Source organism: Neomonachus schauinslandi, chromosome 8 (assembly GCF_002201575.2).
Source record: "Neomonachus schauinslandi chromosome 8, ASM220157v2, whole genome shotgun sequence".
Classification (NCBI taxonomy): Eukaryota; Metazoa; Chordata; class Mammalia; order Carnivora; family Phocidae; genus Neomonachus; species Neomonachus schauinslandi.
The window spans coordinates 45,406,175-45,474,622 of record NC_058410.1 but is presented as its reverse complement, the minus strand read 5'-3'; the positions used below and the strand labels follow the sequence as shown (position 1 = coordinate 45,474,622).

The 68,448-nt window shown below is 38.8% G+C and overlaps 2 protein-coding genes across 4 annotated transcripts; both read left to right on the top strand.

Annotated features, from left to right (window-relative positions):
• The first annotated feature begins 9,655 nt into the window (after positions 1–9,655).
• RWDD1 (RWD domain containing 1) lies at positions 9,656–33,944 on the top strand. 3 transcript variants are annotated; one of them, XM_021693328.2, is made up of 9 exons: positions 11,407–11,431; positions 12,494–12,607; positions 16,725–16,824; positions 17,761–17,826; positions 23,709–23,839; positions 28,744–28,887; positions 29,213–29,345; positions 29,856–29,918; positions 32,296–32,577. In XM_021693328.2, exons 6-9 carry the CDS (start codon positions 28,762–28,764, stop codon positions 32,415–32,417), a joined length of 444 nt encoding a protein of 147 aa, XP_021549003.1. In that variant the 5' UTR covers positions 11,407–11,431; positions 12,494–12,607; positions 16,725–16,824; positions 17,761–17,826; positions 23,709–23,839; positions 28,744–28,761; the 3' UTR covers positions 32,418–32,577. The 3 variants fall into 3 exon arrangements, 2 of the variants coding, with proteins under 2 accessions (XP_021549002.1, XP_021549003.1); XR_006540475.1 differs by lacking the exons at positions 11,407–11,431; positions 12,494–12,607; positions 16,725–16,824 and adding exons at positions 9,656–10,123; positions 33,804–33,944 and having other exon boundaries at positions 32,296–32,477; XM_021693327.1 differs by lacking the exons at positions 11,407–11,431; positions 12,494–12,607; positions 16,725–16,824 and adding an exon at positions 9,656–10,123.
• A 22,276-nt stretch (positions 33,945–56,220) lies between these two features.
• Positions 56,221–63,243, top strand: LOC110583616 (amine sulfotransferase-like). The gene is made up of 2 exons (XM_021693620.1): positions 56,221–56,434; positions 63,039–63,243. Exons 1-2 carry the CDS (start codon positions 56,296–56,298, stop codon positions 63,173–63,175), a joined length of 276 nt encoding a protein of 91 aa, XP_021549295.1. The 5' UTR covers positions 56,221–56,295; the 3' UTR covers positions 63,176–63,243.
• The last annotated feature ends 5,205 nt before the right edge of the window (positions 63,244–68,448 follow it).

Below are 68,448 nucleotides of genomic sequence, written 5' to 3'. Positions count from 1 at the left end.
ATTTGTATACCCATTACCTAAAACTCCAAAAGGGGAGACCTGCCGGACTCTTCTCTGTGACTTTACACCTCTAATATTTGAGTTTTCTAATTTATCTGATTATTTCTGATATATGTAGTGTCTTGTGCCTGATGTCACATTCACTTAAGCAACTGGTTCATTGGCCCAAATCAGCAAAATGAGGGATTTTGCTTATTTTTTAAACCAAAACCATGGCTGCTTCCTGGGTAATGGACCAACTGCCAATCGTCATGCTGACCTTCAAGATTCACTTTCAAGGAGACCAGAGAACTTGAGGAACTAAAATGCAGTCAATTACTTACTAATCTACTTTTACACAATTGTGGAAGAAAGAGTCTATTCTGTGTGAAATTATGGGTTCCACAATGGAAACAAATAGAAAATGAATTTGAAGATCATTAAAAAAAAATCTGTAAGAGATGCATAGTGTAGTACTTTGCTACAACAGGAGACCTGTCTCTCCCTCGCCATTACTTAGTGGGTAGGTCAGTTAGTCTCTCTGAGACTACATCTATAAGATGTAGATAATGATACCTTACCTGTTGTAGGGCAAGGAACTGAAGCAAATGTATTCTTGAGGTTCCCTTTAAATCTGATAAGATTTTGATGTTCATGTTCAAATGTATACAGGTCTATATATATACAATTTTCTGGAATAGTAGTAGGCCCAGGTTGTCTCCATTAGAAGGAAAAGATCACTGAGTTCAATTCTTCTTCTAAAGACATTTGCTGGCATTCCATTTTCAAAAGAATGTTAATGTACTGAACTTTTTTAAGTGGCCAAGGAAAGCTATTCCATTTTGTCACCTGTATCCATACACAAGACTGACATATTACAAGAGGGATCTTTAAAAAAAAACAAGTTGTGGAAGGTAACTAGGGTCCTCATTTGGTTCTGATGTAAATGAGCTATGTAAATATGGAAGGTTATGTCCACTTTGTTTTCCACAGTCTCCTCCAGCACTAAAATTCTATCACTCTGTTTATCTGGGAATTTTTGAAACTCCACTGTATTGGGACAGAATAGTTTAATCAACACTTTACACCATGCTCAGAATTATTTTATTAGTTTTTGGGGATTATACCACAGTAAATACTCTCCAATAAGATTTTCAGTTAACAGAAGGATCAAAGAGTATATAAACTTAAAGCATTACATCATCAGAAAGAAGATAATAGTTGTTTATATACACTAACACCAGAAAACTTTCTTTTTACTAGATTCTGGAAGCCCTTTCTACATCAAACTCCTTCAGAGTATGACATACACAGTTTATATTCTAAATCACATAATCATGATCTTCCACTAGAGCTTTCTAGCAAAGGATTAAAGTGTTCTTTGTCTTCTCTACATAGCTTCAAAGGGCTTTATAGCAACTGTGTGAACATTTGAAGGGTAGTTCACATCCCTGATATTTCATTGTATACTATCCATTTCCAATTAAATAAATCAAATTCCCATTTGTGTGTCTGTGTGTGTATGTGTGTTTGTGTGTACGTGTGTTTGCCCAGAATATTTTGTTCCACAGCCAGTTAGACAAGACTTTTCCATCAGGAATACTGTACTTCCCCCCTTTATGCTAATGGATTTATGTAATTTTAAGACACATAATTAAAATAAATGATATGTTAATACTACCTTATATTTTGTTACCAAATGCTTTTGGCTACTACATCAAATGCTGTGGCTTGACATATATATAGACTTGCTCATTTCTTAACTTCGACTTTGTCAGCTCCCCCATCCCTCCACCACAATCTAAGCTGCCTCCTTTCTAGAAGACAAATACAATCTCAACGTTTAGATGTGTTTTACTCAGTTTTCTTTATGTTTCCAAAAGCTGAATCGCAGAATCATACTTACATTTATCTTCTTTGTCTCCTTTCTCTGTTCTCCAATTCCATTCCAATCTCCAATTCCATTAAAAAAATTCAAATGCAGGATTGTGATAAGAAACAACAATGTGAATTTCCAAAGTGCTTTTTGCATTTTGTTTAGCAAAAATGAAAATCACATTAACCTTAAAAATTTGAAATATCACAGTCAACCAAAGGCCTTCCAAATGCAAGACTAGGTAGTTATTTGCTACCTCAAAATATTAAGTGTAGCATTATAATGTTAGCTTCTAAATAAATCTACCAAAATTTAGCCCTGGTCACTAAAGAACAGATAACGGCAGGCTGTCCTCAGCTACATAGCTACACAACGAGCCCCTTTACCTGTGGGGCGCACATCTATAAATGGGACTAGTGGACCAAAGAGCAATGAATGGTGTTTCCAGAAAGGCAAACTATATCATTCCTGAACTGAATTATTTTTCTGAACTAACCACCAGGTACAATTAAACTTCTTCAATCTCAGTACACCAGAACCTTTGACAGAAATGGATTTCAAGTGTTGTTTCCTCTGCTGCCTCCCAGTGGCCAAAATAAGTATCTGCACCCATCTGTAGTAGTGGTTAATAGTAAAAATAGTATGTGTTTACTACATGCCAGCTACTTTAAACAAATTTATCCCATTTACTCTTTGCAACAAACTGGTAAACAGAATCATATATTCTGATATGACTTGCTGAAATGGCATAAATAACAGAGAGAATGTGAAGCAATTTTGTGTATGTAAAGTTCTACACATATGAAATGTTTGGTGAACCCTGGAACCATTCATAATTAGAATCCAAACCTATCTTACCTCAATAAAATAAGTTCCTCCATTTTACTGATGAAGCAACTGAGATACAGAGAAGTCCAGCAATTTGCCATAGGACACAGATTGTAGTGATAGAGCCCGAATCTGGCCTGAGTAGTGTGACTTCTGATCCTGCACTCAATAGCACTGTGCTGGAATATAGCAATAGCGGACAGCTTATCAACCTTCCAAGGCCTTGCAGGTGTCAGGAGGATTCTCCTCCTACGTCTGACACTGAATAACTAAAACACCCTGAGCTCCGACAACCAGGTGCTCTATCACATCCTAGTCCCTCTCTTTCCACCTCCACTGTCCCTGCAGATAGAAGGGCTCAGCTTCAAGGCACTGTGCTTCTTAAGAAAGTGAGATGTGCACTCTCACTGGGGCATCACTCTGGATCTGAGCTGCCCTACAGCCAGTGGCACTGATTCTGTTAGCCGCAGACTCACTGCAAGCTTCCCAGGAGGCTCAGGGATTCTTTCTATGCCGGGAACAGGCAGGACACTGCTATAATCTGCCGATTCGTTTTCAGTAGGCGACAGTTATGAAGGGTCAAAAATGGGGGTCAGGGAAACATCTCTCATCATCCATATGGTTTTGTATAAGTCAATCTCTCTGGGACTTTAATGTTCCCTTTCATGAGATAGGAGAAGGTGCCAAATTGTGGAAGTGATTAAACTATATCAAGTCACAGATCTCTTTGAAGTCACAGATCTCTCTGAAAAGCCATTATGGGGCGAGCTATTTTGAAGAAATATCTAGAAAAACTGCATGCACACGGAGATACGCTCATATGCCTCAGAGTTTACACACTGTGGTAGACTAAAATAGGGGCCTCCCCAAAGATGTTGATGTTGTAATCCTGGAATTTGTAGACCTTACTCTATGCTTTACATAGCAAAAGAGACATTGCAGATGTGATCAGAGTAAGGATTTTGAAATGGGGATATTATCCCAGATTATCCTGGGGGGGGGCAATGTAATCATAAGGTTCCTTATAAGAGGGGCATAGGAAGAAGGCAAAGTGGGAACCCAAAAGGAGTGTCAAGGAGCATCAGAGTGACACCTGAGAAATTAGCCACTGGTGGCTTTGTCATAAGCCAAGGGGAGGCAGACAGCCTCTAGAGGTTGCAAAACACAAGTAAATGGATTTTTCCTCTACAGCCTCCAGAAAGAACACAGCCCTGATAATACCTTGACTTTAGCCTAGTGTGAGACCTGCGTAACTGGCGTCAGAACAGTCAGAAATATATACTGTTCTTATAGTTACCGAACTATAATAAATTTGCACTGTGTAAAGTCACTAAGCTTGTGGTTATTTGTTTCAGGGGCAGTATGAAACTAATATACAAACCAACACATTTCAGGAAATTTATGAACCCACAAGCTGGTCATGAATGACATGTCCTGGGTTAGGACCTCTTCAAGGTAATTTCTAGCACCAGCATCCTATGATTCTATATGCACTGATGCTCTGCCCTAGGCAAAACGTGCTCTTAGTAAATAATCTATAATAGAGTATTTTATAAATATATATAATATAATGCGTTCTAATTGAAGGTATTCTAAAGTGCAGAAAGAACAGCTGGATATGTATTTTTTAGGTATTGATAGATGTTTCAGTCTCAACTACAAATAAAAACCATTTCAACATATTTTTCTTCTCTAGTTGCTACTGAGTGACATCAACAGAATTATATACTGTAAATTGTTTCATAACGTGGACATCACCAGCATTGGAAATATGAGAAAACAAATGCTAAAAGGGAAAAAATAAAGCTAATTTGGCCCTATGTAGTGCTTTTTGATTATATAAATCTTATAGATCAAGAAAAATCAGCTTATTAGTTTATGCTTACCATTCTTTCACTTTGAGGTAGCTTGACTTTGAGAAAGCTGCCTACAAAATAAGCATCTTTACTCCAATAATGATTTTATAGATCCTATGAGGTCCTATCAGACCAGAGAAAGGTCTGTATTTTGTGCAGATGATAAAGCGAAAGACAAAACCATCCAAGTGGCAGAGCGAGAATAGTAAAATTCGGTATGCAGTTCACTACTACCTGCCATCAGGGTGCCGGGCACTTTGAGCTCCTTCTCGGAAATTTTCTGGAACCCACTCACGTGGGGCTCTCGGAGCCAGACTTCACCGCATGGACCCAGGTCTTTCCTTCCTGGAGCGTGGCGAGCCTGGGGTATTCCCCCACTATGTCTACAGCACCCAAAGTGGGGTGGTGGCGGGTCCCTCAGTGTGCTGCACCTCTGGCACCCAGGGTGGGCACCAGCGCACTATCTCCGATCAGGTAGACCACTGGGGTGCCGCGTCAAGTCCTCTGTGGCTTACAACTGGCCCTTCAGATTCCTGTCCTCCCCAGCCCCTGATCACATGGTGACTTCGCGCTCTCCTGGACTAGTCAAGCACATTCCTCTCTGGCGAATGCAACCGCTGGACTGGATTCACCCACCTGGAAGGTAGGGTGCCGCTGACACTGAAAGAGATCCCATTTTAGGGATGCGGTGATCCTGGCCTGAAGAAATCAAAACATGGTTGGACAGTATGTAGTAAGTTTAGCGTGACTAGAAAACAAATGATCACTCACATTTTCCGGCATACTTTGGTTAAGACTTGCATTTGTGGACATCAACAAGAGAGCACATTCTTTGAGAAAATCACTGGAAGCCAGGATTCAGGAGCAACATGATGGATGATGGAACTTAGTGAAAATGATACGACCAACATTGGCGTCAATCTTAATGGCATTAGGATACAGCAGAAGCAAGAACTGTATTGTTTCAGTAGAAGTTACAAAGAGTCATGGCATTCTGAGTAGTAACAGCACTGCTACTTTTTTTTTTTTCCATGGTGGGAGATAGGCAGCTAGACAGGAACAGTGCATTTAATGATAAAGAACATGAAGAGATGGTGCATGGACACTACAGAGAATCTTCATGCTCACTGATTAAATAAACAAATGCATACGTGTCTCTATTTTAAATCTTCATCAGTAAATCACCATATCTTACTTGGCCCATGAATTTTTAAAATACATCTTTTAATAAAATTGCTTATATAGACAGGCACCCCACAAAACATATTTGCCCAGGAAGCTACACACCATTAGGGGCATCCCTGACTCAACCCTTCACTATATTTTCTCACAAGAAGCCAAAAAATGATTTGACGTAAGTGTTATTTAACTCTCAAGTTCATTTTCCTTCTACATTTTAAGTAATTTATATTGTATTTCACTAGCCCTATCTTCCTCTGTATTTCTGCTCCTTTATTTTCTCTCCTCCTTCTCTATCTAGTACCTTTCAAATCCAAAGCAAAGGTGTGTGTGCGTGTGTGTGAGAGAGAGAGAGAGAGAGAGAGAGAGAGAGAGAAGGGGGGAGAGTAATATTAATAAATAACTCTAGTACAATTTTAACATGCCATGAGAAAAATAAAATTAGGTAAAGAGGATAGGGCATACTGAGAAGAGTAGTTGTAATTTTAAGCAGGGTAATCGGGGTAGCCTCATTGAGAAAGTTACATTTGAGGAAAGACTTGAAGGAGGTGAGTGAGTGAGCCATGTAGGTATGGGAGGAAAAGCATGCCAAGTAGAGGGAAAGCAAGCGCAAAGACTTCAGGAAGAGTACCTGCATCACATGTTGGAGGAACTGTGTTATTGTGACAGGAGCAGAGAATAGGTGGCAGAGCAGTAGGAGATAAGGTCAGAGAAGTAACAAGATGTGCAGGTGAGGGTTGGGGAGCCAGATGGGCCTTTAATTTGAGGGGGGGCGGTTGGTTATGAGTAGAGTGGCATGACCTGATTTATCTTATAGCAGAATCACTCTGACTGCTATGTTGAGTCAGAGCAGATTGTAAATGAGGGCGGAAGCAGGGAAGTCAGTTAGGCTAGAAGTGATACCGAGATCACTACCCTTCAAGGGAACTCTTCAGAGTATACAAAATTAGAATTTCATATGGCTATTTGTATTTGTGACTAGCGATGAGTTTTGGGACACCTGATTAAATGAAACATTAGCCACATGAACTAAGAGAATTAAGATTAACCTTTAAATAGGGAATCTGAAATTCTGTGCATCTGAGAGTAGTAAGATTGCTTAGAAAATTCATAGGCACAGACAAGTAAAAATAAACACCAAAACAGTTTTTAAAACCTGATATTAGGAAATTGCAAAGAAACTTAGACGAAAACAAATGAGTAAGACAAATATCTTAGCGACATTATTCTTTAGTAATGAAGATGAACGGAGAACAGTAACAGAGAGCAGAAGTGCTTCAGAAGATATTATATACATTCAAAATTATGAATAACACTAATATCCTACTTTTGAATTTGCAATGTGCTTTTATATACATTATTTCATGTTCTCTGAATGATCTTATAAGCTTATTTAGCTTATAAATAGCTAAAGCTGGGCTTCTCACATCTGGCCTCAGATCCTGTGATGTTCTCCCTACACCATTTGCCTACCTGCAGAGCTTGAAACACTCCTGTCCTCTAACATCTTTATAAATTAAAAACAAAACACTAAAATAAAGCCAATTTGCCTCATAACAATTCCCCCCTTTCAGAAAGGGAGTAAAGGGCCTTCCTGTGTCTGTGAAGTGTCTTTGTTATTGTGAAAATGAAATTAGAGATCAACCAAAAAATTCTTAATGATGTCCATGTAGACGTGACGAAGATGTGGGGGTGTTCTCTTGATTACATTAGCACTGGAACTCTCTTAGGGAGGTATCTGCAGTATTAAGAAACAGAACAAAACCACCACATGAGCATTCTGAAATATGAAGGCTTTATAGTAAATATATGTAACAGGCTTGAAAAGGTTATTTTACCAAAAATTCTGTTAATAGTAAAACAAATAAAGGAGCACTTCATTTATTAAATTAAAACTTGCAACCAACATTAATCTTTTTCTAAATGTGTTGTTTTGCTGCATCTCATCTATTTTGATAGGTTGTTTTTATTATCAGTTAGGAAAAGTTTAAAAATTTTACCTTCTTCTTTGATTCATTATTTAAAGGTGTTATCAACTTCTGTGCCAAACTCATTCCGTCTTCATTACTTGTAATTTTGGTTACTAGAACTTCATCTTTCCTATTGTTCTAGCCAAAAACCATTTTTGACTTCTCTTCCTTTTTTTTTTTTTTTTTTAAGATTTTATTTATTTATTTGAGACAGAGAGAATGAGAGAGAGAGCACATGAGAGGGGGGAGGGTCAGAGGGAGAAGCAGGCTCCCTGCCAAGCAGGGAGCCCGATGCGGGACTCGATCCTGGGACTCCAGGATCATGACCTGAGCCGAAGGCAGTCGCTTAACCAACTGAGCCACCCAGGCGCCCCTTGACTTCTCTTTCTTACAACCCACATCAAATCCTGATCCTACATGATCTGCAAATTCTTTCTCATCCCCCAGTTCACTGTGCATTAGCCATACTGGCTTCCAAAATACCAAGTGGACTCTCACCTTAGGACCTTCGCACTGACTCTTCTGTCCAGCTCGTCCCCCCAACAAATCATTGCTTTCTGTGAACTCAGGATATCCAGAAAAATAAGCACCTTATATTTGCAAAGTTACTTCATGTATTTTATTTGATTCTCACCTCTGTCAGCAGAGTTCCCAATTTTTCCCTCAAAGTTTAAAAGAATGACCCAAACCAACCCTTAAGACCCAGACTCAGTACCAAAGTGTACCTGAATACATTTGTTTTAACTATTCCTCTGCTATAAGTAGTACTTCCCAATAGAAGATCAAGATGCTTTCTGGTCCATAGTACATCATCATTTGAACAAGAGAAAACTTCAGGGGCACCTGGGTGGCTCAGGTCATGATTCCAGGGTCCTGGGATCGAGCCCCACATCGAGCCCTGCATTGGGCTCCCTGCTCTGCGGGAAGCCTGCTTCTCTCTCTCCCAATCCCCCTGCTCGTGTTCCTGCTCTCGCTGTCTCTGTCAAATAAATAAATAAAACCTTAAAAAAAAAAAGGTATCATTCCTCCACTGAATAGCCTTTAAAAAAAATTAAAACTTCAGAGCCTTTATCATTGGGGAACTTATTTAAAAAGTGTTACCCCACTACACAAGTGAAATCAGCTTTAATACAGAAAATGAAGGAAAACACAAAAGAACGTGCAATATCTTTTAATATGTTGGGAGTATTTTCTTACATTTCCCCATGTTCCTTTTTGACTTAACATATCCACGTTCCTTTACTATAAACATAAAATATAACTAGCTCGTTAATAGTCTTCTCTTAAAAGTACCATGCTCATTTAGCCATTTTCTTAGCTTGTGCCATTATGGGTCTCTGAAAATTTTAACTGCTGCGATGAACTTGGAGACAACAGATGCGTATATTTTAACTATTACCTCCTCAATTCTATTCTCCCAAATCAAAAATTCTGAACATTTTCCGGAGTACTGATACTTATTTTTACATTGCTTACCAAAGCTGTTAAACGCAATCTACACCCCCTTTATCAATTCACAGAAATAAATCACACACTTAGAACTATGTCCAGCCGCGTTCACTTTACAAAATCAATAAGGAAGCCCAGGGATCTAGAACCCAGATCTCTAGACTTCCAGTCAATTTCTTCCCCGATTCCCTGCAACTGGCTACTCAGCAGCTAGGCCGACCCGCCCGTCGCACCAGCAGAGCTTCTGCTTCTCTGCCCACTAGAGTCTACCCTGGTCGGCCTCTCGCCCAACTCCCCCGGGATGCCAAGGAACTGGGAGACTCGACAAGCGTAGAAATCACCTGGACCCCACCATTAGCCGACAGAAGCAGCAAGTCGGTCAGCTCCGCCGAGGCCACAGGGTCGCAAACCGGAAGCCGGAAGCGACGAAGTTCGCGGACGCGCCCCGCGTCCGGCCCTCAGCCACTTCGTCCCGCCTGCAGCGACAACGTCCCGCCTCGATACGCATGGCCAGCTTTCAGTCTAGACCCATCGAGCGAGGATGTCGCGCTGAGTGGCTTCTCAGGCTCAGGCCCTGAAAAGCCCAAGAACCGGCCCCAGGTGTCCGTAGCGAATGCCAGACCGGGTGCCTTTTCCATCTCAGCAAATCCCAAGCGGCGGTGGGACCGGCAGCTACTCAGCGCTCCGCTGGCCAGGCCTAACGAGTCGAACGCGGAACTAGAGAGCAGGCGGAGGCCCGTGCGGGGCTGTTGCTCAGCAGGCCCGGCCTGGCTTTGGGCCCCGAGCCTCCCAGCCGGGGACTCTGCGCCTGCGCCCGTCCGGCCGCTGCCCGCTCCCCTGGCGCGGCCGCGGTCCCAGCTGCAGCGCGCCGCCTGGGTGGCTGGGCGGTCCATGGGCAGCAGCGAGGGCCACGATGACAGATTACGGCGAGGAGCAGCGCAACGAGCTGGAGGCTCTGGAGTCCATTTACCCCGACTCCTTCACAGGTGACTTCCATGGCTGCGGGCCCGGAGTGGCCCGGGGTGGAGTGGGATGGGCCGAAGCCCTCGGCCTCCGGGGCGAGGATGGAGAAGGGGACAGCGAGGCCGCGTGGGCACCTCGCCCGCTACTCTCTCTTCACCGTCTTCTCCCGACGTGTTCAGGCACTTAGGAATAACTCTACACCTTTTCCCATTCTCCGCTTCTTCCCTGAAATCTGAAAAGTCCGGGATAGGCTGGCGAGGTCCCTGGAGAGTGTCAGGCCTGGAATTGAGTTGGGTGCACTTTGGTTTCTGTGTAATTTACAGCGACCCGAGGTTTAATGAAAAAACACGAAAACAGATACTCAAGTGGGAGTGATTTTTCTAGAGCTGCAGAGGTGTCGATTTTCACTTTTACTCGGGTAGAAGCTGTTTTGCATACGTTGGTGTTTTAAAGTTCATGGGATTCAGAGGGCTGTTCTCCAAGTTACCCAGAATCAGTTTTGAGAGTCCCTGGGATTTGTCGTTTTTCTTTTTATATTCTGCGAATGCCCAGTGAATGATGTGGCACAAATTTCAGTTCCACTGCAGATTCACATGTTGTTAGGGAGGGATATTAGACATCATCTGGCCTGGACGCGTCTTGCTACAAGCAAGGTAATGGAGGCGCAGGAAAGGTAAGTGGCTTGCTTTGGGTCTAGCCAGCAAGTTAGCGGCGGAACTGGTACTGAGAGTTAGGTCGGGATCCCCTTCCTGTTCCTTCACTTTGCAGACTTGCGGAAATTGGGATCTAGCTCCAGGTGGGATGAAGGGGAGCAGAAGATCACTTAATAGGTTGGGCTAATATAAAATATTATTAAGAAGCTCATTCGGTATGTTTTAAAGGAAGATAATTTTTCTGTGTTAAGCCGTGCTTCAGATGATTTTGAAAGTGCCGCAAGATAACCCTATCAATATGGCTTTTCTCGCATTTACACTCAGTGTTTGAGAAGTGATCAAATAAAGCCAATATGAGTGAGTGGAACCTAGGTTTGTGGGATTTACAGACCCTATCCCTTCCTTTGTTGTTCATCACTGTCAGAATTCAGAATGTAAGGTATGTTCAACTCCAATCCCTCTCCCTTTCGTTGTTTAGCTTAGTTTTCTTAGCTCCATTTTTTGACCACTGCTTGCAATGGTAGCAAATTTTGTTCTGCTTTGCCAACAGGCAGATGTCTCTCAGCTTCCCCTGTATAGTTCCAGTCCTGTTCATGTTCTCTCTCACCAGCAGTACAGCTGTGCTGTGAGGATGTTAAGGGGATGAGTGAAGAGGGGTTTGAGAGTGTCATTAACTGGGTGAGTGTGTATGGAGTCTGGCTCCCTTCTCTATCCTTGCTTATATGTCAATGTCTAAATAAAAGAGAATATAGGGTCAGTTTTTGGATATATTCTTAATCGTGACGTTTGGTCATTTCTAGTACATTGGAAATGTAATTGGCACTGTGTAGGTAGAGTTAAGAAAGCATAAGGTGTGCTAGTTTTTTCTATGGACATAAGGTATCCCTCATTAAATACTGTGCATATAAGCATTTTAAAAAGTGATATATTTTTTAGTCCTAAACCAATCTTATGGTTCTTTCAAATTGTACTAAGCTCTGATATAGTTCGGTATGTGAAATTCTTGTCAGATGCAAAAGTTTTTGAGGATTCTGAGCCAGGGTTATAAAACACAGTTTATGAATCTTTGATGCATTCAAGTATTCTGCAGTATCAGCTGAGCCCATCCGTCTCTAATTCCTACCAGCATTCCTATAAACTTTGCAATAAATAAAATAAGATGTCTTGATTTATACTTTAGGGACTTTGCCTCACTCATGATCGTGTTGTTTATGTAACCTCTCAGGGAAAAGGTAGAGGAGTTTGGAATAAAACCCTTCCGTGTTTGATCTTTTGAAATTATGAGGATTTGCAAGATTTACTGTTTTACAGCCTTCTTTTGGGTTGATGATTTCATACTTTCCTATTTTCATACCAGGTTTAAGAAGAGAGCTTGCTTGTGTCAGTTTGCCAAGGAACACTGATTGGCAGTTTTCTAATTTCATTTTGAATCACATTTAATACTAGATTTGGTAAATGCTCAATGCTCTTGATGAAGGAAGTAGATATACTTTTTTTTTTTTTTTTTTTAAATAGATAGCTTGGTGCTTGACAGAGAAGCCTTTGTTAAGCACATCATGACCCCCTTGTGGTTGCTTTAAGAAGCACAATCCAGCTAGCCCATAGTTCTAGCCACATAGACCTAGCCTAACCTCGGAATTGATTGCTTGACTATTTGCAAAGAACTTTTGGTCCACTGTTGAATTTGTTGTGAATTATAACAAATCATAATACAGTTTCTTCTTTTTGCCTGTTCTGTAGCTTGATTGCACATTGGTCCAATCCTCCTAACAACTAGTCTTCCAAAATATAAATGGACTCTCCTGATACCACATTCTCCTTCAGTAGTGCTTCACTTGACAAGGCCCTGCTAAGGTAGTAGAATTTGGTTATTTCCATTTCTGTATCAAAATCTCTGACTATGGGGAATTTTGTTGAAACAAATTGGTTGGCTTCGGGCTAACCAAAAGTCAAGTTCCCTTAATTCTGTTTGGTCTTACAAAGAGGGGTACGTAATTCTGTATTTGCTTGTGTCAGTACCTCTAAGTAGCATCCATGAGCATGTAACAGTTCTAATTGCATCTGAGAGATGGGGCAGAAGTCATCTTTTAAAAGCAGTTTTTCTAAGACACTCCCTAAGAACCACAGGGACTTATTTTAATATGGGCTGTCTGGTTCTTTGTGAAAACCTTGATGTCATTCGTGTGTCCCTTTAGTGTACCTTTCAGCTGTTACCTCCATTATGTCTGTCCTTAATTCTGTCCAGTTTACCATCATCTGCCTCTCTATCACTTAATAGTTCTCCTGCTTGTCCACTCATTCCTTCCACTATGCCCAACGGCCTTATTCTTCTTCTCAAAAATATTTTGATCCACTTACACTGGTGGAAATCTGGCATCTTTAGTGAAGGCTAATTTTATCCCAACTCACAGTAATGCATTGGAATGGGATTATTCCTTTATCAGAGTGCTGATGAATCATTCGTCTTTGCTAGCCCAATTAAATAACTTTCCCATCCCTATGTTAGTCTCCTCCAAATTTTGGAATATTCTTTCTTTTTCCTTTCTTTTCCCCTTTCCTTTCCTTTCCTCCCTTTCCCTTTTCCTTTCCTTTCCCCTTTCCTTACTTTCCTTTCCTTGGATTAGGTTCAACTCTGACAGAAAACCCCAAAAAGCAAAAAGGTAAAAGTTTAGGGGCGCCTGGGTGACTCAGTTGGTTAAGCGTTTGACTCTTGGTTTTGGCTCAGGTCATGATCTCAGGGTCGTGGGATCTAGCCCTGCATCAGGCTCTACACTTAGCTCGGAGTCTGCTTGAAATTCCTCCCCCCCCGTCCCCCACTCATGCTCTCTCTCTAAATAAATAAAATAAAATAAAATAAAAAAGGTAAAAGTTTATTGCTTTTGCGCATAAGAGATAGTTGTGTAGCTCTAGTCCAAGAATTCCTCAGGTACCCAGGCTGCTGCTTAGTTCCTTGTCACTCCTAAGATGTGGTCTCTACCTCATGATGAAGATGGCAGCATTCCTTTCCAGGCAGGAGGGTAGATATAGGAATTGGGGGTGGGGGGGGGAGAGAAGCCAAAGACAGCGGTTTCTTAAGTAAATTTCCTGGAAACTGTCAAAGGACTTGTTTGCTTCCATCTCATTAGCTGGAACTTAGTCATTTGGTGAGACCTAACTGGGAGGGAGGATGGGAAATACAGTCTTTATTCTGGGTGGTTAATATGCTCAGTTAAAAGTGGTGTAACTAGAAGTTGGGGTGAGTAGATAGTAGGGAATATAAGTAGTGTTCTCCAATATCCTTTGTTGTTGTTGTTGTTCCTGCCTCACATTTTTTTCTCTATAATGGCAGCTTGGTGTAGTGGATATGAGCTCTGTGTCTTTGGGCAACTCATATAACATCCCCAAGCTTCAGTTTCCATGTGTGTTTAATGAGGAGTAGTACAAAGTATGCAAATACTTTATAACTGTTAAATATAAGATATTCTTTACTAGAAATTTACCGTCTTAGTTGCTGATTCTTCTAATAATATGGCTTCATAATTCCTTGTCTTTACCAATGAACAGTTTTGATTTCCATTTCCTTCAACTGTATGGGGGCATAGCCACACCTTGTAAATGCCATCTTTCGAATTTTGCCTTCCGAAAGTCCTCTTTCTGTCCATAAACTTTGTAGTCCCACAGTTCTTCATTCCAGTTCTTTTGCTGAACATGCCTCTCATCATGACTTCCCGTGGATTAAGAGTTTATCACTTCTTTCTTGTCTGTCTTGCCTCTATTCTGTATGTTTCCCAAGGTCAGGCAAATCAGTGATGTTCTTGCTAGCATCCCAAGTCCTCATTTACCAAATATTTATTATATACATTGTTAGAATATCAGTCAGTTGGGAAAAGACATCAGATAAGTAATTTACAACATAGTGTGACGATTCTTTCATGGAGGAATGCATAGGATGCAGCCAGAGCACAGGAAAAGGGGAGGGTCTTGGTTGTTTTGGAGAACTGAGGAGTGATGAGGAGCTAACAAGTGAATGAGACTGTGAAGCAGGACTCTCTGAAAGCAAAATGTATTTAAAGGAAAAGTGGCTTGATATGCCTAAAACATAAAGTGAGTACTGAGAGTCGTGAAAAATGAGGCCTGACAAGTGAGCAGGGGCCAGATTACAGAGGGCCTTGTTAGGGATTTTTAGATCTGATCTTGTAGGCCAGTGGTTCATCGCCCATTTCCCCCTGACAGGGCTAGACAGACCCATATAGTACACATTATAGACAGTGCCATACCATACCTGGATCGCAATAGTTGGGATGCCTTCACAAATAAAATAGGCTTTTTGAGTTTGTTTTGACCTCTCATGGCTGCTGCTTTTCTTTTTCTCTCTGGCACTTTTTCCTCCTCGTACTTTTGTTTCCCAAATTTAGGATTCCTTACAAAGCCAGCGTTGGCCCTATTTCTCTATTTTTTCCTCTGGTGATCTCATTTAGTCTAATAGCTTTAGCTCCATTTGCCCATTTCTCATTGCATATTGCATACTCGGTATCTCCAACTGAAAGTTCCTTGTGTCATTTAAATGTATCATCTCTGATCTTTTTTTTGTATTTTTGTTTTTGTTAGTGGCGCTACCATCCTCTGCCTGCAAATTTGGAATATAGAGTCCTCCCTGTTCCTTGCTATTCCCATGGCTGCTAACCTAGTTCAGAACCTCATTAACCTTGCTGGGATGATTTTAATAGCTATCTAGTTTCATCCTGCCTCTAGTCTTGTTTCTTTCCTTCCAATTTATGCCCTGTGGCCAGACTTATCTTCCTATGATTAGAAATACAATTCTGCCCATGCTGCTAAAAAAAACTATCATTGTCCACAGCTGAACTTTCAGCAGTATTTTTTCAACTAGTTTTCTTCACCCACATATACATCCGCCAAATGGACTAATTTCTTCTTCCCTATATATTCCTTAAACTTTTCCACCATTATGCCCTTGCTGCCATGTTTCTGTTGCCTGCATTTCTTTTCTCCATCTTTACTTACCAAATGCCTTACTTCATGGTCTAGCTCAAGTGACTTTGCTGGAATTTCTCAGCTGGAAAAAAACATTTTCTTTTTACATGAAACTCAATATAGTTTATTCAGTTCTTCCAGTTACTAGCTGAATAACCTTGGGCAGATTATTTAAGAGCTCTTTTATCTCAGTTTCCACATCTGTGAAATTGGGATAATACTATATTTAATTAGTTCTGAGACATTTCTATGTTTTAACATCTCTGAAATAGGAATTTGTCTTATAATCGATTACATATTGAAGTTTAATTGGCAGATTTTTTTTTTCTCAGTACGTAAAGTAGCATGCATCTCATACTTGATAGTATCTTAAAGTTGGTGTCATATGGTAACAGTATAAAATCGTGGTCTTGGCGTAAGAATTAAAGGATCTTTGTGTAAATGCATGGTACAACACAGGCCCAAAGTAGTGCTCAATAAATGTTAGCTGTTACTAGGTATAGGCGACCCTTAAATTATGGCCCATGGAGTCCTAAAAGGGGTAATCAGTTGGAATGTCATTGAGTCGAACCCTTATTTCTGTAGTTGCTATGTTTACATTTTATGACATGTAAATGCTAAAGTTGGTCATGAAAAGAAGTAGAAATGAAGTGCATCAAATATATTTTATACACATTTGTCAAAAAAAAGGGTCAATCATATTTTAAAAGCTTTATTATAATTACTTTTCAGGGACTTCTTTTTAGCGTGGGCTGGACTATCTGAGGCGTATTAAACTATGAGTCCAGTGAGTCTTATCTTCTTGACAAATACTTTCATAGTAATCATAGATATTCATCATGCTTCAGGTACTTTTAAACTTCAATTAAAATGAAGGCAGATGTCTTGAAAATTTTATTGATAATGAATATTTATGAAGGCTTCAGAAGTTCTTGAGTAGGAAAAGCTGAGTATTTTCGTTGGTGACTTCTTCAGAGATCTCCTTGCCCTTTCATTTCAGAAAGAGGTTGCTGAGCTGCTGCAAACCTTGACAGGGGCCAGTGCTTCCCAGGGCTGGAGTGAGGCACAGGCTTTTCTCAGGGGCTCAGCAGCAATCACAGGTGGCCTGCATTTTTCTTGTTTACTCTTCTAATGGTTCTGAATATCAGTTTAATTTGTTTTTGTTTTTCTACTTTCATTCCATTGTTTTAGCTTTGCTGTTTAGCCAGAATTTGTTGAATTTCTAGATACTGCCAGGCACTGATATAGGAGCTCTCATAATTTTTATAGTATTCTTATGGGGGAAGAGATATAAACATAAATACTATCAGGCATCAGGCTGTAAAATGGTATATATGCTTTCTTATTTATATAAATGTTGATTTGCATGTCTTGACTTGCTTAACAAATTGTGAGCAATTTGATGTTTGGATTCATGGCTAATTTTATAATTCCATGAAAGATGGTAGACACTCAATAATTGGTGAAAGAATAAAGTTTGGTTCTAGGGATGATGTGGGAGAAAGAGATAGTTAGAAGACACAAACTCTAACAAATTAATATTTACTGTTTGTCATGGAGATTCTAAATTATACCTTAGAATATATAAGTTTAAAAATTAGTGATAATACTGAGTATCAGTGGATAGTTTCTGATGAAACATCAAACTTTTTTTGTCATTCTGTTTGGGAATTTTTTAGAATGTAATTTTCCATGTATAGGTGGAAATTTTGAATTAAAAGGTAAATTACTTAATTATTTTAATTGATCTGATAAAACTCCCAAGAGTTTATCTACTATAGGTATTTTTTTTTTCAAATTAAAGATAACCCTAGATTTAAATAGAAAATTGATGAGTGTGGTATCATTTGAATGGTTCAGTATGTATTTGTGGAAATGGAAATACAGACTAGGGATATATATATAATTTTCACTACCCAGTAATATCATATCACTACCCAGTTTTCGGGACTGGGTAGTGATATTTTGCTAATAAGAAAAGTATTTGCCTTAGGAAGCATATTAATAACTTAATCTCTGTGTATATTTTCTTGCAGTATTATCAGAAAATCCACCCAGTTTCACCATTACTGTGACATCTGAGGCTGGAGAAAATGATGAAAGTAAGTCCAATCAAAAATACTTACGGTTTTCCTAAGTTGCTCTCAGGAATGTTACTCCTTCTTGCAGCCATTATGCTGGTCATTGAAGATGTGGAGGTGCTAATAAGTAAGGTGCTGTTAGGAATCTAGCATGAATGTTGTGTATCTCTAATTAGCATTTACTATGTAAACATGACTTAGAGAGGAAGTCAGTGAGATATATTCTGACACAATAAACTTAGTTTTAAAAAGTGAAAAAGAAACATTAACAATATAGCAAATAGAGAAAAGGTAGAAGATTACTGTCTAAAACGAGACTTCGAATGCATGCCTATTTCAGTGACTGTGTGGTATTCCATTGAGTGTTATTTTTCCATGATTGTTTTTCCTCTTTGGGTATTTAGATTGCTTATTGGACATTTGCTGTTTATTTATAAATTAAGCTGGATAGGGGGGCCTGGGTGCTCAGTCGTTAAGCGTCTGCCTTCGGCTCAGGTCATGATCCCAGGGTCCTGGGATCGAGCCCCACGTTGGGCTCCCTGCTCAGCGGAAAGCCTGCTTCTCCCTCTCCTTCTCCCCCTGCTTGTGTTCCCTCTCTCGCTGTGTCTCTCTCTGTCAAATAAATAAAATCGAAAAAAAAAATTAAGCTGGATAAATGTCTTTCTTTATGATTTTCTCTCTTTAGGATGGATATTTTACTGTAGTTCAAATACATTTATATATAAAACCAGGTAAAAGCCACCATTACACAACTGTAGAACTAAGATAAATATACTGATGGAAATAAAACAGCTGTAAAACCAATAATTTGCAATTAAATAGATTGATTTAAACGTGGCAGATGTTGGGGGAGGATCTGAAGAAGTTCATTTCCACCATTAGTCCAGTTCAGTTAATTTTGGAATTTGGTAAAAATGTTCCATAAGTTGTTGTTAACCCCAAGGACTTTTTTTTTTTTTTTTTTTAGCATTAAGCTAGTCAACTGAAATTCTGCTACGAGCAGTCAATAATGCAAATTTTAGCGATATTACTTGATAACTCTAAATCTGTCTTGTACAACTGAAAATGAGATTAGCAAAGAGCTATTACTAAAATCTGAATTAAAAAGATGTTGGACACAGTCATTTACTTCTATATGTATTTATATATATGTAGGTTTTATACAAAGAATCTCAAATACAGGGGTGCCTGGGTGGCTCAGTCGTTGGGCGTCTGCTTCGGCTCGGGTGGTGGTCCCGGGGTCCTGGGATCGAGCCCCACATCGGGCTCTCTGCTCAGCGGGAAGCTTGCTTCTCCCTCTCCCACTCCCCCTGCTTGTGTTCCTTCTTCCGCTGTGTCTCTCTCTGTCAAGTAAATCAATAAAATCTTTTTTAAAAAAAGAAAAGAATCTCAAATATAACCTAACCTGAGTATCCTTTTATACTTTGTTTGAAATGTAAATAAATGTATAGAAGATACTTTAAAATATCCTTTAAAAAATACTTTTAGTGATCTTTTCCTGATGGTGGGATTATTACTGATTTTGTTTCCCCCTTCATATATTTCTAAATTTTCTATAATGAATGTCTGTTACATCAAATAGTAAAATCAATAAATGTATAAAAAAATTCTTGTTCTAGCAATAAAATTAGAAATGTGCTAGTTAAGAAAGAAAATGCCAAAAGACACTGTGTATCCTTATTCGCCTAACAGTCTTTTTTTTTTTAATTTAAATTTTACTTAGGTAACATACAGTGCAACATTGGTTTTAGGAGTAGAATTCAGTGGTTCATCACTTACATATAACACCCAGTGCTCATCATAACAAGTGCCTTCTTTAATACTCATCACTCATCTAGCCCACCCCACACCCACCTTCCTCCATCAACCCTCAGGTTGTTCTCTGTAGTCAAGAGTCTCTAATGGTCTGTTTCCCTCTTCTTTTTTTTTCTTTTCCCCCTACCCATATGTTCATCTGTTTTCTTTCTTAAATTCCACATAAGAGTGAGTTCATATGATATTTGTCTTTCTCTGACTGACTTATTTCACTTAGCATAATACACTCTAGCTCCATCCACATCATTGCGAATGGCAAGATTTCATTTTTTGTTGTTGTTGGCTGAGTAATACTCCATTGGTATATATACCACATCTTTATCTGTTCATCAGTCAATGGACATTTGGGCTCTCTCCAGAGTTTGGCTATTGTTGATAATGCTGCTGTAAACATCAGGGTGCATGTACCCTTTCGAATCTGTATTTTTGTATCTTTTGGGTGAATACCTAGTAGTGCAGTTGCTGGATCGTAGGGTAGTTCTGTTTCTTACCTTTTTTTTAATAATTTTTTTATTATGTTAGTCACCATACAGTAACTTTTTTTTTAAAGATTTATTTATTTTAGAGAGAGAAAAAGAGAGAGTGTGTGTGTGTGTCGGGGGTGGTGGTGCTAGGGGCAGAGGGAGAGGAGAGAATTCCAAGCAGGCTCTGCACTGAGCACAGAGCCCAGTGGGGTCTGTGCCACAACCCATGAGATCTTGACCAAGACCAAGAGGATGTTCAACCAACTGAGCCATGTAGGCAGCCCTATTTTTAACTTTTTGAGGAACGTCCAAACTGTTCTCCAGAGTGGCTGCACCAGCTTGTGTTCCTACCAGTAGTGCAAGAGTGCTCCCCTTTCTCTGCATTCTCACCAACACCTGTTGTTTCTTATGTTGTTAATTTTAGCCATTCTGACAGGTGTGAGGTGGTATCTCATTGTGGTTTTGATGTGTATTTCCCTGATGATGAGTGATGTTGAGCATCTTTTCATGTATCTGTTAGCCATCTGTATGTGGCATCTTTAGAAAAGTATCTATTCGTGTCTAATGCCCATTTCTTAACTGAGTTGTTTTTTGGGTGTTAAGTTTGGTAAGTTCTTTATAGATTTTGGATACTAACCCTTTATCATATATGTCATTAGCAGATATCTTCTCCCATTCCATAGGCTGCCTTTTAGTTTTGTTGATTGTTTCCTTCACTGTGCAGAAGCTTTTTATATTGATGAAGTCCCAGTAGTTCATTTTTGCTTTTGTTTCCCTTGCCTCCAGTAACGTGTCTAATAAGTTGCTACAGCTGAGGTCAAAGAAGTTTCTGCTTATGTTCTCCTCTAGGATTTTGATGGTTTTCTGTCTCACACTTAGGTCTTTCATCCATTTTGAATTTATTTTTGTGTATGGTGTAAGAAAGTGGTCCAGTTTCATTCTTCTGCATGTTGCTGTCCGGTTTTCCCAACACCATTTGTTGAAGAGATTGGTTTTTTTTTCCCATCGGATATTCTTTATTCCTTCTTGCTTTGTCAGAGAGTAGTTGACTATGTAGTTGTGGGTCCATTTCTGGGTTTTCTGTTCTGTTCCTTTGATCAGTGTATCTATTTTTGTGCCAGTGCCATACTGTCTTGATGACTACAGCTTTGTAATGTAGCTTCAAGTCCAGAACTGTGATGTCTCCAGTTTTGTTTTTCTTTTTCAAAATTGCTTTGGCTATTCGGGGTCTTTTGTGGTTCCATACAAATTTTAGGATTGTTTGGTCTAGCTCTGTGAAAAATGCTGGTGGTATTTTGGTAGGGATTTTATTGAATGTGTAGATTGCTTTGGGTAGTATAGACATTTTAACAGTGTTTTTTCTTCTAATCCATGAGCTTGGAATATTTTTCCATCTCTTTGTGCCCTTTTCAATTTCTTTCCTAAGTGTTCTATAGTTTTCAGAGTATAAATCTTTTACCTCTTTAGTTAGGTTTATTCCTAGGTATCTTATCGTTTTTGGTACAGTTGCAAATGGAATCGATTCCTTGATTTCTTTTTCTGCTGCTTCATTATTGGTGTATAGAAATGCAACAGATTTCTGCACATTGATTTTATATCCTGCAACTGCGCTGAATTCATGTATTAGTTCTAGCAATTTTTTGGTGGAGTCTTTCAGGTTTTCTACATAGAGTATCATGTTGTCTGCAAATAGTGAAAGTTTGACTTCTTCCTTGCCAATTTGGATGCCTTTTATTTCTTTTTGTTGTATGATTGTTGAGGCTAAGACTTCCAGTACTCTGTTAAATGGTAATGGTGAGCATGGACATCCTTGTCTTGTTCCTGACCATAGGGGAAAGGCTCTCAGTTTTTCCCCATTGAGGGTGATATTAGCTGCGGGTCTTTTCGTATATGGCCTTTATGATGTTAAGGTATGTTTCCTCTATCCCTACTTTGTTGAAGGTTTTTATCAAAAATGGATGCTGCATTTTGTCAGATACTTTTTCTGCATCTATTGAGAGGATCGTATGGTTCTTGTCCTTTTTTTAATTAATGTGGTGTATCACATGGATTGATTTACGAATATTGAACCACCCTTGCAGTCCAGGAATAAATCTGACTTGATCATGGTGAATGATTCCTTTAATGTGCTGTTGGATTCAATTTGCTAGTATTTTGTTGAGAATTTTTGCATCCATGTTCATCAGAGATACTGGCCTGTTATTCTCCTTTTTAGTGGGGTCTTTGTCTGGTTTTGGAATCAAGGTAGTGCTGGCTTCGTAGAATGAGTTTGGAAGTTTTCCTTCCATTTCTATTTTTGGAACAGTTTGAAGAGAATAGGTATTAACTCTTCTTTAAATGTCTGGTAGAATTCCCCTGGGAGCCATCTGGCCCTGGACTTTTATTTGTTGGGAGATTTTTGATTATTGATTTAATTTCTTTGCTGGTTATGGGTCTGTTCAAATTTTCTATTTCTTCCTTTTTCAGTTTTGGTAGTTTGTAGGTTTCTAGGAATTTACTGATTTGCTTCCTGGTTGCCCAATTTGTTGGCATATAATTTTTCATACTATTCTCTTATAATCATATTTCTGTGATATTGGTTGTGATCTCTCCTCTTTCATTCATGATTTTATCTATTTGGGTTAACAGTCTTTCTTATATCCATTGACTCATAAAATTCCTTATTGATACCATACACAAAAATTAAAACAAAATATCAAACTCACACATTTTAAGATGTTTTTTTTTCTCTTATGGGGAGGAATCTAGATTTGAGTTAAAATTATCAAAATCAGGAGTTTTTAATAATTAAAAATGTGAGTTTTTACAAGAAAGGCAAAGTCTAGACAAAGGATCATTGTGATTAATAAGTTTTATTTTTTAATTTATTTTTTTTTTTGTGAATAGTAAGTTTTAACAGAAAATGTTTAGCACTGCTGCTTAGTTGCAAATTGCCTGGTGGAATTGAGAATTCACCAGTTGGTCTATAGAGAGATACCTTGCATTGATCTGCCTGTAAGGATCTCATTCCTATGCAAATGTCAGATGTATGCATTGATACAGGCCAAAAGAGTGAGTGAGAATGTATAAATGAGTCAGGTTAAAAGTTTCTCAGACAGCCTCTTAAACCCTATTTCAAAACCGTGTCATCTAGCAACCCCTTAGCAGTGCCCTGCTGGCATTGTGCATATAGAAATATAGACTCCAGGACTAATGCCAGATCTTCCTCACTGGGCACTGGCTCTGGTAGAGGCCTGAAAATAAGCCTAAGGTAGTATTTTTTTTCTATGTATTGTATTCTGTGCCTTTTGTTCATCTTAAGGAGGATTTTAAAAAGAGTGGCTTTTATCCATCCTCTTTCTCAGATATGCAATATGGTAAAATACTCATAAGTAATAAATGTATTTCATGTGTTTGAGGTGATTTTTGGTATTCGCATGATCTGTTTTCACTTATCTTTGCGGTATGTGTTATTTATCTTAGTGATTATCTGTCTGATCTCATAGTAACCTTGTTTTTCTTTGCAGGAAAATCTGTTGTGCTATGTTTCATTGACACGTTGTGAATTAATTACTAATTCAACAAAAATGTTGACCTCTCTACATTTTCAGATATTCATATCAAACTCTTATCTTATGTCTTTAGCTGTCCAGACTACCCTCAAGTTTACATACAGTGAAAAATACCCAGATGAAGCTCCTCTTTATGAAATATTCTCCCAGGAAAATCTAGAAGATAATGATGTCTCAGACATTTTAAAACTATTAGCATTACAGGTAAGGAAATAAGTTTAGTAATGGCATTTTTTATTGGCCTTAAATAGTATACATTAATTTCAAGAGTAAGAAAATGCTAGTAAATATGTATAACCAGTACATTGAACAAGGAGAATTCATGATGTATCTCTCTCTCTCTCTTTCTCTATATATGTATATGTATAGATATAGATATTCACAAAGCACCTTAATTTTTGTTTCCCATTGTACATTTAAAATTTGAGTAAGAGGGCGCCTGGGTGGCTCAGTTGGTTGAGCGACTGCCTTCGGCTCAGGTCATGATCCTGGAGTTCCTGGATCGAGTCCCGCATCGGGCTCCCTGCTCAGCAGGGAGTCTGCTTCTCCCTGTGACCCTCCCCCCTCTCATGTGCTCTCTGTCTCTCTCATTCTCTCTGTCTCAGATAAATAAATAAAAAAATCTTAAAAAAAAAAAAAAATTTGAGTAAGAGAAGTTGTCCCTTCTCTTGAAACTCAGTCAGCCTCATGACTTCTAGTTAATAAAATGTCTGGTAAGTACTTTAATTTTAAACACACTTTTGATCTGGTTCTCAGAATGTCCAGCCCCATGTGCAGTTAAAAATTCTGACTTTTAAAAAAATTCAAACTCCCAACCCCTCTGACCTGTTGCAGGCTAGTTGCCTGCAATCTGGGAAGAGGACTGGTGATTGTTTTGTTTTTCTTATCTTTCCGTCTCCTGAGTCTTACAAGCAGCAGCCAGGGTTTATGATCCCTCTGAGAGCGGGGGCTGTGAAGGCAAAATGGGTCTTGGAAAATTCTTGGCTAGTTCTGTGGTAGGATAGGCTCCCCATAGTTTGGGCTTAGCCAGAATTTAAAGCTCTGTCTTGCTTGGGTTGAGAGTTTTCATGGATTCTTCAGAGTAGGGAGTAGGGAGGACAAGTAAAATCTTTACTCCACAATGTTATAAACAGAAGTCCTAGCTTTGTTTGTTTGTTCTAAGAAGAATTGACAGAAAACATATCTATACCTTAAATGTGACTGGTATATTTCAAGGACTATTGGTCCTCTGAATGCCGATATTTTAAAAATATCTGGAGCTATTAGAGAATGAAGAGTGAAAGAAGATAGATCAAACATGAATTTATTCTTATCTTGGGCCCTGTTCATTCTGCTACCCCATATGAGATTATACTAATTCTAATATTTGACTTAAAATGCTTCATTTTAAAACATTGCAGAGAACCTGGGGCAGTATGCTGTATTCAGTCATTTATTAATGAAAGTTATTTGAGCTGAGTGATTACTTTCTATGTGTTTTATATTTTATTTGCACTCAAGCTCCTTCCTTTCAGAAAAGAAATTTTGATTTCTTTCTCATACCTGAGATCGGATATATTGAGGGAATATTTGTACTTTTTTTTCCAAATTATATTGATTTTTAATATCAAAATAGTAAATTCATATTATAAAAAACTCAGAAAGTATAGGAACTCATGAAAGAGAAAATTAAAATTACTCTTAATCTCACCAACCAGGTATAACTGCCTATTAACATTTTGGTATGATATAGTTCCAGATTTTTTTTTCTTATGCTTATATTCATAGTACTCCTCTTCTACCCCAAGGTATATCATTCTGTATATAATGTTTTATAACATCCTTTTTTTCACATAACGATATATGTGGGTATCTTTCCATTTTAGTAAACATGTATATGAGTCATCATTTTTGATAACTGCGTAGAATTTCACTGTATGTATGTGTAATTACACCTATCCTTTTTGAAACAATTATTTATCATTTTTACCTGATTTAATATGTAATTCTTTGGACATGCTTCTTCTTCTTTTTCTTTTTTTTTTTTAAGAGGGGGAGGGGCAGGGGCAGAGGGAGAGAGAGAGTCCCAAGCAGGCCCCACACCCAGTGCGGAGCCCAACATGGAGCCTGATCCCACAACCCCGAGATCACGCCTGAGCCAAAATCAAGAGTCAGACACCCAGCCGACTGAGCCACCCAGGTGTCCCTTTGGACATTCTTATATATCACTATTTGTAAGTCCTTAGAGCAGAGTCTCCATTGAATCCCTAGTGCCTGGCATATAGTAGACACTCAGATATTTTTTGAATAAATGAGGAAAGTATATTATTGATGAGTATACTAGTCCAGTGTTTTCTGTAAGTAAGATTACTGGGTTAAAGGTTATGCATACTTAATTTCATACACATTGCCAAATGGACCTTCAAAATGATTGTGCCAAGTTATGATCTCACTGTAGCCATTGAGGTGTCTGCCCACATCTGCTAACATTAGATTTTTTCATTTAGAAAGAAAAGCAATGATAACAAGATGAAAATAGTATATAATCATAACTTGAAATTCTTTAATTAGTGGTGATATGGAAATCTCCTGTGTGACTTCTCGCCTAGTTTCATATAAATGGTTGTTTTTTTGGCTTTTCTATTGGAATACTTAAGTTGTTAAAAAAGAGATCCTACTGGGATTTGTTTTTGAAATGTATCAAGCATTAAGTTAAGTGACCAAGACAGACACCATCCCTTCTTTCATAGATTTTATATTCTGGTGAGGAATGTGGACTAGCAAATTGGAAATTGTTATTCTGTGTGGAAAAATGCTGTGAGTGGATGTAGACTTAAGGCACTGGAGAAGCTTTCAAGAGAAAGAGTTTGCCAGGCAAAAAAGAGAAGAGTTTCAGGGCAGAGGAGCGAACTTGTTAAGCGTCATGGAAATGAGAGGGAGAAGAGATCAATATTTCCTTCCAGAACTTCTAGTCATACTAAATTTCTTGAGTTTAGAATTTGAGATTAGTGATCTTATGTGACGGAACTAAGGAGATTAATTCCCAAAGGGTCTTCTGAACTGTTTTAAAAGTATGTTCTTGCTCCTGGTTGGTTTGGAAAGCTGTTGAGTTTTAAGCAAGAGACTGACTAGTTCAGTTATGTGTGTATATTGAGTGGCTAGAGAAGTTGATGTTAGGGGTGACAAGACCACAGGTTTTAAGAAAACCAGTTAGGAGTTTCTTGTAATATTTGAAGTTGAAGATGATGGTGCCCTGGGTTAGGGTAATACCAATGTTGGTAGGGAACAGTAGGCAGATTGAAATGATATTTAAGAATAGATTAGAGGCAGTGATAGAGCTTATGATGGCTTGTGAGTGTTCATGCTGTCTGGTTGGTGGTTTGGTTCTCTGAGTTGGGAACATAGAAATAGGTTTTGTGGAGAAGATGATGATTTTAGTGTTCACGTGCCTGTGCGACATCATATTGCTGTCCACTGGGCAGTTTTAATTGGGTTTGGCATTCAAGAGAGAGGTTTGTGTAGTCAGATTTAGGATGGTTAGCATGGAGACACCACAGAGAAGCCCTGAAGAGAATCACAGGAGCTTGAAGCCTTGTATTCAGAGAGGACCCACGAGATGAAATACCTACTCAAATGCCGCTGAGACCAGCCCTGTCAAAGGAGTGGTTGGAAATCTCTTCTGCTTCTAGGATGGAGATTCTGGCTTGTATATTTGGGATTTTTGTGTGTGTGTGTTTTGGTCTGTTTCCTTCAAACTGTATCTTGTTTCTGTGGATAAGCAAGGTACCTTGTTTTACTTTAATCTACTTTCAAATGACCAACTTCCAAATAGCTTTTGAATTACAGTTGACCTTTGAACAACACAGAGGCTAAGGGACACTGACCTTCCTTCCACACAGTCGAAAATCTGTGTGTAACTTTTCACTCCCCCCAGAACTACTACTAACTGGCAGGAAGCTTTACCCATAACATAAACAGTTGTTTAATGCATATTTTGTATGGTATATGTACTATATACTGTATTCTTAAAGTAATCAGAGAAAATGTTATTAGAAAGTCATAAGAGAGAATACATTTATAGTACTATACTGTATTTATTGAAAAAAAAAAATGGATGTAAGTGGACCTGTGCAATTCAAACCTATATTGTTCAAGGGTCAACTGTATATCCCTTTCATGAGTTGGAGAACTTTTATATTTGATTTTAAGCCATTTCAGATTGAAGGAAAAAAGGTAGGTAAAGATAAATCACCAAAAGTACCTGCATTCTTTATTATTGTATATTAGAAAATCACTTTGGCCTCAAAGTTCAGTTCATTGTCACAGCTCTTTAAAATATCCCAAAAGATCTAAATCATGAAAATATGGTGGAGAACTCATGTTACTAGCTGCTATAGGAAAAGGTTTTCTGGGGACACCTGGGTGGCTCAGTCAGTTGGGCATCTGCCTTCGGCTCAGGTCAGGATCCCAGGGTCCTGGGATCAAGTCCCACATCGGGCTCCTTGCTCAGTGGGGAGCCTGCTTCTCCCTCTGCCCGCCACTCCCCCTGCTTGAACTCTCACTCTCTCTCTCTCTAGCAAATAAATAAATAAAATCTTTAAAAAAAAAAAAAAAGGAAAAGGTTTTCTGAATTCTGGTTATTAAACAGAAATTAGTAAAAAGATATCTGTTTCAGGTTGGATGTGGCAAATTACATGTTTTTTTAAATTTAATATATAGTTATTCATATATATGTATGTATGTGCTCAATTCTTTTTTTTTTTTTAAGATTTTATTTATTTTTATTTTGAGAGAGAGAGAGCACAAGAGGGGGGAGCGGGAGAGGGAGAAGCAGACTCCCTGCTGAGCAGGGAGCCCGATGTGGGACTCGATCCCGGGACTCCAGGATCATGACCTGAGCCGAAGGCAGTCGCTTAACCAACTGAGCCACCCAGGCGCCCTGTATGTGCTCAATTCTTAAATGATCATTTATCCAAGTGTCTGAACTTACAGTATAACTGAATTAGTAATCATATTATAAGTGTATGGAATTTAGTGATTATGATGAAACACTTTTTCATTGGTTAGTTTTTTGTTTTGTTTTTCTGAGAAGTATGTTTCTCACTACAATCTTTCTTTTGGTTACATAGGCAGAAGAAAACCTTGGTATGGTGATGATCTTTACTTTAGTGACAGCTGTGCAAGAAAAACTAAATGAAATAGTAGATCAAATAAAAACTAGAAGAGAAGAAGAAAAGAAACAAAAAGAAAAAGAGGCAGAGGAAGCTGAAAAGGTATATTATGAAGCTGGGTTTTCTTTCATTATTTTTTACATCTTTTTTTTTTTTTTTTGGTTGTTTGGTGGGTTTTTTTGTTTTTAGAAATTTCAGTGATTTTTTTGGCAATCACAAAATAAGCAGAAGTGAATTTTACTTAAATTTTGCTACTTAAGATGTTAGAAGTCACTGCATTGGTCACATAGCATCAGTAATGATTAATAAGGGTTAGTAGAGCTCATGCAGGTAAGATCAAGAAATATACATTATTTCTTTATAAATTACAATTTTATTATAAATTATAAGCCTCATTTATCTAACCACATCTTTTTTATTTTCTAAGCAATTATTTCATGGCACTCCTGTTACAATTGAGAATTTCTTAAGTTGGAAGGCCAAGTTTGATGCAGAGCTCTTGGAAATTAAAAAGAAACGAATGAAAGAAGAAGAACAAGCAGGAAAAAATAAATTAAGTGGTATGACTCCCCTCACCCCTGCCCAGGCTGTTCTATATTCTTGCACAAGAAGAAGATCATTTGGACAGATTTCTATAAAAACATAACATACTTGGGCATCTAGGACAAAAAGAGAAAGCATTCTGCCTTCATGATGACATTTCTTCATTCATAATTATGATTAATTTTTATGGCTTATCTGATCTAAATATCTCAATGGATAGATCTTGAGATATAGCTACCACGACATTCAGAATCACAAGCGTTAGAAGTGGTAGAGTCAAATGCATTTGTTTTTCTGGGGTTCTGAAGCAGACTGGGTTTTCACTTGTTCCATTTTAATGCAGATACATATCACATGCCTCTTAGCTACTTACTGAATTGATAAATTTATTGAAATTCATAGAAAAATAGGTTTTCAGACTTGTTTTCTTGGATTATTTTACTTTTTAAAGGATTGTAGGGAAGATGGAGGAAAACTGGAACATACAGGAAAAATATGTTTGAATTGAACATATTTGTTTCTTTTAGGGAAACAGCTCTTTGAAACAGATCATAATCTTGACACATCTGATATCCAGTTTTTGGAAGATGGTAAGATAATACTAAGATTCCACGTGTACATAATACACCATTTTTAATATTAAACCATGAAAATCAGAGTGATAACTTAATGTAAAATTTTCCTCCCAAGGCTATAAACAAATACATTTTGAAGAATAAATTTTAATGCTTGATTTATTTATACACTAAACTATAGCAATGTATTTTTTAAAGTTTTTTGATAACTTAAGCAACATCAAAGATGGCAGTAAACAACTATGGTCACATTAGTCTTTAATAACTAGTAAACAAGGCCACTGTAACTCAGGTGGCCTGGTTTACTCAGATTTCTAGTATCAGAAGTCTGTGGAAATTATTTCATGGTCATGGAACTTTATAAAGACCTCAAATCTGGAACTCTTCATGCCCTCTAACCAAAAATCTTATGTTTCATACTAGTCTTACTATCTGGAACACCTACTTCCTTATGCTTTCCTTCTCCTTTTTATCCTAAACTTTATCCTCTTTCAGTCTTCTGTCCATTATTCATCCATCCATAGATATTTACTGCACCCCTAGTGTAAGCCAAGCGTTGTCCTGGTTGCTGACGATAGAGCAGCAGAGAACAGTATAGACAAATTCCCTGCCCTCATGGAGCTTATGGCCTATGTGTGTTTCTTAAACTGGGCTCTATACTCAGTCGCACTTCTGATAGCACCCTAGAGTTCTACAGTTCATTAGCCTTCTTCATGCTCATCTTGCCAGTTGGGGATCCTGTAGCATTCTGGCCTTTCAATTTTGTTCCTGGACTGTCTTCTGGAAAAGGTTAAGAAGCAATGTTGGTGTGGCCTCACTGCCAAATCATGCTTCTTAACTTGATCTGGGCCCTTACGGACACTCACCATTCTGTTTTATATATCTTACTGCATTCTTGCTCCAGGACATTATAAGTCTTCAAACAAACAAAAACACTCCAAACAAACAAGCAAACAAACAGATAGACAAACCCAGCAAGGTTGTCCTCATGTATCTCTCTCTCACGTTACTAGCTTGTTTTTCTCCTATTTTATTGAGAAATTCTGGAACTGAAAAGCTGTGTCTCATTCTCTCTTGCATTTTAGAAGTTTTACTATCTTCACTCATCCTTGACTCCTTACCCTGTCTAACAGATCAAGTATCTCTTCATATCCAGTAACTAACCAAAAGCTCTCCATTGATTCTGCTTCAGAAGTGTCTTTTCCAGACATTTTCAACTCTTTCCTCCTAACTTGAAGGTTTTATCATTTTTTTGCCCCCTGGGTGTTTGTGGTTGCTTCTTACATTGTCTCCCTGCTTCAGTCTCTTCCTCTTTTTGGTGCCTTCAGTCACCATCCCTGAGATGGCATTCCTAAAACTCATGTTTAATCATGATACTTCTCTCCTTAAAATCTTTTGATGGTTCTCTATTGCTTAGAGGAAAAGGTTGACCTACACAGTCCTTCAATTTGGCCTTCATCTATGATATCTCCAGATATTTTTCCTAAAGAATCTTGTGTTCCAGTTAGAAGTATTCAGAGTCTTATTTTTTCTTTCTCCCTTTGCATATACCTCTACCTACAATTGCTTCATCCTGCCTCCTTTTCTTCTTGCTGGATTAAAATTTATTGTAAAGATATTTTAGATGTCATCTCTTTTGGGAACTTGCCTGTCTCTCCCAGAGACAGTGAGTTATTCTTTGGCCTGCACTTAGCAAAGGTGTATTTTATTACTTAACTGCTCATAGGCATGAAGCAAGACTCATTCTCATTGAATTGAATGTCAGTGGGCTGGAGTCTGCCAGGAAAGGAAGATGAACAATTTTTGGTGATTTAAGAGTACTGTACTATCCCACCTTTATGTACTTCAGACAAACTGAAGAGTAAAGATGTTTGATGCAAGGCCGAGGGATTGCTTCCTATAGTGCTCAGATATTTGGAATTTGAGAAAGGCATACCATTGGTTATAAGGGGAACTAAGTGAGAGTGAAGATCAAGTTATATCTATCAATTAAATAACAAGTATAGTTGAGCTTTAATGATGTACATATCTGCCAATACTGGAAGACTCCTGGTACGGGCCCCATGGTCAGTGATAATCAACTTTGTTTAACCAGGATATACTGTCGTCTTCAACTTATAACATGCCACATCATAAATAATTCATTCTAGGAAAGCTTTTTTTATAACTGGATTTTTTGTTTTCTTAAAATTGGAAGCATGAAGTTGCTCTTAAAATGGGTGTCTCTGCTGATCACTACAGATCGTTATTGCTCTGATTTGCGGTAGTAGTTTAGGATTTCATCACTGGCACCTCACTTGCACATTTGGAAGTTTGTGTTTGGTGTTGCCAGTGAGTTGTGTCTTTTATTCCTGAATATAAGACTGAAGGTGAAATCTTTTGTCTTTTGCAGCTGGAAACAATGTGGAGGTAGATGAATCTCTGTTCCAAGAAATGGATGACTTGGAGCTAGAGGATGATGAGGATGATCCCGATTATAATCCTGCTGACCCAGAGAGTGATTTGACTGACTAGTGGACTATCCCCATCTGCAGAGAGGTGTGACTGCCACAGCATCTGTGGCTGTGCTGACGTGTTGATTTTTCTTTCTTTTTTTCTAAGAAAAAATAATTTTCAGGAGAATATTCTTCTGATAGCTTTCATCATTGAACTTAATAAACTGACCTTAAAGTTTCAAATATAAAATGTCCAGTTCCTCTTATTGGTAGGAATAAGGTCATATATTTAAAATCATTTAGTGTTAGAGAGAGACCCAGCCTATAACACTAAGACTTGAAGATAGAATGCAGCTGTGCACAGATGGGTGTTCATATACAAGGAATTGTAGTAACTTGGAATTCCTATGCTGGACACAGTGATGGCTTTATGCTTCTGAGTGCCATCATTAATATAAAATATTAGAAGACAGAGGTGAAGAGAACATTAAACCTTCTGAATTCTAGCCTTTGGGCATGATAAATTTAAGTCTTTACAAAACCAGAAACCTAAATTATATTCAGGATTAAAGTGGACTTTAGTCTTAGAGTAGTATTTGAATCAGCATCCTCTGTGGCGTTATTAAAAGGTGTGCACTCCTAGGCTTTTCTCAGTTTAGGTTATTAAACACTGACCTTAATCTGAATTTTAAAAGAGTGAAATCTCATGCCAGTTGACATTGGTTATTCCATTGCATACTCCTTATCCTATAGTTGTGAAATACATATATATATTTGTGATGTTCCCTTACTTTTCTAATTTAGCCAGTCTGAAAAGATCTGAATTCTTGAGGTTGTACCCTGTCTGCAAGAGAACACATACCCACATTAATGCACATATGAGACCTTTTTCGTAATAATTTGGAATGATTGATTTGGGGACTTCAGGTAGGAGAGCCAGGCTTCATGCAAGTTATCCAGTCACTGCAGGTGGAGAATTGAATCTTAATCCTAATAGGAAATTACTTGTGCTATTGCAAATCACTGCCTCCTTTCAAAAGTACATATACTACATATCCACAAGCACAAGCAGATCAATTCCATGTTTATTTTTGGAGTTAGACCTATAGCTAAAATCAAACTATTTAAGACAAAACTATCATTGAGGAATGTAATTCTTTTTCACTAGCTTTGGTTCTGACCAATAAAGGGGAATACCAGGAGTGTTCAGCATATCTCTGCAGAGACAAGTCTGAAAGTTTCTTTTGTGTGAAAATCAACTTTTTCTAAGGAGAGATCCTTTCTGAAGCTGATCAGCAGCTGCATTAAGAACTCAAGAGCACTTTAATTAAGGGTGAGACACGCAATGATGAACAATGCAGTGCTGAGGTCAATGAAGATTGGACCTTAAAGTGTCAAGACTGATTCCACCTCCTCCTCACACATGATTTTTTTTTAAAGTATAAGTTTTTTACATTTTCTATAGGTATTGAAATAGATTCTACCTTTGTCATTTTAGAATCTAGGCAGAACCTGATGTATGGAAATGAAGGCAAAGAGTTAGTTCTAATGATACTCCCAAGTATTTTCATCCGGAGTAAATAATAATATTTCTTTTGTTTTCTGGGAGCTAACCAAAGACTCTGCTTCTCAAACTGGAGCACACATAATCCCAGGATGTGCAAAAGCATGACTGGTGGTATTTGAAGCAATAATTAGGCATCTCAGATTATCAGTTTTGCACTTGGATTTGGGATAATTTTTGCTTTTGTTTCTCTACTTACGCTAAATTGCATAAAATATAAGATTAAAAACAAATACAAGTATGTGTATTCTTTGCTGTATCCCTGTGACAATGCCTGGCACTGAATAGGCATCTAATATTTGTTGAATGAGTGAACTACGGAATAGAATGAAAAATTGTCATGCATTTTAGAGGTTAAACATGACAGTTAAATGTTCTGTTTGCCATCTGCAGCTTGGCATAATGCTTCTGGATTCTGCGTTACTTCGTACTCTTCTGCCAGCAGGGGTGCCTTAGGAAAAAGGTGGATAAATACTGATCTAAGGCAAACACATCTAAAAGGTTACATGAACATTTCCTAGTTGAGGTAAGACCAGGAAGAGTGATGAATAACATCTCTTATGGATGCACAGGGTGAGTTCATTGATTATACCGTCACAAACTCCAAAGATGTATGTGCCAAAAAGCAAAGAGATGCATTCTTGGATTCTAGGAGAAAGGAGACTGTGGGTTTTCAATATTTATGTGCTAGCCCATTGTTTATGTTACAACACAAAGTAGTAAACTACCTCAAGTAGCTCAGTGTTTGTCTTTCAGAGAACATACATATCGTGCAGCAAAGGTAGACATTGTATGATATATTAAAATGGGTTGACACTTCCAGAACTGTAGAGAGTAATTTTAGAGAGACCATTGAGATCTAACGTGATAGGGAAAGGTTTTCACAAATGATACATGGAGTATGAGTCCATATAAATATATAAATGGGAACAACATTGGGTTCTTTGCTGCTTTAGGACCTATATCAGAGTAAGAGATGCAGAATGCTGATATATTATGAAGTTGATAGCCTTCTGTTTCATTTCACTTTTGTTGGGCAAAGGACTTGGAAAGAAAATGGGTGAGTAGGTTGGGAATACACAATTTAGTGCACCATCTATTAATAAAAATGGAAAAATGCTGGAAAAGGTTCAAGAATATTTAAGGGATATCAAAACAAAATTTTAAATAACTGCTGTGTGAGCCATTTTGGCACCTGAGGTAAAAGGAAGAATCAGTAATTAAAATTCGGATATTTTATTTATTTTGGATTTTACATTAATCTTTATTTTTTTAAAATACTGCATTAAATATTATTTATCTTAATAACTGAGTTTTTGGTGCCTCCTTAAATTTTGCAACCAATATCAGTGCTCACTCACCTTACCAAAGTCCTTGATAGTTCCATAAGGCTTTCAGGGTTCTCTGGTCTCCATCCTAAGAATACCGAGAAAGGCCTAGAGGTGGAACCATGTGGAGGGGGGCTCTTTTATGTAGATGAAGATGCTCAGAAGACAAAGAGAATGAACCATACCAGCTTCAAGAAGATACTTAAGCTAAAGCAATTAAGGGCCTGGAAATTACTAGACTATGTGTTACTGCTACACGCCTCAGACATCAAAAAATAGGTTATAGCTGGGCACCTGGGTGGCTCAGTCGGTTAAGCATCAGCCTTTGGCTCAGGTCATGATCCCAGGGTCCAGGGATCAAGCCCCGCATCAGGCTCCCTGCTCAGCGGGGAGTCTGCTTCTCCCTCTGCCTCTGCCCCTCCCCACCGCTTGTGCTCTTTCTCTCTCTCTCAAATAAATAAATAAAATCTTTAAAAAAAAATAGGTTATAGCTTTGACCATACCCATCCAAACATACTTAGATGTGATATAATCTTTAGTAAAGTGAATTATACACCAGATTTGGTGGTATCTTTAATAGATTGATTCTTGTGGAACTCACTCTGTCTAGAAAGTATGGATCTAGAACATTTTCCACCTAGACTTTTGGGATAATATTTTTAAAAGAACTTCTTGATATTTGGATGTATCTTCTGACATTTAAGTTTTGTTTTACAAAGAGGCAACCCACAGAATGGGAGAAGATGTTTGCAAATGACACTACAGATAAAGGGCTGGTATCCAAAATCTATAAAGAACTTCTCAAACTCAACACCCAAAAAAACAAATAATCAAGTCAAAAAGTGGGCAGAAGATATGAAAAGACACTTCTCTGAAGAAGACATACAAATGGCTAACAGACACATGAAAAAATGTTCATCATCATTAGCCATCAGGGAAATCCAAATCAAAACCACACTGAGATACCACCCTACACCAGTTAGAATGGCAAAAATGGACAGGGAAAGAAACAATAAATGTTGGAGAGGTTGTGGAGAAAGGGGAACCCTCTTACACTGTTGGTGGGAATGCAAGTTGGTACAGCCACTTTGGAAAACAGTGTGGAGGTTCCTCCAAAAGTTAAAAATAGAGGTACCCTATGACCCAGCAATTGCACTCCTGGGTATTTACCCCGAAGACACAGATGTAGTGAAAAGAAGGGCCATATGCACCCCAATGTTCATAGCAGCAATGTCCGCAATAGCCAAACTGTGGAAAGAGCCAAGATGCCCTTCAACAGATGAATGGATAAAGAAGATGTGGTCCATATATACAATGGAATATTACTCAGCCATCAAAAAGGATGAATACCCAACTTTTACATCAACATGGATGGGACTGGAGGAGATTATGCTAAGGGAAATAAGTCAAGCAGAGAAAGTCAATTATCATATGGTTTCACTTATTTGTGGAACATAAGGAATAACATGGAGGACATTAGGAGATGGAAGGGGAAAATGGGGGGGAGGGAATTGGAGGGAGAGATGAACCATGAGAGACTATGGACCTGAGAAAAAAACAGGGTTTTAGAAGGGAGGGGGGAGGGGGAATTGGTTAGCCCAGTGATGGGTATTAAGGAGGGCACGTACTGCATGGAGCACTGGTTGTTATATGCAAACAATGAATCAAGGAACACTACATCAAAAACTAATGATGCATTGTATGGTGACTAACATAACATAATAAAATTAAAAAAAAAAAAAAGTTTTGTTTTAAAGGTCAGACTGATTCATCTCTATCGCTTGAAATGGCCCTTAGCCATTAGGATCTGTTACCAAGAGTGTTTGTTTTAAAATGTAAATATTGATGCTAAGGCCTTTGAAAAATGACATTAAAGGAGAGTCTTAGGCACATTCTCTAAGGTTTGCATTTAGTGTCAGTTATTTATTTATTTATTTATTTTATTTATTTATGCTATTATCAACTAATTTTATTGGATTCTATCTGAGATAGGAAGTGTTTTTGTGTCCATGTATTTTCTGAAGTGTGGTTGAAATGTCTCTCTTCCTCACATAGGTGCTCAATTGATAAAGAAATACATTGAGCCAGCCCTAGAGAGCTTGAACACAAAAGGAAAAAGTGAAGATTTAATGTTTAATACTTAATATTTTAGTTCACCACTGAATGTTAATCCCTTGCATAGTATGAAAATATATAAGATGGCTCTGGTGGAAAGAGTGAGAATTAAAGTAATAGGCTGTTCTAATAACTGAGAGTTTGCACATCATTAACATAATCTCTGATCCTTAATTTCCTCATCTGTAAGATGGGGATTACAATAATTTCTAAACATGAAAAATTTACTTAAAAATGACAACTAATGAACATGTTCAAATTGGTGAGTTAACACTGCTGTTGTTCTCCCCACATTTCCCACTCCACCTCATCCCCCTGCCTCACACAATGAAATTGTAGGGAAGAAGTGTGGTGCCATAGGCTGAATGTTTGTGTCCCCCAGAAATTCATATGTTGAAATCTTCAGCCCCATGGTGATGATGCTGGGGACTGAGCTGTGGGAGATGATGACTGGGACCAGTGCCCTTGTCCGAGCTGCCTTGAGCTCCCTTGTCACTTGTGTGAGATCACAGTGAGAAGGCCAGGAAGGAAGGGGATTCTCTCTGGACACAAAATCCTGGTGGCATTACCTTGGACTTCCCGGCCTCTGAACTGTGAGAAGTGTCTGTCGTTCATAAGCCACCCGGTCTGTGCTGTCTTGTGATAGCAGCCTGAATGGCTAAGACCAATACTCTTCCATCTTCCTTTTGCCATTATTTCATCAAAGAAGTGAATCCAGGAACAAACCAAACGTAGCAGTTCAGGTGGCACGTCCTTCATCTGTGGTTGCACACTTGATGCCCTGCATTCCAACTCTGGCAGCAAAACTGCCTCCAGTTAAAGCAACTGGAAGGGCAGCCCAGCTCCTTAGCTCCCTGTTTGATCACTTGTGGGTTTTATTGCTCTTCCATTGCAGTCCAACTTCTCCCTCTGCCCTGAGTACCTGCCATCATGCCCTCAGAGGTGGTGTTCCTGAGGGCCCTTCCCAGTCCCCATGCAAATTTCAGTCTGTGTTCTCAGAAGAACCCAAAGGAAAACATCCTATGAAATGATTTCAACTAAAGCAGCCTGGTGACCCGGTGGCAAACAGCACTGGAGTGGAGCCCGCCGAGGACAGAGTTTGGTGGGGTGTGTGTTGAGCCAGGGCCCTTGGCTACCCACAGACCCCAAGTGGTGCTGGGAAACTGGTTCTGGGTGGGGCCTGGAAATATGTGGGAGCATTTCTGTTTGTCACAACTTATCAGGGTGGGAAGAAACCAGGGATCCTAAACACTTTCTGGTGTGAGGACAGCCCCACAACTGGAAGAACTGTTGCAGAAACAAAAGGCACAAAAATAAACAAACCTGGAAACCTTATTCCCTTTACTGGCCACTTGTTCAAGTTTTGTCTCCCATGCACTCTTTGGTATCGGTGGCCAGAATTTATAGATGAATGAAAGGTGGACTGGAGGGGATTTGTGCCATTATCCTGGAACCAGAGCTAGAGTGATAAGAGATATGAAATGGATATGAAATGGAGTTTGGGTAATTATGGTGTGTTTTAAGTTGCTCTAGACTGGATTGATCTCAGATAAAGTCATGGCTTCCTGGAAGAGTTCTCACTGTTCCAATATGAGTAATATATTTGTAGAGAGAAACAAGCTCCTGTGGTTGTTCTTGGAACCTGGCCTTTCTCAGGTTCTTTCCTACCCTTTCCTATATGCCTGATTTTTCCAGGTAACAATGCTACTGCATTTCAAACTCATTGCAGTCCTTATTCGTACAGAAGAAATTCCTCATTCAACATTTCTCATTCATTCCTACTGAAATGAGAGTAGGAGGGGTACCGTCAGCATCTTGGCAGTGTAAGTTGTTCATTTTCTCTCCCCTTCCATTTGCACCTCATTGGACATCCATGACTGATTAAAGTGCTTCCAGAGAGCATACAAGGACACTGAGAGATCCCTCCATCTGCATCCCAAAGTGGGTGGATTGGGAATCAGAGAGGCTATGGGGCCAAGGGAGGTGCAGCAGCAGGGGCAGTGCTGGTCCTAGCAGAGGAGGCAGAGGAGGTAGAAGGCAAAGGGTAAGTTGAAGTCCCCCTGGCTGCTCAGGTGCATGGAGGGGCCTGTTGCTCTTCAGCAGCACCTGGATTTGTGAGGAGAGCTCTGTGATGGGCACAAGGGAGAGAAAGGGGAGAAGGCTGACTAAGAATTAAAGGAAGGTGTTTCCTGCTGTGCGCCTTGGGATTTCAAGAAGTCTGGGACCTCTGAGACCCCACCCACCCATCTCACTGGCCTTGGGCACACCCATGACCCAAGTGCTAACGCCCACAACTGCCTGCCACTCTGCCGCCAGCTTTTTTTTTTTTTTTTTAAGGTCAGTTCTCTTAGGTGTGCTCCTAATTTTAGTGATGAGTCAGCTCCAGCAAGAGAAAATGAAATATTGTGCGATATCATGACCTTCTGGGAAACAAAAGTAAGGTTTCTGATTGCCAATGTGCTTAACTGTTAGAATCAAAGTCAACAAAGCCTTTCCCAAATAAGAAAGATGCTCGAAACTTCAAGTGAGATGACAAAGGCACATTTCATCCACTATGAAAAATTATAGTATGATGGTATCACAAAGAGAAAATGACAACTAAATTCAAAGACAAAGACTATTGTGATCCTATTCATATATAATTAAAAACCACTTTCATGAAGAAATTCAGTGAGCTACAGAAAATTTAGAAGGCAGTTCAGAGAACTCAGGCATAAAGTTAATGAACAGGAGTGCTTTACCAAAGAATTTGGTGAAATTATATAAAGGAACCAAAGAAATTCTGGATCTGAGGGACTCAACAAACAAGATGAAAAATTGGAAAAGCATTGGAAATATAGCAGGTCAGATGGAAGGAAAATAGGCTATCTGGATGATAGGAATTTAGAAATGATTCAAGTGGAAGAGGAGAGAGACTAAGACTTTCAACATGTCAAGAAACCCTATGAGAGGGCGCCTGGGTGGCTCAGTTGGTTAAGCGACTGCCTTCAGCTCAGGTCATGATCCCAGGGTCCTGGGATCGAGCCCCGCATCGGGCTCCCTGCTCGACGGGAAGCCTGCTCCTCCCTCTCCCACACCCCCTGCTTGTGTTCCCTCTCTCGCTGTGTCTCTCTCTGTCAAATAAATAAATAAAATCTTAAAAAAAAAAAAAAAAAGAAACCCTATGAGAGTTATCAGACTCTTGAAAAAGCCAATATAAGAATAATGAGTATACCAGAAGGAGAAGGAAGGGGGCAGCATTTATTTAAAGGAATAATTGCTGAGAGCTTCCCAAACCTGTGGAAGGAACTTAACATACAAGTCCACAGAGCTAATAGAACACTTTATTATCTCAATGCAAAAAAGTCTTTCTCAATGAAACATTATAAATGTCCAAAACCAATGGTAAAGAATTAGAGGCAGGGGGAAAAGAATTAGTGCACAAAGGAACACTTCACTCCTTAGCCTCTGGGCGTATTTCTCAGCAGGAACACTACAGGCCAGGAGACAAAGGAGAGACAGATTCAAAGTATTGAAAGATACAAATGGCAGTCATGAATACTCTGTCCACCAAAGATGTGCAAGATGAAGGGAAATAAGGGCTTTCCCAGGCAAACGGAAGCTGAGGGTGTTCGCTACACTAGACCTGCCTTGCAAGAGAGGCTGAAAGAGCTCTTCAAGCTGAAATGAAAAGACACAAGTGACACACAAAAAAATGAAATCGTACAAACTCTGATAAAGGTGATACAGACCATCAAATAGAAAGATTCACTCAGTTTAAGAATAGTTTGTTAAACAGCTATAGAATAAAGGTTAAAGGAGGAGAGTATTAAAGATAATGGTAGGGACTACAATTGTTTAAGGAATTCACAGCATAATAAGAGGTCATTTTTGACATCAGAAACATAAAAGTGGAGGAGTAAAAGTGTGGAACCATTGTAGGGAAATGAATATGATTTTCTAGCAGCAGATAAAGGACTAGCATTATTTATGTAAACCTTAAGGTAAGCATAAGGCAACACTCAGAGAGCAGACACAAATGAATATGAGTTGCCAGCAGGAGAAAAAGGACTAGCAAGTTTTACGTAATGCTCAAGGAAACCACAAAACAAAAATCTGGAGCTGACACATACATGCACATGCACACACACACACACACAAATGGAAGACTGAGCAAATCATGACAAAACCCACCACTTTACAAAGGTGGATAGAAACAGAATGATAAAGAAACAATATAGATGGAAAATCACCAGAAAGCAAAAGATAAAAGACTAGAAAGTCTTTACATGTTAATATGGTTACCCTAATTATGTACCCCAATTAATGGATGAACTCATCAATTAATAGTGCACACAGCGGCTGGAGTGATAAAAAAAAAAAATACAAGACTCAACTATATGCTGCCTACAGAAGACTTATATCAGCTCTAAGAACATACATAAGTTCAAAGTGAAGAGATGGAAAATGACTTTCCAAACAAGTGAAAACCAAAAGAAGACAGGTGCAGGCTGCTATTTTAGATCAAACGAAACAGATTTCAAGTCAAAAGTGGTAACAAAAGACAAGAAGGTCATTATAAGAATGTAAAGGGTCAATACATCAAGAAGGTATAAAAACCACAAGTATTTCTACTCCCAACATTGAAGCACTGAAATATATTAAACAAATACTAACAGATCATAAGGGCTAAATATACAGCAACCCAGTAATACTAAGGGATTCCATTACCCCACTAGCAGCAGTAGATACATTATCCAGACAGAAAATCAACAAGGAAACATTGGAATGGAACCATACTTCAGAAGAAATGGACTTAAGAGACATCCGTTGAACATTCCATCCAATATCTGCAAAATACACATTTATCTCATTATTGTGCAGTATAGACTATATAATAGGATACAAAAATCTTAGGAAATTTCAGAAGATTAAATTTATACCAACTGGGGCGCCTGGGTGGCTCAGTCGTTAGGCGTCTGCCTTCGGCTCAGGTCATGATCCCAGGGTCCTGGGTTCGAGCCCCGCATTGGGCTCCCTGCTCAGCGGGGGGCCTGCTTCTCCCTCTCCCACTCCCCCTGCTTGTGTTCCCTCTCTCGCTGTGTCTCTCTGTCAAATAAATAAATAAAATCTTAAAAAAAAAATTTATACCAACTATCTTTGCTGACTTTGTATGATACTGACAATAAGAAAGTGAAAACATCCACAAATATGTAGAAACTGAATGGCACTTCTGAATAACCAATGAGTCAAAAATAAATCATAAGGAAAAGAAAACATGATCTCAGAACAAATGAAATGGAAATGCAACATATCAAATCTTTTTTAGAACATCATATCAATTCTTATGGGATGCAGCCAGAACAGTTCTGCATGGATATTTAATACCAATAATCACACATTACAGATTAGAGAGTGAATAACGTACTTCATTTTACAGCTTGAGGAACTAGAGAAGAACACGTTAAGCCCAAAGTTAGCAGAAGGAGGAAATAATAAAGATCAAAAGATCAGAACAGAAATAAATGAAATAGGGACCAGAAAAACAATAAAAAGAATCAACAAAACTAAGACTGGTTCCTTGAAAAGGTTAGCCAAATTGACAAAACTTTACCTAAACTAACAAAGAAGAAAAGACAGATGACTCAAATAAAATTAGAAATGAAAGAGGAGACATTGCAAATGATACTACAGCAATAATACATAGAAGCATAAGAGATGACTATGAACAATTATACGCCAGAAAATTACATGATCTATAAGAAATGGATGCATTTGTAGAATCAAAAAACCTACAAGACTGAATCAAGAAGAAATACAAAATCTGAACAGATAAATGAGGAGTAAGCAGATCGAATCAGTTATCAACCCAACGCAAAACCCCAAGGATCAGATGGATTTACAGGTGAATTCTACCAAACATTTAAAGAAACAGTACCAATCCTCCACAAAGTCTTTAATAATATCCAGGAGGAAGGCCCATTTCCAACTCATTCTATGAGGCCACTGTTAACCCTCACACCAAAACAGACAAGAACACCAAACTACCAAAACTGAAACAGAACGAAATAGAAAATTTAAACAGACCCATAACCAGCAGTAACACTGAAAGGCAACCTACAGAATGGGAGAAGATATTTGCAAATAACATATCTGATAAAAGGCTAGTATCCAAGATGTATAAAGCACTTGTCAAACTCAACACCCAAAAACCAAATAATCCAGTCAAGAAATGGGCAGAAGACATGCACGGACATTTCTCCAAAGAAGATATATGAATGGCCAACAGACACATGAAAAAATACTCCATGGAACTGGAGGGTATTATGCTGAGCGAAATAAGTCAATCAGAGTAAGACAATTATCATATGATTTTTCTCATATGTGGAATGTAAGAAACAACACAGAGGATCATAGAGGAAGGGAGGGAAAAATGAATGGGAAGAAATCAGAGAGTGAGACAAACCATGAGAGACTCTTAACTATAGGGAACAAACTGAGGGTTGCTGGAAGGGGGGTGGGTAGGGGGATGTAGTAACTGGGTGTTGGGCATTAAGGAGGGAATGTGATGTAATGAGCACTGGGTGTTATATGCAACTGGTGAATCACTGAACTCTACATCTGAAACTAATGGTGTACTATATGTTGGCTAATTGAATTTAAATAAAAACAAACAAACAAAAAATATAGACCGATAGTCCTGATGCAAAAATTCTCCTCAAAAAAGCAAATTAAATTCAAGAACACATTAAGGTAGTATACCCCTGGACCAAGTGGGATTTATCTCTAGGATGCAAGTTTCATTCAACACACAGAACTCAATAAATGTAATATACCAATAAAATCAAAATAATATGCCATGACTATCTCAATAGACACTGAAAAAGCAACTGAAAACACACAACATCCTTTCATGCTAAAAATCCTTAAGAGACTGAGTGCAGAAAGAATATACCTCAACATAATAAAGATTATATATGACAAGTCACAGCTAATATCATGGTCAATAGTGAAAGGTTTAAAGCTTTTCCTCTAAGATCAGGAGCAAGATGGATGCCCACTCTCACCACTCTTCTGGTACTAAAAGCACTAGCTAGAGCTATTAGGTAAGACAAAGAAATAAATGGCATCCAAGTCAGAAAGGGAGAAGTAAAATAGCCACTATTTGCAGATGATATGACTTTATATAGAGAATATCCCAAAGAGTCAATCAAAAAACTGTTGAAATGAATCCATAATCAGAGTAAAGTTGCAGGATACAAAATCAATATATAGAAATCCATTTCATTCATTTACACTAATAATGAGATCTTTAAAAAAGAAATAAAAGTATCTCATTCATAGTAGCATCAAAAACAATAAAATCTTAGTAAATTTAACCATGGAAGTGAATGACCTGTACAATGTAAACTACGAGACTTTGCTGAAGGAAATCAAAGAAGACACAAACAAATGGAAAGACATATCATGTTTGTGGATTGGAAGAATGAATATTAAATGTCCCTACTACCCAAAGCCATCTACAGATGTAACACAATCCTCATCAAAACATTGAAAGCATCCTTCACAGAAATAAAAGAACCCTAAAAATGTATGTTTCAGTGGTTTAATTATGATATGTATAGCTTTAAATCACTTCACGTTGATCCTGCTTGTTTGTTGAGCTTCATGGATGTGCACATTAATATTTTTCATCAAATTTGGGAAGATCTTGGTCACAAGTTCTTCAAAGATTTTTTTATGCCCTTTCCTCTCCTCCTTGCACTTATGTTGGCATGCTTGATATTTTCTACAGGTCTCTGAGGCTATGTTCAATTTTCTTCAATCTTTGTCTTTCTGTTCTTTTCAGTGTTTGTAATTCTTTTCTCTATCAATCTGTCTTCATGTTTCCTGATTCTTTCTTCTGTCAAATCAAACATTTCTTGAGATCTTGTAACTCAACAAATAGGACATATTTTTTATAGCTCTTTTGTTTGCTAAGTCCAGTGTCTGGGTCCATGCAGACATAATTTTTATTAATTGCTCTTCTTTCCTGCATGTGTATCATACTTTCTTGTTTTTTGGTGTATGGTACTTTTTTTGTGAAAACTGGACATTTTAGGATTCTGATCTTATCCTGGAAGTGGTTGTTCTGCTTTTTGCTTTATTTTATTTTTAATTTTTTTGTATAGTGACTTACTAGAACTAATTCTATGGAGTCTATCCCCAGCATTTTGCACACCCTGATGTTACTACTCAGATTTTTAAAAAATTCTTGTGTTATATTTAAGACACAGCCAACATAGCTTAGCAGTCAGTCAATAATAGGTCAGAGGTTGTGCTTAACCCCCTTAAGCAGATTATTTTTCCACTCATCACCCTCATAAGTTTGGCAAATAATGAAAATTTACATAACCAGAAGTTTCAGTTTACTTTCCTCAAGCTATTTATTTTAAGGAATCATAACTATTCTTTTCTAGTGATTGACAACTTTTGCTTCATGGATTGTGTTACATTTTAACTTAGAGAACACTGTGAGGAAAAGGTTTTCTGAATAATTGCAAGGTCAAATTTCTGTTACATTAAACACTTATTTTCTTAACAGTGAAATTGCTCCAATAAAAGGGATTAAAGCCTTCCTTGAATTAAATTTTTATTTAATGAAACCAAAGATGAACTCTAAAGTTCCTGAGAGTCGTTCTAAGTGAGAGACACAAGCTACCTTTGCCTAGTGAAGTGTTTACAGAAGGGGGCTGGTGAGGAGATGCGTTAGGAAGGGCTTGAGTCATTCCGAATCTGATAGTGTGCATGCCATAACATTAACAAATGCCAGCAAGTGGTGATTTATCTGAGTATATGTGAAGAGATGTTTGTTCTTCAGGGAGAAGTAACAATAGAAGAGAAGCAGCATCTAAGGTCAATAACCTAAGTACATAGAGAGGGAATTTGAATAAACCTTAGAATGTTTATCCTTTATGACCATTCTATTTGGAAGACAAACTAACTGGAGAGAGTGTAGAACCTCTGAAAAAGAGGACACAGACAGTACCTGAGGAGCCGACCCCAGGACCTATCTCTCTGTGATATAGTGGTATGAAGACTTTGCAAATAGTAACACAATTGAGGGGTTTAATGGCAGGTAAATGGTGACTGGTAGTTAAATGAGTATTACACTTGTGTCAAGCATATTGTAGAATTTGGGAAAGTGCCTAATCCTTCAAAATACATGTATTTTCTTCTTGCAGATATGGATTTCTTCCCTCAACTTCTCAACTGTTCACACTACACTTATTCTCCATTCTGTTTCATAAGAAACATCACAAAGATTTAAAGACACCAATACTCGTGCTATTGAAGAAGAAGCAACTCAATCCATTGTATTACTGATCTCTGGCCATTAGAGTACCATGAGTGCAACAGCAAACAAATACATGCATATTTTCTGCTGTAATTCAAAAGCAGAGACTTTGAACATCTCTGAGTAGCACCTAACTGCTTGAAGCATTTACCTTCCATTATTTATGGTAAATGCATCCGGGCTTTTCACTAGACCTTTGGACAATCTACTGGTCAACATCAGCCTAATCCCTCCTCCTTAATGAGTTCTTGATTCTGGGAGCTCTACTAATTGATGAATCATTAAATCTCTTTGTGGAAAACTTAGTTTTTATCCATGTCTTTCTCCTTCAGCAGCACACAATTATTCTCACTTGCCTTTATATCAGAAGTTCACACTTCATTTCAAAGAACTCCTAAGGTGAGCAGCTTCATTCTAGTTTGGGAATGAAAAACTTTTCCCTTCTCCTTTCTACGTTCTTTGGTTGGTCTAATAATTAAATTGACATAAGACAGATTCACAGAAGAGAAATGTAATTACATATGTGTGGGAGACACACAAAGGCATGAAGAGTCAAAGACAGTCTGACAACTGAGTCTTATAAACCATCCTGAGCTAAAGAGAAGGGGGTAAAATGCTTCAGAAATCGAAGAGGAGGAAGACAATTTACAGGAAGATGAGGAGAGCACATACGTGGTAAACAGATGTGTATCATGCCATCAAGAGTCTTTCTAATAGAAAAAGTTATATGTGGTAAGAGCTCTATTCCTGATGTAGCTCCCTATCTAAATTCTTTTAGGCAGAAGGTAGAAAGCTGTTCTGAGTCTGCTGGGTCTTTTTTTTTTCACATTTTAAAATTATTATTTATTTTTATTTTTTTATTTTATTATGTTATGTTAGTCATCATATATTACATCATTAGTTTTTGATGTAGTGTTCCTTGATTCATTGTTTGCATATAACAACCAGTGCTCCATTCAGTACGTGCCCTCCTTAATACCCATCACTGGGCTAACCCATCCCCCCACCCCATCCCCTCTAAAACCCTCAGTTTGTTTCTCAGAGTCCATAGTCTCTCATGGTTCGTCACCCCCTCTGATTCCCCCCTTCATTTTTCCCTTTTTTTTTTTTTTAACATATAATGTATTATTTGTTTCAGAGGTACAGGTCTGTGATTCATCAGTCTTACACAATTCACAGAGCTCACCATAGCACACACCCTCCCCAATGTCTATCACCCAGCCACCCCATCCCTCCTACCCTCACCACTCCAGCAACCCTCAGTTTGTTTCCTGAGATTAAGAATTCCTCATATCAGTGAGATCATATGATACTTGTCTTTCTCTGATTGACTTATTTCACTTTCTCTGATTGACTTATTTCACCCTCTAGTTCCACCCACGTCATTGCAAATGGCAAGAATTCATGTTTTTTGATGGCTGCATAATATTCCATTATATATATATATATATATACCACATCTTTGTTATCCATTCATCTGTTGATGGACATCTTGGCTCTTTCCATAGTTTGGCTATTGTGGACATTGCTGCCATAAACATTGGGGTGCACGTAACCCTTCGGATCACTACATTTGTATCTTTGGGGTAAATACCCAGTAGTGCAATTGCTGGGTCATACGGTAGCTCTATTTTCAACTTTTTGAGGAACCTCCATACTGTTTTCAGAGTGGTTGCACCAACTTGCATTCCCACCAACAGTGTAGGAGGGTTCCCCTTTCTCCGCATCCTTGCCAACATGTCGTTTCCTGACTTGTTAATTTTAGCCATTCTGACTGGTGTGAGGTGGTATCTCACTGAGGTTTTGATTTGGATTTCCCTGATGCCAAGGGATGTTGAACACTTTTTCATGTGTCTATTGGCCATTTGGATGTCGTCTTTGCAGAAATGTCTGTTCATGTCTTCTGCCCATTTCTTGATTGGATTATTTGTTCTTTGGGTGTTGAGTTTGATAAGTTCTTTAGAGATTTTGGATACGAGCCCTTTATCTGATATGTCATTTGCAAATATCATCTCCCATTCTGTCGGTTGTCTTTTGGTTTTGTTGACTGTTTCCTTTGCTGTGCAAAAGCTTTTTATCTTGATGAAGTCCCAACAGTTCATTTTTGCCCTTGCTTCCCATGCCTTTGGCGATGTGTCTAGGAAGAAGTTGCTGTGGCTGAGGTCGAAGAACTTGCTGCCTGTGTTCTTCTCAAGGATTTTGATGGATTCCTGTCTCACATTTAGGTCTTTCATCCATTTGGAGTCTATTTTTGTGTGTGGTGTAAGGAAATGGTCCAGTTTCATTCTTCTGCATGTGGCTGTCCAATTTCTTTACACCATTTGTTGAAGAGACTGTCTTTTTTCCTTTGGACATTCTTTCCTGCTTTGTCGAAGATTAGTTGACCATAGAGTTGAGGGTCCATTTCTGGGCTCTCTATTCTGTTCCATTGATCTATGTGTCTGTTTTTGTGCCAGTAGCATACTGTCTTGATGATTACAGCTTTGTAATGTAGCTTGAAGTCCAGAATTGTGATGCCACCGGCTTTGCTTTTCTTTTTCAACATTCCTCTGGCTATTCGGGGTCTTTTCTGTTTCCATACAAATTTTAGGATTATTTGTTCCATTTCTTTGAAAAAAGCTGATGGTATTTTGATAGGGATTGCATTAAATGTGTAGATTGCTCTAGGTAGCATAGACATTTTCACAATATTTGTTCTTCCAATCCATGAGCATGGAATGTTTTTCCATTCTTTGTGTCTTCCTCAATTTCTTTCATGAGTATTCTATAGTTTACTGAGTACAGATTCTTTGCCTCTTTGGTTAGATTTATTCCTAGGTATCTTATGGTTTTGGGTGCAATTATAAATGGGATTGACTCCTTAATTTCTTTTTCTTCTGTCTTGTTGATGTATAGAAATGCAACTGATTTCTGTGCATTGATTTTATATCCTGCCACTTTAGTAAATTCTTGTATGAGTTCTAGCAGTTTTGGGGTGGAGTCTTTTGGGTTTTACACATAAAGTATCATATCATCTGCAAAGAGTGAGAGTTTAACTTCTTCTTTGCCAATTTGGATGCCTTTTATTTCTTTTTGTTGTCTGCTTGCTGTGGCTAGGACTTCTAGTACTATGTTGAATAGCAGTGGTGATAGTGGACATCCTGCATGTTCCTGACCTTAAGGGAAATGCTCTCAGTTTTTCCCCATTGAGAATGGTATTTGCTGTGGGTTTTTCATAGATGGCTTTTATGATATTGAGGTATGTACCCTCTATCCCTACACTTTGAAGAGTTTTAATCAAGAAAGGATGCTGTACTTTGTCAAATGCTTTTTCTGCATCTATTGAGAGGATCATATGGTTCTTGTTCTTTCTTTCATTAATGTATTGTATCACACTGATTGATTTGCGGATGTTGAACCAACCTTGCAGCCCAGGAATAAATCCCACTTGGTCATGGTGAATAATCCTTTTAATGTACTGTTGGATCCTACTGGCTAGTAGTTTGGTGAGAATTTTTGCATCCATGTTCATCAGGGATATTGGTCTGTAATTCTTTTTGATGGGATCTTTGTCTGATTTTGGGATCAAGATAATACCGGCCTCATAAAACGAGTTTGGAGTTTTCCTTCCATTTCTATTTTTTGGAACAGTTTCAGAAGAATAGGTATTAGTTCTTCTTTAAATGTTTGGTAGAATACCCCTGGGAAGCCATCTGGCCGTAGGCTCTTGTTTGTTGGGAGATTTTTTTATTACTGCTTCAATTTCCTTGGTGGTTATGGGTCTGTTCAGGTTTTCTATTTCTTCCTGGTTCAGTTTTGGTAATCCATTTCTTCCAAATTATCTAATTTGCTGGCATGTAGTTGCTCATAATATGTTCTTATAATTGTTTGTATTTCTTTGGTGTTGATTGTGATCTCCCCTCTCTCGTTCATGATCTTATTTATTTGGGTTGTTTCTCTTTTCTTTTTGATAAGTCTGGCCAGGGGTTTATCAATCTTATGAATTCATTCAAAGAACCAACTCCTAGTTTTGTTGATCTGTTCTAGTGTTCTTTTGGTTTCTATTTCATTGATTTCTGCTCTGATCTTTATTATTTTCTTCTCCTGCTGGGTTTAGGCTTTATTTGCTGTTCTTTCTCCAGCTCCTTTATGTGTAGGATTAGGTTGTGTATTTGAGACTTTTCTTGTTTCTTGAGAAATGCTTGTATTGCTATATACTTTCCTCTTAGGACTGCCTTTGCTGCAACCCAAAGATTTTGAACAGTTGTGTTTTCATTTTCATTTGTTTCCATGAATTTTTTAAATTCTTCTTTAAGTTCCTGGTTGACCCATTCATTCTTTAGTAGGATGCTCTTTAGCTTCCATGTATTTGAGTTCTTTCCAACTTTCCTCTCATGATTGAGTTCTAGTTTCAAAGCATTGTGGTCTGAAAATGTGCAGGGAACGATCCCAGTCTTTTGGTACTGCTTGAGGCCTGATTTGTGACCCAGGATGTGATCTATGCTGGAGAATGTTCCGTGGGCACTAGAGAAGAATGTGTATTCTGTTGCTTTGGGATAGACTGTTCTGAACATATCTGTGAATTCCATTTGGTCCATGTGTCATTTAAAGCCTTTAATCCTTGTTGATCTTTTGCTTAGATGATCTGTCCATTTCAGTGAAGGAGGTGTTAAAGTCCCCTACTATTATTGTATTGTTGTCGATGTGTTTCTTTGATTTTGTTATTAATTGGCTTATATAATTGGAGGCTCCCATGTTAGGGGCATAGATATTTACAATTGTTACATCTTCTTGTTGGATAGACCCTTTAAGTATGATATAGTGTCCTTCCTCATCTCTTATTATAGTCTTTGGTTTAGAATCTAATTTGTCTGATATAAGGATTGCCACCCCAGCTTTCTTTTGATGTCCATTAGCATGGTAAATTGTTTTCCACCCCCTCACTTTCACTCTGGAGGTGTCTTTGGGTATAAAATGAGTCTCTTGCAGGCAGCATCTTGATGGGTCTTGTTTTTTTAATCCAATTTGACGCCCTGTGTCTTTTGATTGGGGCATTTAGCCTGTTTACATTCAGGATAACTATTGAAAGATATGAATTGAGTGCCATTGTATTGCCTGTAAGGTGACTGTTACTGTATATTGTCTGTGTTCCTTTCTGGTCTATGTTACTTTTAGGCTCTCTCTTTGCTTAGAGGACCCCTTTCAATATTTCCTGTAGGGCTGGTTTGGTGTTCGTAAATTCTTTTAGTTTTGTTTGTCCTGGAAGCTTTTTATCTCTCCTTCTATTTTGAATGACAGCCTAGGTGGTTAAAGTATTCTTGGCTGCATATTTTTCTCATTTAGTGCTCTGAATATATCATGCCAGTCCTTTCTGGCCTACCGGTTCTCTGTGGATAGGTCTGCTGTCAATCTAATGTTTCTACCATTGTAGATTATAGACCTCTTGTCCCAAACTGCTTTCAGGATTTTCTCTTTGTCTCTGAGACTTGTAAGTTTTATTCCTAGATGTTGGGGTATGACCTATTTTTATTGATTTTGAGGGGCTTTCTCTGTGCCTCCTGGATTTTGATGCCTGTTTCCTTCCCCAGATTAGGGAAGTTCTCTTCTATAATTTGCTCCAGTATACCTTCTGCCCCCTCTCTCTTTCTTCTTCTTCTGGGATCCCAATTATTCTAATATTGTTTCATCTTATGGTATCACTATCTCTCGAATTCTGCCCTCATGATCCAGTAATTGTTTATCTCTCTTTTTCTCAGCTTCTTTATTCTCCATCATTTTGTCTTCTATATCACTAATTCTCTCTTCTGCCTCATTTATCCTAGCAGTTAGAGCCTCCATTTTTGATTGCACCTCATTATTAGCCTTTTTGATTTCAACTTGGTTAGATTTTAGTTCTTTTATTTCTCCAGAAAGGGTTTCTCTAGTATCTTCCATGCTTTTGTCAAGCCCAGCTAGTATCTTTATAATCGTCGTTCTGAACTCTAGTTCCGACATCTTACTAATGTCCATATTGATTAGGTCCCTCACAGTCGGTACTGCCTCTTGTTGTTTTTTCTGAGGTGAGTTTTTCCGTCTTGTCATTTTGTTCAGAGGAGAATAGATGAATTAGAGAACAAAATGTAACAGGGTAACAATGAACCCAGAAAAATATACACTAAACAAATCACAAGAGACCTAAAACTGGGGGGAAAAGAAACAGAAAGAAAGAAAAAGAAAAAAAAAAAGAATATGATCAAATATGATCAGGCTGGTGAATAGATCAGTGCTACACACTAGATTTTGGGTGTATTTTGGTCCGTTAGGAGAAACTGCCTCCCAAAATTTTAAAGAAAGAAAAACTTATATATGTATAAAAATAAGGGTAAATATGATGAAGGGATGGAATATGACTGTAAAGATGAAAATTATAAAAGATTTTATAAAAGGAATTGATAAGATAAGAAGTTGGTTGAAAAAAGAAAGAAGAGAAATTAAACAAAACAAAACAAAACAAAACAACAACAAATAAAAGGGAGAGAATGTGATCAGGCAGGAGACTAGAACAAAGCCATACACTAGAGATTTAGAGTATATTTTGGTCTGTTAGAAGAAAGTGTATTCCAAAATTTTAAAGAGAGAACAATTTATATATGTACAAAAAATAAGGTTAACTACAACGAAGGGATAGAATATGACTCTAAACGTGAAAAATAAAAAAGGTTTCTAAAAAAGGGATTGATAGATAAGATGTTGGTTGGAAAAGGGGAAAAGAAAAATTTTAAAAAAATAGAAAAAGAAAAATAATAAAATTTAAAAAATTAACTTTGAAAGACTAAAGAATCATGGTAAAAAAAGCCATGAATTCTATGTGCAGTATTTCCCTAGCGCTGGAGTTCTGCCATTCTCATTGATTGGTAAACTTGGTCTTGGCTGGCTGTTCTCACTGATCTTCTGGGGGAGGGTCCTGTTGCTGTGGTTCCCAAATGTCTTTGCTGGAGGCGGAATTGCCCCTCCCTTGCCAGGTCCAGGCGAAGTAATCTGCTTGGGTTTGCTCTCGGGAGCTTTTGTTCCCTGCAAGCTTTCCATACAGCTTTGGAGGAGGAGAGTGAAATGGCAGCCTCCCAATCTCCACCCAGAGGAGCCGAGAACTCGGGGCCCTGCTCCTTAGTGCACCCCCAGAGAAAAGCAGTCAGTCACTCCTGTCTCCCTGGTCTCCGGCCATGCTCCGTGCTCACCTGGCCTGTGACCAAGCGTTTCTATCTCTGGCACCTGACCTGGTGTGGAGTCTCCAAACCCAGCCAATTCCTGCAGTGCGCTCCCACGCCGCTCCTCCCGGGGGAGGAAGGGGAGTCTCCCTGGATCTGCTGCTTGTTGGGTCCCTGCTGGAGGAGCAGTGGCCCAACTGTGCTATGGATCACGGTTTATGGCAACCCCGAGCTGAGAGCCCGCTCCTTGGTTCTGTCTCTGCAGCCGGCTTCCCCGCTCCGATACCTGGGAGCTCTGCCGCACTCAGGCACCCCTGGTCTTTCTGTGACCCCGAGGGTCCTGAGACCACACTGTCTCACGAGGTTTCCACCCCCCGCTTAGCCACTGGAATGACGTCCCTCAGCGGAGCCGACTTCTAAAAGTTCCGATTTTGTGCTCCGCGGCTCTATCACTTGCCAGAAGTGGCCCATGGAGGCCCCCTCCCCTGCCGTCTATCTTCCTGAATATTACCTCGTATTCACTTCTCCGCACGTCCTACCTTCCAGAAAGTGGTCGCTTTTCTGTTCAGACAGTTGCTGCTATTCTTTTCTTCGATCTCCTGTTGAGTTTGTAGGTGTTCAGAATGGTTTGATCCCTATTTAGCTGAATTCCTGGGACCAGATGAAATTTAGGTCTCCTACTCCTCTGCCATCTTGCTCCACCCCCAAGTCTGCTGGGTCTTAACTAAAACATAATCCACATGCCAAATTGGTACTTTTAGGGGTGACATAGTCTGCTTCCTTTCTCTTGTCTGTACTGTACTAGTTATGCAGTTTTAGGTGTTTGGTGTTTTTCTAAACACTAGGCTAAAATGTGTAAGCTATCAGCTCTTCTACATGAAGCAAGACTATACTGTCCTTCTTTTGCTTTGATTTCCAATAAACTGAGCCATTTTATGATTCCAGTATTTATTTAGAGATTTAAGAACATAACTAAAAGAAAGTTATAATTCACCATGATAGTAGTAATTATACTAGGATCTAACATGAGTAGACTATAAGATGGTAGAATTATGTTTACTTCATGAAAAGATCAAGATGTTATAGGCTCATCCTTATTGTTTTGATCCCAAGACGTGAAATTGGCTACTGTTAGGGAGCCAGTGCTTCTTGATAATGGAAGTTAATATTACAGCCCAATGGGTATGGAGTTGTAAATTAGGTTGTTTCTTTGAACACTGAGGATGGCAAAGGTGAGAAGCCTTAAATAACTCAAGTGACAGACTAACTTATCTCCTCTCTCTTCCTCTACCCTTCCTGTCTGGTCCCCCACTTTCTTCCCTGGCTGTGAATTCATGTTGATGATTCCAACTAATTTGCAGCTTTCCTAAATCTCCTTTGTAAAGAGAGGCTATCAATCCTCTGTTTTCTAGTAACAGTATGACTGTCAAAATATATTTTAAGTACTTCTTATTTCCCTTTGTCTTATAATGACCCTTTCTGGGGCATCCTGGAATTGCTTTCAAATTGTGTGATTCTGAAGCTCTTATTTTGTCAGCTGTTCCTATGTCCGACTACTTTGGGGAATAGAAAAAAGACACTTCAGAGTCATCTGGAAGAACCCCCAAATCAACTATAACCTCAGGGTTCATAGCATCAGAGTAGATTATTTTCCATATGGCTAGTGAGGGATACTAATAAAAGGCAAAATATATACGTAAATGATGACTCATAAGGCTGGGTTAGCACTTTCTATGTGTCAACCATTATTTGTATGTTTTCTCTTAGACTTTTACCTTGTGCCATTGTTCATTTTGTCATTATGGACAGCTTAATTGCTCATATGCAATTTGTCAGGCTTCCTAGAAGACAGTCATGTTTGTTAATTCATGCTTATACTACCCCAGTTATTCTAAACAAGTTGCAAGTTAAGAAATAAAACAGTTTAAAGTTACCAAAGAGATTATGAATAGATAACTCCCAGCCAGAAAGTATATAATGAAAAGCTTGTAGAAACCTGCTAACAGCTAACACACTGTACTTCAGTTACAGGGGGAAAAAAGCCCAGGTGATGAAGGAGTGGTAGGAGACAAGTGTTTCTGAAGCCTGTTCAAGTCCAGCTTGTATGTTCATTTGTATATGTGTGTATATATACATATATATGTATGCTTTCTGATTAAAGTATCTTTTTTGCAGCTACAAAAATTATTTTTTAACCATTTTCCCTGTAGCTATAAAAATGGAGCACACGCACAAAAACTAACCTGCAGCCCATGAACCACCGGCTACTGGCATTGGACCAAATGCCACACATCCGGAATCCAGGACACTAGCTTTCTGAGCCAGCCAGTTTTCAGTGTTTGTGAAGCAAACAAGTTATCAATTTCTTCTCTCAGTATATGGCCAACAACTGAAGATACAGAAGGGAAGAGACCAAAAACTTTACTAAATTTCTTTCAAATCATTTTATCTCTTTTGCAGGTGACTGAAATATGGAAGACATAGACAGATTTTTATTCAAATTTAAAGGATATTATTTTGATCATTCACTTGATATTGGCTTTATAGAAAATTTAGATGATTTTGAAATCAGAGAAGATGATGTCTTCATAATCGCATACCCCAAATCTGGTGAGTTCTGTATTCTAATAGCTAATCTAAGACATAAAATGATATTTTTAAATGTGGGAACTCTGTCTTTCTAGTAGTATTCTATATGGACATAGACACTTAATCTATTGGATATTATAGTGTCAACTGAATTTGAAATCCTATGAAATAGGTCTTTTACAATGTAGCTAGTTTTTTTTTTTTAAGATTATTTATTTATTTATTTGTCAGAGAGAGAGAGAGAGCATGCAGAAGCAGGGGGAGCAGCAGGCAGAGGGAGAAGCAGGCTTCCTGCTGAGCAGGGAACCCAATGTGGGGCTCTATCCCAGGACCCTGGGATCATGATCTGAATCAAGGGTAGACCCTTAACTGACTGAGCCACCCAGGCATCCCTAGAAGTTATTTTTGTTGTGGACAAGGAAATGGAGAAAACATTGAAGTAGATATGTTGAAGACACCTTATCAAACACTAAGTTGCTAAAGTGGGCTGGGAAAGGATGCAGAAATATTTACGATTTAAGCAGCTACGTTGGACATAGAGTTGAAGTTGTATTTAATAACCAAGTGCATGAGAAGGAGGAAAATTAACTTATACTAATTACCATAATGTATGATAATCCCCAGTTATTTGGGTCTTCTTTTGCTATAGCACTCAGATCAGACTGAAACATATAGACATGTGTATAATGCATATATTCATATTTGTGTGTGTATATCTACATGCATGTCTATTCACAGACTTTGCCTATGTTTTAATTGGGTTTTGTTATTTTTGCTATTGTGTTGCATGAGTTCTTGATATATTTTGATATTAACCCCTTATTTGATAAATGATTTACAAATATCTTTCCCTTAAAATAGCTGCCTTTTCATCTTGTTAATAGTTTTTTTTTTGCTGTATAGAAAGTTTTTTTGAGTTACGCCTTTTAATATGTATTAGAAAAATGTATAATTAGCACATCAAATCTGTGGTTTCACAGATATCACTACTTAGGATGAAACTGAAGTAGATAACAATGTTACACCTAAGACAACCTCAAGAAAAATATTGAGTAAACAGTACAGGAGGGCAATTTGGGAGTATCTATTTAAAATGAAAATATAAATAGCCTATGGCTCTGCATTGAACTTCTAGGAAGCAACCCTTGGTAAACTCATACACACACACACACACACACACACACACGCACACACACACACAATGTTCCTGTGTTGTGTTTTGTAATAGCAAAAGCAGAAAACAGTCTTAACTAGTTATCACAAAAGAAAAGGATAAGATGTGATAGAGTCATATGATGACACTCTATACAGCAATTACAGAGGATGACTTGAACCTACATTTAGCAAAAACAACATGCATAGATCTCAAAAACATTGTTAAGCGAAGAAAGCAAATTGCAGAATGACTCAATATACCATTTGTATTAAATACACAATAATATTTTCAACTCATATATGTCAAAGTCTTAAAAGAGTCTAGATGGATGTACAACAAACATAATAGCAGTTTAGAAGGGAACACGCAATGGTAGTCAAAGAGGCTACTCTGCTTATAAATTGAATGTCTTAGAGAATGGATTCATGTGTCACTTGAGTAATTAGAACTGATTTAACATTTACAAAACAAGAATGCAGTATATAATCAAGACAAGGTGATGGTCTGACAGTGTATGTGAATGAGCAAATGCTGACCTCATGGCTGCAGGCTGTGCTTCCTCTGCACGGTCCATGCAGCTTGCACAGTTAGATCCCAGAGGGAACTTCACACACATTTGGCTGGGATGTAGCCCAGGCTACCTCTACCCTACTTCTTCACAACCCAGGTTGGGGCCCAGGCACCTGGATACCATACATGATTGAAGCTAGACGCTTCCTTAGGCCCTTTATTTACCAGGTAAATCCCACTGGTGCTCTGGAACTTTCTCAATAACCAAGGTATTTAGCATCTCCCAGATCTGGAGGCTCCTTTTGTCCAATTGGGATCAGAGCTCACAGGGGTCTAGGATGAGAAGGCCTGTATTCTGATGCGTCGGCACCTAGTGGGCTCCAAGCAGGGATAAGGCCCCCAGCAAGGAGCTTGACATCATTAAATCCTATGGAATAGGTCATATTGTTAGCCCCATTTTACAGATGAGGAAACAGAGGCACGGAAAGGCCAAATGACTTGCTTGCCGAACATCAAACTAGTAAGTGATTTAAAAAAGGGACTAGAACCCACAACTGTCTGATCACAGAGCCCAGGCTCTGCTCCTAGTGCCCAACTAAATCCTACCAATTTGTCAAGGTTCAGCTCATGAAGACTGGAGGTGATCATCCTCTTTTCTCATTCGAAGTATGTATAAATATGATTCAGCTGACCATGGGAAAACATGAACCCACTGCATCTCCTTGTAGAAGGGTAGAGATCATATCTGATTCAGCTCTGTATTTCTAGAATAGAGCCTGACAAATAGAGGGTGCTCAATATATGTCTCATGAATACATAAATGAATGAAAACATGAATGAGTGAATGAGGTCAGTTTCACCTGACTGATTCCTATGAGGTCCTAAATACCTCTGCCTAGCCCTGGGGTGCTGTCATACAGAGCTCTCTTGAAATCAAATCAAAATCTGGCCTAAGCCCCAAATTGGCAAATGTGCCCAGGAAACAAAGCCAGGATACTTCACCTATAAAGGCTCTTCCCTCTGGAATTTTAGTTGGTCTAGTTCCTATTGTTTTCAGAGATCCAAGGTTTTTAAAATTTTAATTTTTGTGATTTAGTTGTTTTTTAAACCAATTTTAGCCAGGGGAGATTTGGTCTCTGGACCTACTCCATCCTGCGTACTCAGGAGAGGAAGTCTTAGGCACAGTTTTGACAATGATATGACCAGTTTTGGTGGCCTCCCGCCAAGTGTGACGAGCTCAGTCTGTCTAGTCTTTCAGTTGTAGCAGCAAAGCCAGCTGACACTTTCTGGTAGGAATTTCACTCTCGGTAATTTTACCGTCAAATACATCTGCGTATTTGCATCAAATACATCAGGCAATGTGGGTCTGAAGTAAAGTAAGTAGTCCTGGTACAGGACCCCATCGATGACACAGGTGTTGTGCTAGCGATTCCTGACACCAGGACACACTGTGTCTCAGGAAACGTTCCTCTGAACCACTTACCCCAGCTGTGCTCCAGTTGTCTGATGACCAGTGAAACCCTTTTGCATGTTATGTTATTGAGCCATCGTGTGTTCTAGGAAGAGAGAGAAGCTTACCAACCTGAATTCACGAATGGGGGAACTGAAATTTCTGATGTGTAAACTGCAAACAATTTTCATTTTAGCTCAGTGGATTAACAGGTTGACTTATTTCACAGTATAAGTAGATGCTTCTGTCTACATCCCAGACATATTTCTACTGCCTTTTACATAGATCCATCCCAAGTTTCCCTTCCCCAAATGATCATCCTTGAGGTGAGGTGAAGGATTTATTTTAAACCAGATACACATTGTTTGTGACAGTGGTTTTTTGGACTTTCAACATATAGAAATTTCCTGGTTTGTCTGTTAAAACAGAGATTTCATAGCCCCACTCCGTAGAGATTCTGATCTTGCAGGCTTTCAGGAAGGTCTAGGTGTCTGAGATTTGTGGGTAGTCTGTAGTCACACTTCAAGTGATACTCATTGATGGCTTCCTTGTATTGATCTGAATAGTAACCACGCGCGCGCACACGTGTGTGTGTGTGTGTGTGTGTGTGACTATGTCTCTTTCTTTGAAATCATTTCCTACAGTTAATTTTTAAAAATTTAACCAAAGCTCTGTCAACCACTTCTCAAACTAACTTCGTTAGAACTTTCTGACCTTTTTATCTTGGATATTCTGAAATAGCATTGGATGGCTCCAGGGAATTGAGGACTGTTAGTGGGTTTAATTTAAGAATGGGTTGTTTCTATGGCCTATGTGTTCTCTATATTGACACTGATTTCCAGAATGTGATTAGATTTCAGGCCATAAAAGACATTTGTGTTGAAATATAATGTGCACTTTAGTATCTAAACAGTAGCTAAATGAATACAGTTTTAAAAGATAATCAGTGTGACTGTCTAGGTGAAATAAATCAACATTGCAGACTCAGAAATCCAATTATTGTTTTTTCTTACTTGATTTATGGTTGCATGGCTGTTCACTTTATAGAATCATTGTGGGATGTACGTATATGGTTCATGAACATTGATAATTTATTTTACTTGATAGTAAACAAATTAATTTTAAAGAAGAGAGAGAAGTGAGAACAGCCAGTTTATTCATGGAGATGAGCTTCAGTGGTAAAATCCTGAAGATTCTCTTTGCATCTGTGCTGCCAGGGTCTATGGCATATATGGCCCAGGGCTTCCTGCTTGCCTTCAGAAAGTGGAGCAAGTTCATTCTCCACTGTTGTGTTAAATGAGTTCCTAAGTGAGACAAGCATTACTTGGGTCCTGAGACAGTCTGACAGAGAGACAAGCATCACACTGGGTTAGATAAGATCCAGAGACTATACCAGTGCCCAGATTGTTCTTACTCATTACGCAAATCACAAATGAACAAAAGATTGAATTCTCATCTTCTAACGATATCAAATCATGTGAGGATATTGTGGTAACTGACCAATTAGTCAGTACTCTCATATTTGTGTTCCACACAATTTTTCCTCAACCTTTACCAAGACTTAATTAACTCTTTTGATGTGTGCAATGCCACATCTTCTGTCTCAACAAGTGCCTCTTCACATCATTAAAACATTAGAATGACACTAAATCACTGTAACATTTACTTCTTTAAACATATTAATTTTTAAATATGATTTTATTTATTTATTTGAGAGAGAGAGAGAGCAAGCATGAGCAGGGAGGAAGGGCAGAGGGAGAGGGAGAAGCAGGCTCCCCGTTGAGCAGGGAGCCCGATGTGGGGCTCAATCCCAGGACCCTGAGATCACAACCTGAACCAAAGGCAGATGCTTACCGACTGAGCCACCCCGGTGCCCCTTAAACATATTAATTATATAAGAGCTAGCCGTTTCCAGCTATATAAGTCAATATGTGCCGGGCTCAAGCATGACTCCTTCTATGTGCTTTGTTGTCCTTGTACTTAAATCCATAACTTTCCTGTGATACAGTCAGTGGGGATTCTCCTTGTTTTCATTAAGCTTTCCCTGGAATTGTAAAGCCCAAAATTCTTGTAAAAATTTCTTCAGTAGTTTGGGTGCCTGGGTGGCTCAGTCGGTTAAGTGTCTGCCTTCTAACCCTATCGGTCTCCTTGCTCAACGGGGAGCCTGCTTCTCCGTCTCCTCCCTCTCCTCCCCACTTGTGCTCCCTCTCACTATGTCTGTCTCTCTCTCTCAAATAAATAAATAAAATCTAAAAAATATTAAAAAAAAAGATTTCTTCAGTAGTTTATCAGCAACTGATTATGTAATCAAAAAACAAGTTAAATTCATAGGTATTTTCGCAATGTTGTTTTAAGTCTTCATCTCAGTCTGGTTTATAGGACAGCTCTGACTGTACTTATCTTTGTGTTTTAACAAAGCACCGCTCTGATCTTTGTTTTGATATTTGGCAACTCGTTTTAGGTGGAAGTGGCCATTGCACTTGAGAATACAGCCAATTAGAGTTTCTTCTTTCGTTTTTTTTATGATACTGTTACTTACTCTCCATCACTGTATTCTATTAATCGTTTTTACCTCCCGTTGAAGCATATGAGAGAGAGACACACACACACACAAAAGGGCATCTGTTAAGAAGTCAAAGGTTTAGGGACGCCTGGGTGGCTCAGTCGGTTAAGCGTCTGCCTTCGGCTCAGGTCATGATCCCAGGGTCCTGGGATCGAGTCCCGCATCGGGCTCCCTGCTCCGTGGGGAGCCTGCTTCTCCCTCTGCCTCTGTCTCTCTGTCTCTCATGAATAAATAAATAAAATCTTTAAAAAAAAAAAAAGAAGTCAAAGGTTTGTGAGAGAACTGCAGGCTGTCATGAGATATTTTCAGTTAGTGAGAATCCAGAGCTGAAGTAGACTCTTACCATTCTACTCCACCCACGTTTGGGGGTAAAAGGCCAGCAGGAAAGTAACTTACTTCCAAATCTCGATCTGATATAGGGACCGTAGGAGAGGTAACCAACAGCTGTACTGTTCTGAGTTGCATGCCAGATAAGCTTTCTCTCAGCTCTTTTTTAACAGCTTTCTTGAGGGATTATTCATATACCATAAAATTAACCCATTTTAGGTGTAGGCTTAATCATGCTTAGTAATTTAAAATTGTGCAACCATCTCCACAATTCAGTTTTAGAACAATTCCATCAACTTCCCAAAGTCCCTTGTGTCTTTGGGCAGTTCATTTCTGTTCCCATGCTCCAGACCCAGGCAAACATGAAGCTATGTTCTGCCTCTATTCATTTGTCTTTTTGGAACATTGAGGTTCATTCCTGATGTAGCATGTATTAATTAAATGTGTTTTATTTTTATTCCCGAATAGTATTCCATTGTGTGGATATGCCACATTTTGTTTATTCACCAGCTGATAGACATTTGAATTGTTTCCACTTTTGGCTACTATAAATGTTACTGCTATGAACATTCATGGACAAGTCATTGAAGGCACTAAAGTTTTCATTTCTTTTCGGTAGAAACCTACAAGTTGAAATGCCAAACTGCTTTCCAAGGACTCTACCTTCACATCAGCACCATTGGAAAGGATGCCCATTTCTCCACGTCCTCACTAATACTAGTTATTTTCAGTCTTTTTGATATAGCCGTTCAGTAAAGTAGGAAGTGATATATCATTTTGCTGGAGGAAGTTCAAGAATATTGGAGGGGCACCTGGGTGGCACCATCAGATAAGCGTCAGCCTCTTGGTTTTGGCTTGGGTGGTGATCTCAGGGTGGTGAGATGGAGCCCCATGTCAGGCTCTGTGCTCAGTAGGGAGTCTGCTTCAGATTCTCTCTCCCTCTCCCTCTGCCCCTCCCCAACATGCTCTCTCTCAAATAAACAAATAAATCTTTAAAAAAAATATTGGAGAAGGATACCAAGTCAGAATTTCAAATAACAGTGATGTACACAAACATATTGTCACCTGAGTCAAAAGCACTGTCCAATCTAAAATTTGGATATTTTGCTTACCATGGATTTTATTTACATTAATTTTTATTTTTTTAAGTACTGCATTAAAACATTATTTATCCCAATTACTGAGATTTGGTTGCCTCCTTAAATTTTGCACCAGATATAGGTAACTCAATCCCTTCACCACAGTCCTTGGGAGTTCAACAGAGCTTTCCAAGTTTCCCGGCCTCCCTCTCCCAAAGCATAAGGTATTTGCCATCTGCAGCTTTGAATAATGCCTCTAGATTCTGCATTACCTCGTATTTTTGTGCCAGCAAGGATGCCATAGGAAAAAAGTGGATACATATTGATCTAAGGCAAACCCAGTGAAAAGGTTACATGAACATTTCCTAGTCGAGGTAAAACCAGGAAGTGATCAATAACAGCTCTTATGGATGCAAAGGATGAGTTCATGGATTATACTGTCACAAACTCCAAAGATATCTTTGCCAAAGAGCAAAGGGATGCATTCTTGGATTCAGGAAAAAGGAGAATGTGGGTTTTCAATATTTATGTGCTGGCCCATTGTTTGTGTTACAACACAAAGTAGGTAAATGACCCCAAGTAGCTCACAGTGTTTGTCCTTCAGAGATCACATATCAGGCAGCAAAGGTAGACATTGTATGATTATATATCAAAACAGGTCACACACTTCCAGAACTGTAAGCAGTAATTTTAGAGAGACCATTGAGTTCTAACAAGATAGGGAAAGATTTTCACAAATGACACATAGAGTACGAGTCTATAGAAATAGTAAATGGGAAGGATATTAGCTTGGTGCTACTTTAGGACCTATGTCAGGGTAACAGAGATAGAGAATGCTGCCAAAAAGGTAAATTGTGAATTTACAGACTTTTATTCCATGTCACCTTTTTTGGGCAAAGCACTTGGTAAAAAAAAAAAGGGTGGGGGAGAGATGGGCTGGGAATGCACAATTTAGTGCACCCTCCATTAGCAAAAAATGGGGAAATCCTGGGAAATTTTCAAGAATATTTTAGAGGGACAAAAGTCCTAGAGTTGAGAGGGAGGAGTCCAAGATGGCAGAGGAGTAGGAGACCTTAGTTTTGTCTGGTCCCAGGAATTCAGCTAGATAGCTACTAAATCCTTTTGAACACCTGCAAACTCAACCAGAGATTGAAGAAAAGAATAGCTGCAACTCTACAAATAGAAAAGTGACCACTTTTTGCAAAGGTAGGAGGTGCGGAGAAGTGAGTCCAAGGTGATATATGGGAAGATAAACTGCGGTGGGAGGGAGCCTCTGTAAGCTTGCTACCAGAAAGTGATATAGCAGCAGAGCACAAAATCGGAACTTTTAGAGGTCTCTTCTGGTAAGGGACATCATTCAGGCTGCTATGTGGGGGTGGAACCCTCACTGGGACAGTGTGGTCTCAGGATCCTCGTGGTCACGGGAAGACCAGGGGTGCCTGAGTGCAGCAGAGCTCTCAGGTATTGGAGCGGGGAAGCCGGCTGCAGAGACGGAGCCAGGGAGTGGGCTCTCAGCTCGGGGTTGCCATAAACCAAAAGCCACTGCAGAGTTGGACCACTGCTCTCTGAGCAGGGGCCCAGTAAATGGCAGAGCTGACGAGACACCCCCTTCCTACCCCAGGAGAAGCGGCGCAGAAGCGCACTGCAGGAGTCTGTAGGGTTTGGAGACTCGAAATGGGGTTGCCTGTCTGAGATAGAAATGCTGGTTCACAGGCTGGGGGAGCATGGAGAGCAGACAGAGAACAGGGAGTCAGGAATGATTGCTGCTTTTCCCTGAGGGCTCACTGAGGAGTGTGGCCCCAAGATCTTGGCTCTGGGGCTGGAGATTGTGAGGCTGCCATTTCATTCTCATCCACTAAAGCTGCACATGGAGATCCTTCAGGGAACAAAAGCCACAAAGACCAATCCGAGCTGCTTACTTAGCTTGGCCCCTGGCAAGGGCAGTGCTGTTGCAGGGTGGCGGGGGGGAGCAAAGACACCTGAGAATCAGCACAACAGGCCCCTCCCCCAGAAGATCAGCAAGAACTCCCAGCTAAGACCAAGTTTATGTATCACACAGAACTGCAAACCTCCAGCACTAGGGCAAAATATATTGTATATAGAATTCTTGGGGTTTTTTGCCCATGATTCTTTAGTCTTTCAATTTTAATTTTTTTCTCTTTCCTTTTTCAACCAATTTCTTATTTTATCAACTTTTTAAAGTCTTTTTTCATTTTCATTTTTACACTTACATTCTATCCTTTCAATGTATTTAATTTTATTTTTGTATATACATAAGTTTTTCTTTCTTTACAATTTTGGGATGCAGTTTCTTCTAACAGACAAAAGTACATCCAGGATTTAGTGTATTGCTCTGTTCTGTTCACCTGTCTGTTTATATTCCTTCTTTTTTTTTTTAATTCTAATTTTTGGTTTTACAGTTGCATTCTATCCTTTCACCTATTTAATTTTACTTTTGTACATATATAAGTTTTTCTTTCTTTATAATTTTGGGATCTAGTTTTCTAACAAACAGACCAAAATACACATAGGATCCAGTGTATTGCTCTGTTTGGTTCACCTCTCTGATAATATTCTTTTTTTTTTAATTAAAAAAATTTTTTTTCAGTTTCAGTCTCTTCTGATTTGTTTAGTGTATATTTCTCTGGGGTACTTGCTGTTGCCATTTTAGTATTTTATTCTCCCATCCATCTGTTCTTCTCCGGACAGAATGACAAGATGGAAAAACTCACCTCAAACAAGAGAACAAGAGGCAGTACTGGTTGCCAGGGACCTAGTCAGTATGGATATAAGTAAGATATCAGAACTAGAGTTCAAAGTAATGATTATAAAGATACAGGCTGGACTTGAAAAAAGCATAGAAGACACTAGAGAGTCCCTTTCTGGAGAAATAAAAGAACTAAAATACAATCAAGTCACAATGAAAAACGCTATTGATGAGATGCAATAAAAAATGGAGGCTCTAACTGCTAAGATAAATGAGGCAAAAGAGAGAATTAGTGATATAGAAGACAAAATGATGGAGAATAAGAAGCTGAGAAAAAGAGAGAGAAACAATTACTGGATCATGAGGGGAGAATTTGAGAGATAAATGATACCATAAAGCAAAACAATATTAGAATAATTGGGATCCCAGAAGAAGAGGAAAGAGAGAGGGGGGGCAGAAGGTATATTGGAGCAAATTATAGTGGAGAACTTTCCTAATCTGGGAAGGAAACAGGCATCAAAATCCAGGAGGCACAGAGAACCCCCCTCAAAATCAATTTAAATAGGTCAACACCCCAACATATAATAGTGAAACTTGCAAATCTCAGAGACAAAGAGAAAGTCCTGAAAGCAGCTCAGGAGAAAAGATCTGTAACTCACAAGGGTAGAAACATTAGACTGACAGCAGACCTATCCACAGAGACCTGGCAGGCTAGAAAGGACTGGCATGATATATTCAGGGTGCAAAATGAGAAAAATATGCAGCCAAGAATACTTTATCCAGCCAGGATGTCATTCAAAATAGGAGTGATAAAAAGCTTCCAGGACAAACAGAAACTAAAAGAATTTGCGATCGCCAAACCAGCCCTACAAGAAATATTAAAGGGGATCCTCTAGAGAGCCCAAAAGTAACATAGACCAGAAACGAACAGAGACAATATACAGTAACAGTCACTTTACAGGTAATACAATGGCACTCAATTCATATCTGCCTTCGGCTCAGGTCGTGATCCCAAGGTCCTGGGATCGAGTCCCGCATTGGGCTCCCTGCTCAGCAGGAAGCCTGCTTCTCCCTCTCCCTCTGCCCCTACCTCTGCTTGTGCTCATGCTCTCTCTCAAATAAATAAACAAAATCTTTGAAAAAAAAAATAGTTACTCTGAGTGTAAATAGGCTAAATACCCCAATCATGCTAAATGAAATAAGTCAAGCAGAGAAAGTCAATTATCATATGGTTTCACTTATTTGTGGAACATAAGGAATAGCATGGAGGACATTAGGAGAAAGAAGGGAAAAATGAAGGGGGGGGATCAGAGGGGGAGACTATGAACTCCAGGAAACAAACTGAGGGTTTTAGAGGGGAGGGGGGTAGGGGGATGGGTTAGCCCAGTGATGGGTATTAAGGAGGGCACATATTGCATGGAGCACTGGGTGTTATACACAAACAATGAATCATGGAACAGTACATCAAAAACTAATGATGTACTGTATGGTGACTAACATAATAAAAAATAAAAAATAAATGCCCCAATCAAAAGACACAGGGTATCAGATTGGATAAAAAGGCAAGACCCATTGATATGCTGTCTGCAAGAGACATATTTTAGACACAAAGACACCTCCAGATTGAAAGTGGGGGGGGGTGGAAAACAATTTATCATGCTAATGGACATCAAAAGAAAGCTGGGGTAGCAATCCTTATGTCAGACAAATTAGATTTTAAACCAGAGACTATAATAAAAGATGAGCAAGGACACTATATCATAATTAAAGGGTCTATCCAACAAGTAGATCTAACAATTGTAAACATTTATACCCCTAACATGGGAGCGGCCAATTATATAAGCCAATTAATAAGGAAATTAAATAAACACATTGATAATAATACAATAACAGTATGGGACTTTAACAACCCCCTCACTGCAATGGACAGATCCCCTAAGCTGAAGATCAACAAGGAAAGAAGATCAACTGATGACATAGTGGACCAGATGGACTTCACAGATATATTCAGAACATTCCATCCTCAAACAAGTGCACATGGAACATTCTCCAGAACAGATCACATACTGAGTTACAGATCAGGTCTCAACCAGTAGCAAAAGACTGGGATTATTCCCTGCATATTTTCAGACCACAATGCCTTGAAACTTGAACTCAACCACAAGAGGAAATTTGGAAAGAACTCAAATACATGGAGGCTAAAGAGCATCCTACTAAAGAATGAATGGGTCAACCAGGAAATT

Coding starts and splice junctions, on each gene's coding strand:
- RWDD1 (XM_021693327.1), top strand. CDS start 10,051: ATGACAGATTACGGCGAGGAGCAGCGCAACGAGCTGGAGGCTCTGGAG. Junction 10,124..17,760: donor TTACCCCGACTCCTTCACAG/GTGACTTCCATG, acceptor ATTTTCTTGCAG/TATTATCAGAAAATCCACCC. Junction 29,919..32,295: donor TATCCAGTTTTTGGAAGATG/GTAAGATAATAC, acceptor TGTCTTTTGCAG/CTGGAAACAATGTGGAGGTA.
- LOC110583616 (XM_021693620.1), top strand. CDS start 56,296: ATGGAAGACATAGACAGATTTTTATTCAAATTTAAAGGATATTATTTT. Junction 56,435..63,038: donor AATCGCATACCCCAAATCTG/GTGAGTTCTGTA, acceptor TCTTTTCGGTAG/AAACCTACAAGTTGAAATGC.